General features: G+C 37.9%; 7 protein-coding genes across 7 annotated transcripts in view; 1 reads left to right on the top strand and 6 right to left on the bottom strand.

Annotated features, from left to right (window-relative positions):
- Window positions 1-1144, bottom strand: part of apba1a (amyloid beta (A4) precursor protein-binding, family A, member 1a) — a 71026-nt gene extending 69882 nt beyond the window's left edge. The window contains exon 1 of the mRNA XM_059337395.1: window positions 1045-1144. The gene's annotated coding sequence lies outside the window, so the exon portion shown is untranslated. The remainder of the gene's footprint in view (window positions 1-1044) is intronic.
- An 11268-nt stretch (window positions 1145-12412) lies between these two features.
- ptar1 (protein prenyltransferase alpha subunit repeat containing 1) lies at window positions 12413-31036 on the bottom strand. The gene is made up of 7 exons (XM_059338052.1): window positions 30951-31036; window positions 28250-28419; window positions 24440-24506; window positions 21788-21892; window positions 20486-20729; window positions 16433-16788; window positions 12413-13693 (listed from the first exon to the last, which is right to left on the bottom strand). The coding sequence occupies exons 1-7, from the start codon at window positions 31034-31036 to the stop codon at window positions 13318-13320; spliced, it is 1404 nt and encodes a 467-aa protein (XP_059194035.1). The 3' UTR covers window positions 12413-13317.
- A 4264-nt stretch (window positions 31037-35300) lies between these two features.
- LOC131974121 (NACHT, LRR and PYD domains-containing protein 12-like) lies at window positions 35301-49324 on the top strand. The gene is made up of 10 exons (XM_059336273.1): window positions 35301-35337; window positions 37897-38040; window positions 38171-38292; window positions 38382-40233; window positions 43020-43193; window positions 43722-43898; window positions 44347-44511; window positions 44911-45084; window positions 45514-45687; window positions 47775-49324. The coding sequence occupies exons 2-10, from the start codon at window positions 37916-37918 to the stop codon at window positions 47791-47793; spliced, it is 2982 nt and encodes a 993-aa protein (XP_059192256.1). The 5' UTR covers window positions 35301-35337; window positions 37897-37915; the 3' UTR covers window positions 47794-49324.
- A 3596-nt stretch (window positions 49325-52920) lies between these two features.
- LOC131975277 (keratin, type I cytoskeletal 10-like) lies at window positions 52921-53847 on the bottom strand. The gene is made up of 4 exons (XM_059337900.1): window positions 53763-53847; window positions 53629-53687; window positions 53071-53545; window positions 52921-52990 (listed from the first exon to the last, which is right to left on the bottom strand). Exons 1-3 carry the CDS (start codon window positions 53789-53791, stop codon window positions 53082-53084), a joined length of 552 nt encoding a protein of 183 aa, XP_059193883.1. The 5' UTR covers window positions 53792-53847; the 3' UTR covers window positions 52921-52990; window positions 53071-53081.
- A 4061-nt stretch (window positions 53848-57908) lies between these two features.
- On the bottom strand, window positions 57909-58854 carry LOC131975272 (uncharacterized). The gene is made up of 4 exons (XM_059337896.1): window positions 58758-58854; window positions 58624-58682; window positions 58045-58540; window positions 57909-57969 (listed from the first exon to the last, which is right to left on the bottom strand). The coding sequence occupies exons 1-3, from the start codon at window positions 58784-58786 to the stop codon at window positions 58056-58058; spliced, it is 573 nt and encodes a 190-aa protein (XP_059193879.1). The 5' UTR covers window positions 58787-58854; the 3' UTR covers window positions 57909-57969; window positions 58045-58055.
- A 3820-nt stretch (window positions 58855-62674) lies between these two features.
- On the bottom strand, window positions 62675-63603 carry LOC131975274 (uncharacterized). The gene is made up of 4 exons (XM_059337898.1): window positions 63518-63603; window positions 63384-63442; window positions 62809-63304; window positions 62675-62733 (listed from the first exon to the last, which is right to left on the bottom strand). The coding sequence occupies exons 1-3, from the start codon at window positions 63544-63546 to the stop codon at window positions 62820-62822; spliced, it is 573 nt and encodes a 190-aa protein (XP_059193881.1). The 5' UTR covers window positions 63547-63603; the 3' UTR covers window positions 62675-62733; window positions 62809-62819.
- Window positions 63604-68703: 5100 nt separating this feature from the next.
- LOC131975273 (keratin, type II cytoskeletal 1-like) lies at window positions 68704-69638 on the bottom strand. Its single transcript, XM_059337897.1, has 4 exons — window positions 69553-69638; window positions 69419-69477; window positions 68842-69337; window positions 68704-68763 (listed from the first exon to the last, which is right to left on the bottom strand). The coding sequence occupies exons 1-3, from the start codon at window positions 69579-69581 to the stop codon at window positions 68853-68855; spliced, it is 573 nt and encodes a 190-aa protein (XP_059193880.1). The 5' UTR covers window positions 69582-69638; the 3' UTR covers window positions 68704-68763; window positions 68842-68852.
- Between the last annotated feature and the right edge of the window lie 1280 nt (window positions 69639-70918).

Below are 70918 nucleotides of genomic sequence, written 5' to 3'. Positions count from 1 at the left end.
TAAGGAACAACCTGGCCCCCCCTATGGTCCGCCAACAACACTCTTGCTAGCTACAGCACAAGCTTGGCTATTCTAGCCCACAATCCTTTGCACAGCGTGATGAAGAGGGTGAAAGTTAAAGGTGCAATGCTATGATGAAGTACGTCCCAATTATATGCACGCTGAATGCAACAGTACATTCTCTGTGTGGACAGCTGCACTGCACACTGGAAGCAAAAAGAAAATGCGAGATGAGTTTCTTGTGAAACTGCCGGGGGTCTGCCTGCCAGCTGTTGTCAATCAAACTCAGACCCTGCCACGCCCCTCGAGCCGCCCAGAGGAAAAGGAGATTTTTATATTCCCCCAAAGACCCCCTTTCTTCCATTTAATGCTAAATTAAAAACAATACATTTTTTTAAAATATGTAGTTTCTGAATGCAACATGGGGATGATGAAATGTGTTTGCAGGTGGATTTAAAGGCAGATTGTGGACTTTTACAGTGTGGGTTCAGGATCCAGATGGTCTGGTGCTGCAGCCCAGACACACTGCACAACCAGCAACCTGCAGCATTCCTGTCAACAACAACACTGCCACACACACACACACACACACACACACTGGCTGCCTCTGCACAACACATGTGTGGTTCTGGTTGTGCATCATATGAGGTGATCGCAGCAGGCTGCTCCTGGTTTAGGGACCCAGGAAGCACCAGGAGGATGCAGCAGGCCAGAGTTAGACTGGATCGGTCTGTGCACCTGCCAACAACAGGGCCTCTATGGGCCGTTTCACTCATGACAACCCACGGAGCGGTCCCGCCTCAATCCGGCACTAAACCCCGTCCACAGAACCAGCGGTGCGTTCTTCCATCCCAGTCCCGGTAAGGCATTTCCTCTCAAACGTGCCGTTATCTTTTCCTGTAGCCACTCCTCAAACAGTCAACAAACCCACCGTCCTCACAGCGCACCAACCAGCCGCTCCAGACCGGTCTGCTCCCTATCACCGTGTGCTGGTCCAGGATCGGATCACGCACTGGATCAGAGCCGAACCGGACGAGGACTCACCTGCTATCAGCAGCGATGTTGCTGCAGGCTGCAGGTCCGCTCCGCCGCGGCCACACCAGCCTCCATCTTCCCTGTAGCGGCTGCTGTCTGTGTGTGTGTGTGTGTGTGTGTGTGTGTGTGTGTGTAGTCGCCAGCCTCCCGGCCCCTCCTCCTTCCACCGTCACAGTCACATCATGATAGGACACAACAGCCTGTCCGCTTCCACTGGATGGAGCATTTTGCACCACTTTGAGTTTGACGCCAGAGTGGAGAAACTTCAGAAATATGAAAATCCATATGACTTTTTAATTTGGCCTTTACTTAAACCATTTTAAAATATTTTTTGCTCATGCATCTTAGTGTTATAACATGTTCTCTTTTATTTATTTGCTATTTATTAATATATATATATATATATATATAAATAGTAGCAAATAAAAATTATTTAGATAAAATAAATGAAACATATAAACTAAAGATAAGATAAGGTAAGATAAACTAAAATAAAAAACAATAGTAAATAAGAAAAGTAAGAATAACAGTAAGAATAACAATAAAAAGTAAAAAAAAAGCTTGATAAAAAAATGAAAATAATCTTCCCTGTAACAGCTACTGTCTGTATTTTCATTCATTCACTTTCCTGTCCGCTTTCACTGGATGGAGCATTTTGTACCACTTTTGTTTGAGTTTGACGCCAGAGTCGAGAAACTTCAGAAATATGAAAATCTATATGATTAGAATAAAACCCACTGTGAGGTGTTGTTATCTCTCTGTGGTCCACGTTGGTGGACCAGCCTCCTGAGGACCTGAGGTCATCAGAGACGCTTCAGATCTTTAAGAGCAAACTGAAGACTTATGTTTTTAATTTGTTTTTACTTGAACCATTTTAAAATATTTTTTGCTCATGCATCTTAGTGTTACAACATGTTCTCTTTTATCTATTTGCTATTTATTAATATATATATATATATATATATAGTAATAAATAGTAGCAAATAAAAATTAATTAGATAAAATAAATAAAAGATATAAACTAAAGATAAGATAAGGTAAGATAAACTAAAATAAAAAACAAAAGTAAATAACAATAACAATAAAAAGTAAAAAAAAAAAAGCTAGATAAAAAAATGAAAATAATCTTCCCTGTAGCGGCTGCTGTCTGTATTTTCATATGTGTGTGTGTGTGTGTGTGTGTGTGTGTGTGTCTCACCGTGCTCTACTTTTTAATTATTTTAATTTTTTAATCTAGCTTTTTTACTTTTTATTGTTATTCTTATTCACTTTTGTTTTTTTCATTTTATCTTACCTTACTTAATTTTTTATTTATTTTATCTAATTCATTTTTAATTTGGCTTTTACTTGAACCATTTTTAAATATTTCTTTGCTTGTGCATCTTAGTGTTACAGCATCTTCTCTTTTATTTATTTGCTACTATTTAATAGTGTATACATGTGTGTGTGTGTGTGTGTGTGTGTGTGTGTGTGTGTGTGTGTTTGCTCGACTTTTTAATTATTTTCATCTTTTTTATCTAGCTTTTTTACGTTTCAATATTATTATTTACTATTGTTTTTATTTAATTTTCTCTCTTTTCATGTGAAGCACTTTGTGTTACATTTCTTTTGTATGAAAAGTGCTATACAAATAAAGTCTGATTGATTGATTGATTGATTGATTGATTGATTGATTGATTGATTGATTGATTGATTGATTGATTGATTGATTGATTGATTGATTGATTGATTGATTGATTGATGATGGATGGATGGATGGATGGATTGATAAATGCAGACTTTTGAAAATGTCCTCACTATAATCACTACTATTATCACTAATTCAAAATCCACTACCTTAAGGCTTAATTTATTTCACTTTTCCTATTTCCCCTTGACAAAAATCAACAGCAACAAAACATAATTTCTGATTTTCTCTCTCTGCAGACATCATGGTCTAAACGTTGTTTAAAAATCCCCCTCTACATTTTTAGGAATGTAGTTCTGGTGAAAAATACTGAACCATTTTTTCTCAAGACCCAGCATTCAGGTCTAGCTCTAGTCACTGGAGAAATGATTAAATAACATCTCAATATGCATAATACACTGTGATCAAATGAACCATGACAGTCTACAAGATATGCATTCATTTTTATTTATTCATTTTATAAGATGGGAAATGTGGGTGTTGCAGCAGAACACAACTAGGGATAAATAGAGAGGTAAAAATATCACGAAATAGAATAAATGAAGTAGGAGCTATGAATAACTAGTATAAGAGTAAAAGTAAAAATAATGGTTTATCTGAAGGGGCTTTGTTGCAGGGTTGCCATGGGAGCATGTTTTTGCAAAGACTACAAAACCTGATTGATAACACTGACAATTTTTTGTTGCGATACGACTTTCTGCTTGGAACACTAACACAATAATCAAAGTCATTCTGCAAAACAGCTAATGACAATAAAATCCATCTGTCAGTCGTCTCCTGTGTCTCTGTATCAAATGAATGGTGTTATCACGAGGAGTGAATAATATACAAAGTAATATTGATAGAACAGTCTCTTTAACCCTCTGGAGTCTCCAAAAGCTCCAAATAATCCAGACTTGTTGACTCCATCAGACTAGAAAACAAAGCAGCGTGGAGCCCTACTGTAAATTTACCTCTAAAGTTCTGGCTGTAAACTCCATGAGGCCAGTTTCAGTTTGATGATGATATACCAAGTAAAACTGGAGACAAGCTCAAATAGATTTAGTATAAAATGATAGAACTGGATGGAACCCTCTTATATGTTCGATTTGCAACCTTTGTTCACATTTGCAACAGTTAAAATTCTTCATTGAGCATAATAGTGTTTTGAAAGTTAAAAAAGGGTTAAAAATCACATTTTATGTTGGACTAAAGGACTAAAAAAGACACAAAATGACAAAAAAAAAACCCACAATTGACCAAAAAAAGACACAAAATGACCAAAAAAGATACAAAATAACTAAAAAAGACACAACAAAAGACACAAAATGACAAAAAACCCCACAATTGACCAAAAAAAGACACAAAATGACGGAAAAAAAGACACAAAAAAGACACAAAAAGACACAATATGGGGACATGGTGTCGCAGTTGGTAGCGCTCTCGCCTCACAGCTGGAAGGTCCTGGGTTCGATTCCCACAAGAAGCGGTCTGCTAACTCCGCATGACCAGACCGACAGGGACGACGTAGCGGCCAGGATCACGATAGGAAAAACTGGGTGATAAATAAAATGGGTTACAAAATTGTGGGATAAAAATAAAAAATAAAAAAATGACACAATATGACTTACAAAGACACAAAATGACCTGTGTCTCCAATAATATCTCTCAAGGCAGGAGTTTGTGTTTTGAGAGTTTTGTTAACAGGTCAGGTCACAGACATGATGTGCTGAGCAGAAAGATAACTGTCTTCTCTGCTTGGTGTCCACATATTGAATAAACTGACGGATTGAAAGGAGGCGACTTTTGGAGCGATCTACCTACATTTTTTTTTATTAAACCTCTGTCAGGCTATAAAAAAGGGTTCAAGGGAAAGTAGACTGGTCCAGACTTCCTTTGTGTAATCAGGGAAGTGATGTTTGAACCCAGAGACTCTAACTGTAACTGCACATTTCTTTACGTATTGTAATAAAATGAAGTTAAACTGAGAACTCAGACGTCTCCTGCTCATCATTCCCCATCAAACGATCGGCGCAGAGAAATAGGTGAGGACTTACTGTTGGAGTCAGATCATTTAATTTTAAAGGTTTCCTCAATGTATTTCTCAACATTGTGGGACACTTTCATGGACAAGCAGCTCATGCATTTGGAAGGAGCTTTCCAGGCAATTTCGAGTCGGGTCTTTTCTGTCATCCACATGTAGCTACCTGCAGTAAGCTGAAAGGGAGATTGGAGGAGAGGAAGATGGCAGATCTGCCTACTGACAGAATCTCTCCTGAACTCCCATTTAGCAGTGTTGGCCTTGATGTGATTGGCCCATGGCATGACAGGTCACAAAGGTGCAGGACGTGCAGACAGCTAACGTGGGCCTTATCTTTACATGCATCTCAACCAGACGGCTGCATATTGAACTGAAGTGATGACTGAACCAAGGTTATTATAGTTTTGGATTTTTCATTAGTTTTAGTTTTAATTTCGTTGTGATTTTTTGTCTTCAAATTCAGTTAGTTTTAATTCGTTTTTAGAGTCAGTTTGCTAGTTTTAATTCATTTTTATTTCGTTGTTATTTATTGAGTTTTTTTTAATTAGTTTTAGTGTTAGTTTTAGTTTTTTTGTAATGGGGTATTTGTTGGGTGTCAGAAAAAAAGTTTGTCTGATCCATCTCAGCTCCAATAAGTTTATTAAGTCTTAAAACCAGATAGATGAAATAGATTTCATATCAACCAAAAAGGTTTACGTATGAAAAAAGTTGACAAAGATGAAAATGAAGGACATTTTCACTATAATTTTAGTTTTGTAACCACAAAATACAGTTTCAGTTAGTTATCATTTTTTTAAAAAAACTCTTTTATTTTTATTTCAGTTAACAAAAATGTTTTTTTAAATTCTAGTTTCCGATATTTCGTTAACTATAATAACCTTGGACTGAACTGAACTTTGTGCTGTCCAACAAAGGGACAGACCCTGTGGGGACTTGGTAAGGAGTTGGACATAAACTCAGACTACATGCTGTACCAATCAGGAAGTACTGCCAGAAGTACGGATGCTCCTCAGTCTTTGATATACAGTATATATATGTATATATATATATCAATATATATATATGGCCCATGTGGTTGTATCTATAGTGATACCTTACTGAATGAAGCTGGGAGTCTGCTGCCTGTAAAGTTAAGTTCATCCTTTAAATAAGTGGGTTTTGGAACTTGAATCCAAAGTGTACCTAATCATCTCATCCCTTTTGATTTCAACAGGTAGATTGGCAACTTCCAAGAAATAACTTTTATTGACTTTTATTCTTGGCTTTTAAATAAAAAATGATCTCCTGTTTAACCCTTGTGTACTCCTCCCGTCAACTATACACCCACGGTCCTCAGGGGTCAAAAAGGACCCCATGACATCAGAATGGTTTTAGGACATGTAGAAAAAAATTACCAACTTTTTTTTTTTTTCATCTTTCAAGGCAACTCATGACCAACACATTGATATACAATTTTCATATTCTTTTCATTATTATTGGTCAATTTTAGTCAAATATACAAAATTAGGCCTCATTTCAAGATAAAAAAAAGTAATAAAACCTGAATATTTTTTTCAATAGTAATAGTGGAAAAAAATCTTTATTGTTTATGCACAGAGTAGGTTATGTCAACTTTTAGTTAAAAAGGACCACAGGTGCTATAAAAAATGATAAAACACATAAAAATGGATGAAGAAAGTTGAAATTATCTATAAAGGATGCAGAGGGGAACATATCCTGATTTCAAGCAATTCTATGATAGTTAACCTATATTAATTGTATGTTGAAAATGATTTGTGGTCAAAAAGGAGCCGAGGGTTAAAGAATTGGCTGTGATAATCAGTTTTTTCATGAAAAATTGATGAGTAAAAAAATATAAAATAAGCAATTTAAGCACTTGGCTCCAACATAACAAGATGTGAAAAAGTGAAGCTGATAAATGACTTTCTGTTCAGATGAAACCAGGTATTACTTCCAGAAAGACCAACCCAGTTTTCAAGATGGTAAATAAAAGGTTCTGTGGTCAAAACAGTTAAACATTGCACCTACTATATCTTATCAAGCTTGGTCTGATATCCAAAGAGTTCATAGCTGTTCTGAAAGGCAACACTAGGAGATGGCTGGGTCTTTCCTGGAACATTAGATTAAGATTCAGATTAATTACTTTATTAATCCCACAACGGGGAAATTCAACCTCTGCATTTAACCCTTTATCCTTTTTTACACACAAGTGAACACACCATGCAAGGAGCAGTGGGCAGCACATTACTGCACATATTCATAGTGTTGGACTGTTGTTCATGAACAGTAACAAATATAGTTTGAATGAAAATTAGAGCTTGAAGGAGAGTCAAACCCTGAACACATAGCTGGTCAATCATCATGGTCATGTGGGATTATTGGTTCTAGAAAGGTACAGAACCTTTGTTAGTTATATATATTATTATATTTATATATTATATTATAGTTATATATATTTTTATCATGCTCTAGTTCTTAATTATTTATTTATTGTTTTATCTTTTTTTATCTATCTTTTTATTTTAATATATATATATATATACATACACACATATATATACATATATGTGTATATATATATGTATATGTATATATATATATATACACATAGATATACACACATATATACATATATACATACACATATACATATATAGTATATATATATACATACATATATACACACATATATATATACATATATATACACATATACATATATATACACATATACATATACACATATATATATATATATATATATACATACATATAAACATATATATTGTCATTATTGACTTTTACTTTATTATTATTATTATTATTATATATATCTTTTTATCTTATTTTATTTTATCTTACTTTATCCTCTAATTAATTTCTAAGCTGCCTCCATGTTGAGATGGAGCTTCCTCAGTTCCTCAGTTTGTGTTTTGTTTTTAATAGGATGGTGGGATGAAGGTGGGTGGGGTGGAGGGTGTTTGTTTCTATGTTTTGTTATCTTTTTATTAGTATTATTTTCTCCTTTTTAAAAAAAAAAAGTAAAGCACTTTGTGCTGCATCTCTCTTGCATGAAAAATGCTATACAAATAAGGTCTGATTGATTGATTGATTTGTCCAATTTCAATGTCACAAAGGTTTTGGGAGGAGGTTCTTCAGGCTTTTTCAAGTATTACGCTTCAGTGCAATAGTTCATCAAATGATGCAGGCAGCCACACACACACAAGCTTCAGACCAGAATTAAACAGCCAGTAAAATACCTTTATCCCAGATGAACTTTATTTTATTGGTAAGCAGATGACAAAACACTGAAAGTAAGATAAGACTATAAATAAATAGAAAATTAATGAGATGCTAGGGATTATTCATGAAGGACATATCCTCCACTGGAGTAAACTGAAGAATAAATTAGAAAAACAGAAGCTACATTATTCTTTTTAAAAGTCTGTTGAACCTTTAAAAAAACATTTCTGCATAGATAGTCTTGTATTCAAAGTTTGTGTTCTAGGTCTGCAAGGTTGTTAAAATCCCCCCACCAAACAGTTTTGATATGCACCCGTTCTGATGAACAAACCTAAAGAATACATGGCTCAAAAAACTAGTTTCAAGATTATCTATGATCATGTACACAGTGATTTGAGGTGATAAAGCATCTTACTTCATAACTCTTACATTGTAGTTTTTAAGAGAAGCTAAGTACAACATGGTAAGGGTTACATGGAAGCACATGGAGACAGTGTAAATGGGAGCTAGGCAGTTTTGGCTAGCCACCTGTGCACAGCGGCAACTGAAACCAAATGCAGGATTTTTTTTCTCCTAAAATCTGCAACTGGGCAATCCAATCAACCCTCTATATACAGCTCCTGCCACATTTACATGTGACCACATAGTACATACAGTGAATGTTAATGTGTCCATGGCTACACTGATGGAACAACATCATCTGTGTAAATGTATGCATTTGTTCACTTGTGTGCCGATATTGTCATTGACAAAGTTTAACAGCTAGTAACACCCATAACATCCTGGGGCAACAAAACCATTGATCCTATTCAAACTGCAGTCCGTTAGATTTTTATAAGCAACTATGTGGAATATAGGTGACTTCAGACTGGTTAGATTCACACTGAAGAAGACCCTTCTTCCCTTATCAATATAGATGAGACGATGTGGTGGGAGGGGAAGCCGTGTGTCATTTGTTCTTTCCATTTTCAGTTGGCAATCAATAATCAAATAGTGAAAAATTGACTGGTTATTTTGTTATTTGTTTTTTATTATTACACAAAAAACGGAAAAAAATGCTTGTTTTCTCATATTTCAACATTAGGCTCGGATCAAAAATACAAAATGAAAAAAACGGGCACCAGGACTGAATTGTAATATTTAATTGGTCGGGTTTACGTGACCCGGAAGTTTGACTGAGGTCTAGTGAGCCGTCATTCTGTTCTCCATAGTCAAACCAGCCATCCCAATATAATGTAGTGACCCGTATTGTGATATTTATGGTAACTATATAATGTAGTGCCCCGTATTGTGATATTTATGGTAACTATAAAATGTAGTGCCCCGTATTGTGATATTTATGGTAACTATATAATGTAGTGACCTGTATTGTGATATTTATGGTAACTATATAATGTAGTGCCCCGTATTGTGATATTTATGGTAACTATATAATGTAGTGCCCCGTATTGTGATATTTATGGTAACTATATAATGTAGTGACCCGTATTGTGATATTTATGGTAAATTCATGTAAACTGCTCCAAGCGAGCTGACATAAAGGATAAACAATTTACTGTCATTCTTTCTCACTTTTTTTCATTATAGAGGAGATGAAGTATTAACTTTACATGAACACACCATGTGAAATAATGGAATTGTGTCGCGCCGAAAATGCATTTGTTGCGTCGACAGTCGGTGTTCAGTTTTCAGAATAAAGTGTTAGACAACCAGGCCCAAATACCAGATAAATATGGAAAGAAGATTAATTAAATGATCTTCACAGAACTGTTCACTGTGGATTTTTTTAAATAAAATGCCTTTGGATATATACTGTAGAGTTAAATATTACATTATATTAAAACATTTTTAAAATTAAACTGTCTGTTTTTTCTAGTCACTAATTCCACTGCAGGTTAATTACAGAGGACCTCAGGTATCTTCTCACAAACAGGACTTTTCACTGTGGAATATCAGTTTAAAATGCACTTGATATTGATATTTACTGTACAGTAAATATTCAAGTGCATTTTATTATGAAATTCAAATACATTTTTGGCGCAACAAAATTTAATTATTTCCCGTGGTCAAGTTAATACTTCATCTCCTCTCTGCGGGTAAGAGTTTTATACTGAAAAAAAGTGAGAAAGAATGACAGTAAAGTGTTTATCCTTCATGTCAGCTCTCTTGGAGCAGTTTACATGAATTTACCATAAATATCACAATACGGGTCACTACATTACATTATGATTATTATTATTATTATATAGGGACGGCCGGTTTAACTACAGAGAAGCGAGTGACTGCTCACTTGACCTCAGTCAAACTTCCGGGTCATTTAAACCCGACCAAGTAAATATTAAAATCAAATTCAGTTCTTGTGCCGGTTTTTCCATTTCGTATTTTTGAGCTGAGCCTAATATCAAAATATGAAAAAACAAGCATTTTTTTCGTTTTTTGTGTTATAATAAAAAACAAATAACAAAACAATCAGTCAATTTTTCATTATTTGATGTTTGATTGCCAACTGAAAATGGAAAGCACGAATGATACACGGATTGAGGGGCTCTCATTTCACCTTCTATTATTGAAGGGATGGACTGTGCAGATAAAGCATGTGACAACTTTCCAAAGGAGTGTTAGAAGTTATTTCTTAACACAAAGACAGAATGTAGACTGACCTTTTTGATGTTACCTCTATTTCTGTACAAGATAGTGCCATAAAGCAGCTAGGACAACTGTTTACTAGCCTGGTGCAAAATAACAGACAATATTTCAAAAATAGTTTAGCAATAATACCCCACAAAACAATGATTGCCTATTATCATCAAATAGTCCAAAGTGCTGTTCAGTTTTCACCTGTTGCACACGACAAACCTGTAACAGATGAAGTAGTTGTAGAAACGGCAGCATGTAGCACCAGTGAATGTTGGGAAAACACTCTATCCTTCAGTCAAACATCAGTACCGCTAAACTGTAAAGCTAACATTTCTCTGCTTATATATTTAGTGCTTCAGGTTGACACAATGTAAGACTTGAAAGTTAGCTATGACTTTTCACAGCAAACATAACCTGCTATTTAGCTAACAACTAGCTTTTTGGCTTTCTTTAGCAAGCTACTGTAACTTAGCGTTTAGCTACATAGTTAGGACTTACTGACAATATTCACCAGTAAAATCGACCAGGAGCAGCAACCAAGGACCAACAGACAAAAAGACAAAGAGAAAATAACATGGTTAATAAAAGTTACCGCCTTCAGAATGGAAATCTAAGAAACTTGAAAGAAGAACAGGAGTCTAGCTGTGCTTAGAACCTGCCACTGCAACAGGTGGGCTGACTGGATTTCAACACTCTCTAAAGAGGAGTTCATGTGGAGATAGAGGAGAAGAAAGGCTTCCAATCTAATAGAAAGACAACTAATCAGAGACACTGTCATTCTACTTTAAAACAGTCGAATTAACTCCACATGGAGCAATAATAATGAATGCATGATGTTAAATTGTTAAATCCCAACTCATTGTTATGTAACATTAAACAACTTGCATGGTAACAAAGTGGGTAACACTTTATTTTAGGGAACATATATTCAACATGAATTAGCTGCTTATTAGCATGCAAATAAGTAACATATTGGCTCTTAATTAGTCGTTATTAAGTAGTTATTAATGCCTTATTCTGCATGGCCTTATTATACAACCAGTAAGACATTAACTAAGAGTTTTTCCGGACCAAGTGGGTCATTGGTAGACTAATATTGGTGCAAAGTGAGCCACTTTGTAGATTAATGATTGACATTATAATCTACCAATCCTCATCCAATCCTCATCCAAAAGGAGCCACCAGTCACGTCAAAAGGTCTGGAGAAGGTGGCTATTTGCCGTTTCCATGGTTTCATTCACCGCTATGTAGAGATTATAAAGTCCATACAAAGTAAAGAATATTAAGATCATAACTCGTATACAACAACTTCCTTACTTACTACTAATAAGCAATAATTCTGAGGTTATTGAGGGAAAACTCTTAGTTAATGTCTTACTGGTTGTATAATAAGGCCATGCAGAATAAGGCATTAATAACTACCTAATAATGACTAATTAAGAGCCAATATGTTACTTATTTGCATGCTAATAAGCAACTAATTAATGTTGAATATGTGTTCCCTAATCTAAAGTGTTACCACAAAGGTTACTAAAAACATTAATGATCGATAAAACATTAACAGTAAACAACCCCTCATTATGTAAGGATATAGAGGAGTAATGTGTGTGTGTGTGTGTGTGTGTGTGTTTAATCTGAGCTTCTATCATTCCTATGGTAGCCTGTCTGGCTGTATGTGAGTGTCCATTATGTTAATAAGGGACGCCAAGGGCTCCTGACCAGGTGTCTGTATGTGAACAGTTAGAAATAACATCGAGGGCCACGTGGAAGCCATCAGACTGAACCATAGATATGCTCTAAATGCTGCGTACAGCATTTTTAAATGTAGTTTTATTTCAGAATGGCACTTTTCCCATTGTCACTTTTCATATATTGTCACTGCTTCACTTCCTGTCTGCTCAGCTTTCAGGTTATTACTTGAGCAATTGTGTGGGAAATAAAATAAAAAAAGATTATATATTAACTCTTCATAATAAGGAACTGAGCTTAACAATTGTCACAATTCATTGGGTGTTTTATTCTACTGTATTTATCAATTGGTTTGTGTATTCCATATTATTATTATTTCAGGTCTGAATCATTGATATAGCACTGCCTATTTTGGTTTACAACCCAATCAGGTCCAACCAGAGTGACTGACTGACTGAGTGTACCTCTTCTCCTCCTGTGGAAGCTTCATTTTGTTTGTTTGCTGAAAAATTAGAACAAACATGAAGTAAGATGTGTAGATGAATGCCAAACTGGCACTAAAAAAAAAAAAAAAAAAAAGCAGTGGCAATTTGACCTGAGGCATTAAGACACCTGAAATAATCAAAGACACAGCGAGCCAATAGGCTGTGTGTGTGCAGACTTCCATTCTGAAGCGGTAATGGCTCAGACCAAGCTCAAGAGAATCCAGATGTTTCTGAGGAAGAACAGACTGCGTGTCCTCAAAGCTCCCTTACTCCGAGACCCTGTCCTCTCTGCTCACTGTCAGGAGAAAGAGCAGCACCCACGCTGCCCTGTGACTGCTTCCTAAAGTCATCACTGCATCTGAAGCACTGTTAGTTAAAGTCAGTCCTACAGGTAGGGAAGCTGATCCTAAATCTGTGTCTAAAGGCAACTTCAATGTTGAGAAAGACTGATGGGTCATACTCTTCTCTCTCTCTGTGTTTCTCTCTCTGTCTGTCTTTCTCTCTCTCTGTCTCTCTCTCTCTCAAGGCTGCTGACCAATGACAGTGTCTAACCACTTCTTGTACGCCAGGGCAAAACGTCTCTGCTCAGGATTGGAGCAGCTGTCCAGGATATCGCTCACAAAGCTGCGTTCAGAGGGCAGGGCGGGGGGGCTGGCCAGCAGGGCGCCTCTCTTCAACCGCTTGCTGTCACGTGGGTTTCGCAAGGACGCCCCGTCCACCTCCATGGCCTCTCCAGCGTGCTTCTGTCCATTTACGCTCTCCTCCCTCCCTGCACAGCTCTGAGCGCTGACGCCCGGGTCGCTGCTGTTCAGGTGGAGCGAGCTGCTGCCTCCAGAGCTGCTGCTGCTGTGCTGATGTTCCCTCCTCCACTGGTGCCACAAGTAGAAGACATGCCGCCTGGGAGGGGGGGCAGAAACACACATTTAACACCTTATTATTGAAATGTTTGGCAAGAAGTATAGTATGTTAGCCTGGGTATACCCATACTGCCTTGCACTCTCGATTTCATTTCGAAGCTGCAGGCAGTCTGGCAACTACGGCCGTTTCTTAGCCCTGTTTTAGGGATCCAATCACAGAACGGGGAGGGACAGCAAGATGATGACGCGTACTCAGTGGTGGTTCTACACAGGGGCCTCCAGGGGCCACTGCCCCTGTGAAGAAGCCCTTGGCCCCTGCTGTGGCCCCTGTGTCAAATTAATAATGAAATGATCAATTTATAACGATGAATGACGGAACAATTCTTACCTATTTTTTCTTCAAAATATATCGCATTGTACACAAAAGCAACCCAAAATGTGTATATTGTGTAGTTACATAAAAAAAATTGTGTGTTTTTTGTATTTTTATTATGTACTGCACTTTCAAATTAAAAAAAAAGTAATTGTGCACAAAGATGAGAAATATCATTGTCGTACAAAAATAACTGTTCTTGTTGGTAAGTCTCATTGTTTCAATCAATGTATTTGTATCTTCCAAATATACTTAAATGAGATTTTTAAATAAGGTAAAATAAAGGTTTCGAATGCTTAAATATCATCTTTGCAGTATTTAAATATGCCCCTCTGATTAAACACTGGCCCCTCCTTGGCCCCCACAGTAAAACTGGTCTAGAACCGCCACTGCCCGTACTATTGGACAGACAGAAGCTTGTAGTTTTGTAGTTTTCTTATGGATCCAACATGGCTGCAGGAGACGTGAAACTCTCTTTGGATCTAGCCGTAGACGCCGTTTTAAATAGTTTAGAGCGAAAGTTGAAAGTTTAAAACGTTTGACTTTACACTCCTGTTTCACCACCAAAAAGGATGTTTTAGCCTTGCTTCAGACAGGATTTGCTAAAAGCTTAATCTACCAACTAGCTCCGCTACCGCTCGCTGCTGTAACCACGGTGATCTGGCTACGAGCCGGGGGACAGCGGAGCCCCCAGAGACCCCCAGCAGCTCGTCTATTGACCATAAAATCAGTGGATGTGTGTGGCTGAATGACATGAGGGGGAATAAGGCGTAAAAATAAATAATCTTGCAGAAAGTGACAACTGGAGAAACAAAGCAGCAAGCAACACTCTCTCACAGACAGACAGACAGACAGACAGACAGACAGACAGGCACACACAAACACAATATGCTGCCGTTTTAAATAGGTGACGATTCAAATAGCTGCTAATATGGTAAATTGGTATATTTTTAAGAAAGAAGCAGTTTAACAAACAGACGATATTACTATACTACCTGCCCCTACAGAGCCTCAAAATGGACGAAGGAACGCACCCAAGACATGACATCCGTCATTTGATTGGTCCACACTCTAGCTGTCTCCCTATTGGCCGGTGAAACACACTATTATAAGCTGAGGGAGGGACTCTTCAGTCTGAGCAGTTACCTCAACCTAAGAGGACGAGCTGCTTCTGAGTGCAAGCACAAAAGTTTTCAGAGAGCAGACTTTAGATCTGAGTGTGCTCAGGACATATCTGAGTGTGAATGAAATGTTTGTGTTCAAGAAGAAAAGATGTGAGCACAAGCATGTGGTTTTTGAGTCCAAGCAAACACAGAAGATAGTTCTCTTGGTCAATGCAATTGTTTGTAAAACTATTTTCTGATAACGACCGGGTTTATTCATTCATCTGTCACCGGTTTATTTATTTCATTTTTAACTGTACTCATTTCAATCTTCATAAAGTCTTGTCCCTGATCTTGTATGTACTTTAATTGATGTTGAATGTGGTGTATGAGAATTGTGGTTGATTGTTCTTATTTTATCATGGTGCTGCCTTCTTGGCCAGGTCATTCTTGAAAAAGAGATTTGAGGCCCCGTTCACACGAGGACGCTCGCGGGTGAAAACGACAAAATATTTTATCGGAAGTGGCTTTTGTTTAGACGGTGACGGCGTTTTGGGGGCTTAAAAACGCAAAAATCTGAAACCACCCTCCAAAGTAGAAAAGTTAAATCCGCTCCTCCGTAGCGTGTCGTCTACACTGACAAGACACAAAACTCTGATCTGATCTGCTCACGTCACGTATGTGTTTACGTCACATACATGCTCCAGTACAGGGAAATAAACAAACGTGGGATTATTTCCATGCGTGGGACCTTCAAGCTGCTCTGGCAGCTCTAATAAACTTACAGGAGTCTTTCCACCAAATGTACAGGATCTGTACAGATAGTATGAGTGAACAGAGACGGATCTGGAATTACCTCTATCACATTCTGGATGCAGCGATTGGTGGGAGGAGCCAGACGGCTGTGAACGAGACCTGGGAGATCTAGTGATGGAGGAGAACTTTGTGGAAGGAGTAGCTGATGAAAATGCGTGGCGTGAAAACTTCTGCATGCCCAAAGATGCTCTTATCGCTTTAAGTGATGCCGCCTGGCTGCATACAATCGAATTTCACAAACTTTTGCATCACCGTGTGCGCGCAGATTTCCTCCCGAAAACGCTCGTCTAAACGAGGAATAAAAAGTGAAGATGCGACGACACTTTTGCGTCTTCTGTTCAGACCGTCCTCGTGTGAACGGGGCCTTAATCTCAATGAGTTTTACCTGGTTAAATAAAGGATATTGATTGATTGATTGATTTTGAAAGAAAGTGACAGAAATCTGAACGATCCGATATGACACAGCTCTACTCTACTGTGGTCTCACCTGTGACTCCAGAGTGTCTCGTGACCGGGGAAGGACTGGATCAGGTCTGAGCACAGCTCCATCTCCTGGTGGAAGAGCTGAAGGACCGTTGTGACGCTGAGCTGCCTCTCCTCCTCCCCGCCGGCCTCGGCTCCTGGCACCTCCCCGTTAGCTTGGCTGTGGCTGCAGTGGTGGGGGCTGCTGCTGGGCTCTGTGCTGCACCGGTGCTGAGGTGAACTGTTGGTGGGGGACGCTGGAGTCTGGGAGAGCTCAGAGATCAGCTCCTTGAGCAGGAACTGACGGTAGTGGAAGCCGCTGTGGTCAGACACGTGCATGGACACCCACAGGCGCATCGAGGACAACTCATCATGGAACACCTGTCAATCAAGACGTCCAGTATGATACACGGCATTGAGTAATGTCGTACACAGTATGCGGCAGATTCTAGGACTGCATTATGACTTTTCAAATTACCACTTAACAACAACAAAAAAGTTAAAAGCTGAAATTAGAATGGTTTTATTGTTAGTCTAACAGGGGGAGGCAACCTGTGGCTCCAGAGCCTCATGTGGGTCTTCAGGCCGTTTAGTATTTAGGATTGAGTAATAGATTTGATCACATACAGTAAATACAGTAAAGAGTGTTGCTCATTTAGACCAATTTCAGTATTGAACATAGATAATAAACTGTATATGTCTATATTAGCCAGAGAATAACAGAACTAGTGATCCAACAGGGTCTGTAAGTGATAGACAAATGCAGGATAACATTAGATGGGTGCTGTATGCTGAGAAGCCATTCGACTCGGTTCACATTGATTATTTATTTACACTTGGCACTGAAAAGATTTGGCTTTAAGGATGAATTTGGATTTAGGATGTATTAAAACATTTAACTCCTCACCAATATCTGAAATATTTGGAAAATGGATTGCGTTTATGGCTTCAAATGGCAACTAATGATTTGATAAAGATGAAGTAACGTATTTCCATAATATGACATAATCAGACCGGCATTGGGTGTATAGGTGACCAAAACTTTGTTTTACTGTGTTTTGTGATGTTATATGTGTTTTTAAAAATAAAGTACAAAAAAAGAAATAGGAACAGAAAGTGTACATGTCATTAATCAATTAATTTCTGTTAATTAATTATGAATCTGTCATGAAGTTTTTATGATGGTCTATTCTGCCCTACAAAGAAAAACTGAAAAGTTTTCTAACATGTTTTAACTGGCCAGCCAAATTGGTTACATGTAGGTAAGTGATATGACACTTATTTCTACATGTATTGATTATGTCATTTTTATGGACAAAAATCATGATTTATTTGACCTTTGACCCCAAAAACGTAGTTACTGCATGTAAAAGGTTCTAATAGTAATGATAAACTGAGTGCAGTAACTACGATGTTGTTGTCTTCTTTCAGCTTTTATATTTAGTTTCAGTGAATAAACATTTTCAAATTGATTTTGTTACAAGTGTATTAAAATGTGTTTAATAACTCTATTCAAAGATTTGTGTAACAAAGAAAAAAATATATATATATTTAAGCTAAAGACTGTAAATTTGTCTTTGACTTGCTAAACATAGCTTACACCTTCACGTCAACCAAATGTCATTTTCAGATAATTTGAAAACATGATATGAAGCTGTTAAACCCAAGCTAACTACCCAAACCCAAAGCCTAAACTGACTATTTTGCGGCTATGACTATTATACAGCCGTTTCATACAACTGTCATCATAAAGGGTCAGTGCTTTATACTTGGACATGGAGCAGCAAGCCAGTGGCAAAGGGGGTCCGGGGGCATGCCCCCAGTATATTTACTCCAGTGCTGTACATAAATACAATTTTGAGGTACTTGTTTGGTGACATTTATATTTAGGGGTGTGACGAGATCTCGCAAGATTAAACTCAACGATATTTCTTGTCGTGTTAAAAATGCGTCTTGCTAGATTTTTGAGTTATCCAAACTTCTATTTGTGACCTGTGGGGGCATTAAAAGGAAAATAAGAAGAGGAGAAGAAGGAGGGGAAGCAGCAAGCAGCCAGAATAAGAACCAATCGAAGCAGCACAATCCTCCTGCAGCAGTCTCTCCTGGAGTCTGCAAATTGCTAACAGGCTAACAGTTAGCTCTGTAGCAGTACAGTGTGTATGTGCTAACAGGCTAACAGTTAGCTCTGTAGCAGTACAGTGTGTATGTGCTAACAGGCTAACAGTTAGCTCTGTAGCAGTACAGTGTGTATGTGCTGCTGCTGCAGGAGGTGTTCACTTAGCGATCTCTGTTTGTTTACAACAAGCACCAGACACTCTGTGCACAGTTAGTGATGCCGTTAATTCACAATCACTATGTTTATGATCAGCAGAGACTCTGTGCATAATTAGCCATGCTGCTTTGTTTATGATCAGCTGCTGATGTTGTGCAGTTAGCGACGGTGGCCACAGTTGCTTCTCCCGTGATTAATCCATCGCTTATGTGATCACGGTCCAAACTGTTGCTAAGCAAAAACGCGACGATCTAAAACCATACGTCACCTCCAGAGTCTCTAAATCCCTCTGGAGCCTTTTTGTAATGAAGACACGCAGAGTGAGTGGACATTTGAGAGGGCGAGACTTTCCCGGTGGCCACTCTTCCCACTAAAGGAAACACGGCTTATATTGTTTGCGCTTGAAAAAAAGAAGGAAATATTTAATTTTATTTCAACTTTTATAAATTTTAGTTTCTAATTTGTGGAAGAAGTTTATTAAAAGCTCATGCTTACATTATGCATGTAAAGAGTTATAATAAAACATTTCAAAATGCATGTGCAACTCGGTTAAATCAGGGTTCGTACACTTTAGCAGTGGTGAAATTCAAGCATTTTTCAAGGACTTTCAAGGTAAATTTTCAAGCTTTTCCAGTATCTTACACCTGTTGTTAATTGCATGTTTTAGATGAGTACTTACATACTAAAGGGGAAGATTTCACTGAACCATACCAACAGAGATGGTGTTACACTTTTAGGAGGAACGGTCTTCATTTCAGATAGGCTACTCATTATTTTTTACATTGAACATGTGATTATCTATAGTCTATAGATGGATATAGTCAGATTGAAGAGAAATACAGTAAGAATTTCAAGCATTTACAAGCACTTCATCCAAAAATCCTTTTTAAACCTTGAAAATACAACATTTAAATTCAAGCATTTTCAAGGATTTCAAGCACCCGTACCAACCCTGTTGAATAAAAGTCTGTTGGTCCAGTCATATATTGTGTTATTGTAGTTTTCTTAAAATCTCATCTTGTCTCGTGAACCCAATATTGTGTCTCGTCTCGTGAGCCGAGTGTATCGTCACACCCCTATTTATTTTACAAATATGGTTACTAATGACTTTTCAGATCAATATTTCATATTTAAAACATTTGATCATCTTTATACACAAAATGCGTAAAGGTAGGCTGGTGTGCAGTAATCTCTCTGACTCTTTAAAATAAATCTTACCTATAAACAAGACCGATACCTATTACAAATATTATTGGCTAGTAGCAAAAAGGCAATAACCAGGAAATGGCTAAGCAAGGAGTGTCCGACAATTTCAGACTGGATAGGAATAGTTAAAGAAATTTATAACATGGAAAGGTTAACATTTTCCCTGAGATACAGTACTGAAAAAGGTGACCAATACTGGAAGAAATGGAGGGACTACATGTATGAGAGGTGATTGCATATTCTGTGTGGGAAAATCTTTTTATTTTATATTATTGTATTTTTCCCCTGGGTCAGGAGCGTTTCTCCCCCAGTACAAATATGTATATATATATATATTCCATTTCCGCTTGTTATGGGGTTCTTTTTTATTTAATTTTTTGTACCGGTGACCTTGTGGACAGCACAAATGAAGGTATTTTGTGTCACTGGACCTGAGTTCTGCCAGCCCTTTGTTTAGAATAAAAACTGCCATTGTATTTTGCCATGGATGACCCTGTCTGATGTACCTGTTCTGTGTGTATAATTATATGTTTGTGTTTTCTTTTTCACTGAAAAATCAATAAAAAGAAAGTTAAAAAAATAAAAAAAAATAAATCTTACCTTGATGTTGCCCTTGGCCATGTGCTGCAGCACCCAGATGCGGTGGGACCAGGCGTTATAGTTGCTGGGATAGCGGCAGGCAGCGTCAGAGCAAACCTTCATCTCCTGGTGGAGCGTCCTGGCCAGATGGTCACTGAGCTGCTGGCTCCTCTCTGCATCGTCCTGCTCTGCTTCACCCTGTTGATGCTTCCTGCTGTGATCCACAGCAGAGAACTGGTGCAGGATCTGCTGCAGCACCCAGCGTCTGTGTGGAGGCAACACATGCTGGGTGAGGTAACACCGTTAACCTGGAGTAGAGTTACTGCTGAAACACTTTCAGTGTCTCGCCATCAGTCTCTGCTGTCACCGGAGGTGTCAAGTCACACCGGCTAAAAGGGAACTTCATTTTGTATTCATGAGAGCAGAAGGCAGTTATGTGGAAGAGAATAAGACCAAGTTCTGAACCAAGGTTATTATAGTCAACGAAAACTAACGAAACAACGAAAACTAGAATTGAAAAATCATTTTTGTTAACTGAAATAAAAATAAAAACGAGAGTTTTAAAAAAACAACAACGATAACTTACTGAAACTGTATTTTGTGGTTACAAAACTAACTAAAATTAAAGTGAAAATGTCCTTCGTTTTAGTCTTTGGGTCAATTACGTGATCTAACTAACTATAATCTCTAATTTTCCCATAAAAATCTGATTATATACAGGAAAATAAATGTGAACTAAATGAGAAAAAATACAATCCACGTTTATATAACAACACTATGGTATACAACACATTTTTACATAATTTGTCAAAATGGTTGTATTTAGAATACGTTCTGCTGAATATTGATGAAATGTGTAAATGTAGAAATGGTTAAAAAAAAAAGAATTTGATGTTTTTAAAATGAAGTAATTATATGTATAAGTCCACTTAAATACAATGTAGGTGGATGAAATATTTAATATTTATCATTTTTTGTGGTTACACCATTTGACATCTTGCCAACCCTTATTTGTCACTGACCCCTTTGTCAACTTTTTTCATACGTAAACCTTTTTGGATGATATGAAATCTATTTCATCTATCTGGTTTTATGACTTAATAATTAATTAATACCCCATTACAAAAAAACTAAAACTAACACTAAAACTAATAAAAACTAAGCATTTTCCAAAAAAATAAAAACTAATTAAAACTAGCAAACTCACTATAAAAACTAATTAAAACTAACTGAATTTGAAAACAAAAAAATCACAACGAAATTAAAACTAAAACTAATAAAAAAACAAAACTATTATAGCCTTGCTCTGCAGTAAAGTCTTACCGGTGTATCCACGTCTCTGGGCTCTTGGGGAATTTGGTGAGGGCCAGCTTGCCCAGGTAGAGGTCCTTCTCTGTGTTAAGAACTCCACACTGCAGGAGCTCCTTCCTGCAACAACAATCAGCCATGTGTTATAATAGACAGACACCAGGGGTGGGCAACCTGTGGCTCCAGAGCCTCATTCAGGCCGTCTGCAGTGGCTCCATGTGGCTGTGACATACAGTTATTTCTTTACATTTCAATTATCATTGGTGTCAGCCCAAAGCAATTTGTATTCTATAATTGTAAAAATGTGTAGCTTATATATGACATTGAAACATTTTTTTGTAACATTTTAGTCGACTGAAATGTGCATCATAGCTTACAAAAGTGGAAAATGTTCAGTCTTCAGGTCTAAAATGAGTTTCCCTAGCTGGGTTAGCTATTGATATTTCTTCAACCTCTCATTTGCTCAAAAACATTAAAACATGCTCATCATGACCTACAGTTATGGAAAAAAATATTAGACCACCCTTGTTTGCTTCAATATCTTGTTCATTTTAATGCATGGTACAACTAAAGGGACATTTTAGAGATAGACCGATATGCATCGGTTAGCCGATATATCGGGCCGATATTGCGTTTTTTACTTGTATTGTCATTGTGTCATTTTTATCATGTAATTGGAGGGAAGAAAGGCAATATTGGCTTCAAGAATCGGCCCACAAAAAATCGGCAGCACATATCGGGGATCGGTTAAGACTGATGTCAAAATAATCGGAATCGGCCTTAAAAAACCTGTATCAGTCGACATTTGCTTGGACAAATATAATGATAACAACAAAAATAGCTGATAAGAGTTTAATTTAAGAGCTGATATCTAGACATTTAACATGGTTTTCTTGATAATAAACAAAATCGTTATCAAGAAAACCATGTTAAATGTCTAGATATCAGCTCTTAAATTAAACTCTTAAATGAGCATAGCATTAAGGTGAGGAATTTGTGAATCAAAAATATGTTTAAAAAATATAGAAAATATTATTTTAACACAAAACAATGAATTGTGCCTCATTATGGCAATATTGTTCATTCATATAAAAGTGAAATATATTTAGTTTAATAAAGTATGTCCTTATAATCAGACATAGCTTAGACTGGCTTCATGAGGGTCACTAGTCTCACTATGTTCAGCATTGAGTGCTGAGTCTTCTTTTGTGTTAAAAACTCTCAAAGGTTCCATTGGCAGCTACTGGCAGGAGCTTAAGAAATATATGGATAAAATACTCAGGGTAGACCTTCCACCTACTTTTGAGGTTTTATATTTGGGGAAATCAGACATTGATTTTACGAGATTAGGAGACAAACACATGTATAAAATAATGTTGATTGCAAGCAAGAAAGCAATTGTCAGAAAGTGGATTAAGAGTAAGGAGGAACCTAAGATTGGGGACTGGGTGGAGGTTATACATAATATTTATGTGATGTGATGGAAAAATTAACTTTCTCCGTGAGATTGGAGGAGGACAGATTTAAAAGAATATGGAAAAATTGGGTAGAGTACATAAAACCAATTAGATCTGACTTTATCTGAGATGACCATCATTAGAAGGAAAAGTACCCTAGTTTGTAGCTACAGAAGTTGAAAAGTTATGGGTTTTTTTTATTTTTTTATTATAATTATTTATAATTGTATTTATTGTTTTTTGGGGTTTTTTTTTCTTTTATGAATATTATTATTTTTATTGGCACTGGAACAAATTGCTGTTTGATTAGTCATCATTTTTGGATGACATTGGATGACTACTATTTCAGTTGCGCAATGTTATTGGAGTGAATAAAAATGTAAAGTTATTTTATATCTGATCCAAGATGAAAGATTGAGGAAAGATGGTAGTGTAATCTGAGGATGCACTATTGGAGGGGTTTGATTTATGTATTCCAGATGTACACTACTGGTCAAAAGTTTTAGAAAACCACAATTTTTCAATTTTTTTATTGAAATTCAAGCAGTTCAAGTCCAATGAACAGCTAGAAAGGGTACAGAGGTAAGTGGTGAACTGCCAGAGGTAAATAAAAAAAGGTAAGCTTAACCAAAACTGAAAAATAATGTACATTTCAGAATTATACAAAAAGGCCTTTTAAAGGGAACAAGAAATGGGTTAAAAACTTAAAGCAGTTCTGCAAAAATGGAGGTTGATCAAGCCTTGAAAGTTGCTAAGTTGCTACCAATTCCTACAGGTGTCCCAACTTTTCTTGATCACTTACAACCTACAAGTTGCTCCACATTTAAGGGAACTTCTGCAACAGAGTTGGGAAGAACTTTCTGAAGAATATTTGGTTTCCATTGAGTGTGTTCAGCTGTTCTATCTGTTAAGGTGCTACTTCAATGAGTCAAAAGTTTAGAATACATTTTTTGATTCTACGATTTTTTTTTTTTTGAACTTCAAGTGTTCATTTGTTATATGCATTAATTTCAGAGTACACTGTGACATTAAACTGCATCATTTTCAATAAAATTCTGGAAAAGTTGGAGTGTTCTAAAACTTTTGACCAGTAGTGTATGCAAAATGTTTGTCAAAATGTTCAATAAAAAGAAAGGCAGTGAACATTGAGTAGAACTCATATTCTAGTAGTTGTGCTGCAGACGGCTGCTGTGACTGGGTGAATGTGTACCTGACGTTCCATGCAGTGGTGAAGTCCGGGTTTAGCAGCAACACGGTGCAGGTAATATCTGCTAAAGCTGAGGATGATAAAGAAATTCACTGTTAGCTTCACTGAGTAAAGGCCGGGATTACAGGACAAGAAATAGCACATTTATTTTACTTTCACTTCATTTTACTCCACTTATTGACACCTCCTTGGCTGATTATTTACCACTGACTCCAAATACAGCCCACTGCTCATTTGTGTAGCTTTACAATCCCTAGGTGGAGAACAAAAAGACACAAAAACAGTTTTGTCCCTGTAGCCATTACACTGAGGAACAAGTCATAGCTATGCTTTGCACAGGTGTTTATTTATTGTTGCTTTAATGTATGTATTTACTATTTCTATATATGCATTTTAACCTTTATCTAAATTTTTACAACCTAAACAAGTTTTATTTTATTTTTATGTTTTATTTTGTTTTGTTTTTCTGTCTTCTTTTTTTGCTATTCGTATTTAAGTTCACATCAATATCTAAGTATAGTCTGGACCTGTAAGAACTTTTAACTTTTAATTTAATTTAATTTAATTTGCTCTTAACTCCCACTGTCTTAAGTTGAATGATGTGTGATATAATGAATTATTATTATTTTATCTCTTTTTTTATCCTGCTGTATCTTATTTTATCCTATTTATATTTTTATTTCTATTTCCCTGTTTTAATTGACTGTTTTCAATTATGTCTTGCTGTTTTAATGTGTATGTAAAGCACTTTGAATTACCTTGTGTTGAATTGTGCTATACAAATAAACTTGCCTTGCCTTGCCATATGTGCCTCTTTTGTGTGTGTGTGTGTATGAGGACTCTATACTGCAAACAAAATCTACCTCTGGGTACAAATAAAGTAACTTGAACTTGATTTAGCCAATAGAGGAAAAATGTAGCAAGGTCCGAGATTGAATTAATCAGATTAAAGAAAAGAGGGCAGCCAGAATATTTAGAGTAAGAACGTTTGATAAGGAAATCATATCAGCAGGGCACAATCTTCACTGGCTACTCAAAAATATATCAAACTTTATTTAAAATTAAGAAATATAAAAAGTACAACTGGATCTCATCTTAACAGATGAAATATGTGCTGGCCAGAGGCCTAAACTAAAGACACAGATTAAATTGAAGAGGAATATTTTAATAGAGCTGCAACAATTATTCAATTCATCAAACAACAATTGATTATTAAATGAATCGTCAACTATTTTGATAATCCCATAATTGGTTTGAGCAGTTTTTTAAAGACAATAAGTCCAAATTCTCTGATTTCAGCTTCTTCAATGTGAATATTTCTGGTTTCTTTGTTCCTTTATGACAATAAACTGAATATCTCTTTGGTTTGTGGACAAAACAAGAGATTTGAGGACGTCATCTTGTGGTTTGGGATCGATATCTTCAACATTTTATTGACCAAACAACTTATCAAATAATCGTCTAAATAATCGACAGATTAATCGATAATGAAAATAATCGTTAGTTGCAGCCCTAAATACAATTAGCAACTAATTTCACAATTAATCAATCAATTAATATGCTTTCACAGATTTTTTTTCTCCTATATGTAATATTACAATGCTGGATGTTCATGTTAAATGTATAAAAGTGTCAAATTATGTGGTAAACGCATGTAGAATTAAGCCTGAGAGTATTTTCAACATTTTATTGACCAAACAACTAATAGAATAATCGTTTAAATAATCGACAGATTAATGGATAATGAAAATAATCGTTAGTTGCAGCCCTACATTATAAGACACTGTTCAAATCAGTTTAACCCATTGACGCCAGGAAAGCATTACCGCATTTCTACCATTAAAACCGGGATCGCTGTTGCGTCACTCTACCATTAAGGCCGGGACAGCGGATATGTCATTTTGTAGTATTTGTATTTTTTTCCACCTATTTTCGGTCTCTTGGCCAACGAAATGCATCAGAATACATGTGGGAGTGTCACAATGCAACTTTAATGCAAACTTTATTGAAGGTTTGGACAAATAAACTCAACTTCGTTTGAAAGCCACGGGTATAAGCTCTCAAATACTTTTTGAATTTAATTTTTATCTGCTACAGAGGCTGAAAAATCTATTATTTAGTAGGTGTTGAATTTCCAGAAAAACTTCAGGTTTTAGGGGGTCATTTGAAAATCGCCCATAGGTTTTCCAGGCATTTTTTCCCAGGCGCTTTAGGCCTTAATGGGTTAATAGTCGAGGTATTATCAAGCAGCCAAGGCTCCTCTATGTGTCAACGACAATCTGTGCATCAGTTGTACTTCAGGACGGGGAACAAGAAGCGGCTCCAGCTGTGAACTGGTTCCAAACTGTCTGATCCATCAGAAGCTTTTGCCTCAGAGCTCATCCATTCCTCTTATTGATGCTGGCATGTTTTTTTGACAGTTGACACAGCGAAACAATGACATCAAACTCATGCTTCTACGCTGTTGAAAGCTTGAGATCAGAAGAAGGTATGGCACGGTTAAAAAAAAACAACCGTGCTGCATCTTTCTTGGTCCTGCTTATACTGCAGGAATGCCATGTATTTAAAACTCTTAGCGTGTGTCACTGCTTCCCATGTGAGCAGCTCGTCCATTACAAACAGTACAGATCTTCAAGATTTTCTACACTGTGTTCAGATTCAGTTAATACGACAGTTGCATTGATGCTGAAGTAGGGCTGGGCGATATATATCGATTTAAAAGATATATCGATATATTTATAAATGTGATATGGAATTAGACCATATCACATATATCAATATAGTTTTAAAAAATCTTTCTTTATATGTAAATTAGGGCCGGGACTCGATTAAAAAAAAGAATCTAGTTAATTAGAGGCTTTGTAATTAATTAATCAAAATTAATCGCATTTTAATCGCATATAAATATTTGACCTGAGAACAGTGAGAAGTAATTTTTTTCACATGGATTTTTAGTATACCATTGAATAATGACTGAATACATAAGCTTAAGCAACAAAAATATTGTTTATTTTTGTTCAAGTCCAACAGACCAGTGCAATTTTTGCCATTAAGTGTAGCAATAGCATATTTATAAATATAGTACATTTCATAAATCCAGGTAGCCTATAGGTAGGTAGACCTTCTGTAAACTAGAATACTTTGGTTTTTGAAGTAAAACACAATCCACGCTAGCTAGCACACTAGCCGCTAGCTGCTATATGTTTAGCATTGAGGTGATACTTGAGGCTGGATGTGCTGCTATGGTGATATGTGAATTCCTTGTTGCATAGCAACACAACCATGCTCTTATGGACGCTTCCATCCGTTGGTTTTTAGTAACTAAATGTCCCATCATCCACGGGGCCAACCAAAGGTCTCATCAGCTTCTTCCTTCATGTTCACTGTGGTTTGTTGTTGTCTCAACTCATCAACGCTAGTTGGTGCTCCAGTATAATCGGTCCGCCTGAAACTCATCCAGTGAGAAACGTTCCGCGGTGCAAAAATAAGTGCGATTAAAATGCGTCAATTTTTTTAACACGTTCATTTTTGTGTAATTAATTAATCTTAAATAACGCGCTAAAGTCCCAGCCCTATTGAAAATATAAACTTCATGTGGAGATGGGATGGGAATGTCATATTTCAATGTATCCATGCATCGTACTAATGCCGAAGAAAATACAGCCCTGCTTCCAGTTTACTTTGCCAATATGATCTGGTCTAGCATCTGTCAAAGACACACATTTCACAAAAGCAAACTTCCTCAGAATAAAAGAAGATATTTACTCATGAGGAATGATTTTGTTGTGGTGGATGCTGAGTGAGTTCAGTTACCTTCCCTCTCTAGCCAGTGTTTGCGCTGGCGGTAGAGCAGCAGCTTGTTGTGGACATATGGCAGCAGGAACTTGACACACCAGCTCTCAACACCCAGCTTGTTCTCCACCAACACAATGGGACTGCGGTTGTAACGGGCCTCTGGACACGGGATCACCCCAATCTCATCACTGAGGGAGCAGACACTGGGAGTGAGGTTTTTTACTTGCATATGAACATGGAAGAATAAATCTGACAACACAATGGCCTCAATTTATCAAACGAGCGTACAACAGATTAAATTGGGCGCACGATCATTTGTACGCAAGGCTCGGCATTTATCAAGATAGATTACTTTATTCATCCCGAAGGGAAATTCTGTTGTCACAGCAGTCCGGTATTTAACCCTTAATAGAGCACTCATTGAAATACTTGCAAATTCCAAATTTCAACCCTAGAGAATATTGGAGGATATTACATACTGCCAGAATGTGGACTGTGGAATGTGTAGAGGGGGGTAATATTTTGAGAAAAAAATTTACGAGATTTAAGTGGCAAATCTACGAGAAAAAAATGCACAGATTTATGAGATTTAAAGTGGTGAATCTGCAAGAAAAAAGTAGCTTTTTTCCCCACTTTTTTCTCATAAATCTGTGACTTTTTTCGCACAGATTTTCTACTTTAAATCGACTTTTCTACTTAATGCGACTTTTTTTCATGTAGATTTGCCACTTTAATCCAGTAAATTTGTAACCTTTTTCTCGAAATATTACCATTTTGGATATCCACTGAAGTTACCAAATATGGTTCTTCGCCTGATAAAGGGTAAAGTACAATAGAATACAATAGAATAAAATACTGAGGTAGAATAAATAAAAAATAATAGAAAAGACACAGAATAGAACAAGGACACTTAAGAGTTAAAAAGAAGATCAGTTGGTAGGTACAGTGGCAAGATGATGGTAATTATACTGATGATATGATGGTAATAATAATGTCATAGTGACTAGACAGTATAATAATAGTGCAGTATATAATATGTCTATGTAATCTATATGCAAGCACTGACCACAGAATTTGAATAGGATAATTATTATATAGCACTGACACATTAACCCTATAAAGCCTGAACCGTGAAATAATTGCCAGAAAATTCAAAATTTTCTAAACTGGAGTGCTTGTTGAACCAGCTAACATTTTTTTTAATTCAATATCAATTTTCATATATGAATTTAATTTGGATCATATTTGATACATCAGGTCTTTTTGTGCAATTTGTTGCTCACAATTTGCTTTTCTTGAACTCACATAATCACATAAAACCTAATATTTTTAACCAAATAAAACTTTGACTTTCCTTTTAACATTTTCCTCAAACAAACAAAATATTTTTTTCCATATAAAACAACATCATACATCTGCTGATATGAAGTTTTCACGCAGCAATCACAGATCCACCAGTGGAACCAGCAAATCATTTTTGTCACAACTGGTATTTTTGTGAAATTTGTCGCTCAGTTTTTTTAGTCATCAATTCATGTATTCATCAGGTTTTTCAGGAAAAAAAAAATATCACACTGATGATTTAGAGATCTCAAAAACTTATGTATCAAATATGATACACTTGGCTTTATAGGGTTAAAGGCACTTATTATTCATCTGATGACTGAGAGAATCATAACCATGCACAGTATTGATAACCAGATAGTATTTCCATTAGAAGACAAGCTAAATTAGCAGATAGATAGATAGATAGATAGATAGATTACTTTATTCATCCCCGAAGGGAAATTCGGTTGTCACAGCAGTCCGGTATTCAAGTACAATAAAATACAATAGAATAAAATACTGAGTTAGCATAAATAAAAACAACAATAGAAAAAAACACAGAATAGAACAAGGACACTTAAGAAGTTAAAAAAGAACATCGGTTGGTAGGATGGTTGACAAGATGAAGGTAATTATACTGGTGATATGATGGCAACGAAGCTATAGTGACTAGACGGTATTTAATAATAATAATAATAATAATAGTACAGTATATATTATATATAACATAATATGTAATAATAGATAATAAACAATATAGAAATAAAATGAAAAATATAAATAAAGTAATTATTAGTAAAATAATATGATATATAATATATAATAATAATAGTTATAATAATAATAATAATAATAATAATAAATAATAGTATTTACTATCCTTGACAGTGACGTCAGCTAACCTCTGCAACAGAGGCTGAAACAGCCATAAAAAACACCGGAGCACGAGGGAAATAGACGCTAGCGAAGTTTTTAAATAAAACATCATAAAACACTGATGAATTACTAATGTTATTATTATTATTATTACACCACCCGTGAGCTGACGGTGCTGGCCCTGCAGAATGAGGCAGTTTGACAGCCGTCAAGGGGAGCTGTCTAGTTACTAAAGGACACATTAGTTACTGTGTTGTGTTGTTCAACAGGGGAATAGTGTGGTGGTGGGTGTTCCCCACTCTAATGCCTCCCATGAACCTGTCTGAGAGAGAAAACAAACAGCTAAGCTAACTGGCTAAACTATCAACTTTCCCCTGAAGCGCTCTGTTTCCAGGTAATAGTCCGAGCCCACAGTGGTGAAGGGCTGCTTTAAGCTCATGTTTGGTTTTTTGGCGCCCTGGATTTAGACAGAGCCCATCCCGCCTTGTCTGCTATGTTCCCAGTCAACTGTACTTACATGTTGGGGTTTCTCTTAAAAGCGTTAGTGATGTCTTTGACAACTCTCTGGACCAAGACGTCCACCTCCTCCTCCGACTCCGCCATCTTTATGACACCCAATGACGTCACAGCCTGGTCACAGCAACCAAAAACTTTTTCCGGGTAGAAAAAAAACACAACACTACGGAAGCCCGGAAAGACCAAAGAATGTCGCGATTATATATAATATATTGGAGGTTTTAACCGAAGGTTTTAATATATATTCTCAGCCTTTTAATATATATATATATATATATAAAAATGTATATGTATATATATATATATATATATATATATATATATATATATATATATAGTATGAGTATATATAATGAAACCTGAGAAAACATATTGGAGGTTTTAACCGAAGGTTTTAATATATATTCTCAGCCTTTTAATATATATATATAGATACATATATATATATATATATATATATATATATATATATATATATATATATATAGATATATATATATATATATAGATATATATATAGATATATAGATATATATAGGTATATATACACACATATATATATATATACATATACATATATATATATAAAAATGTATATATATATATATATAGTATGAGTATATATAATGAAACCTGAGAAAAGATATTGGAGGTTTTAACCGAAGATTTATATATATTCTCAGATTTTCAATATATATTCTCAGGTTTTAATATATTCTCAGATTTTCAATACATATTCTCAGATTTTCAATACATATTCTCAGGCTTTAATATATATTCTCAGGTTTAGATATATATTTTCAGACTTTAATATATATTCTCAGGTTTATATATATATATATATATATATATATATATGTATGAGGAACGAGAAGGATGAGTAATCGCTCCCGAGAGACCGAGCAGGGGCCGGTGCCATTACACATGAATGTAATTAAGTCTATCAACTAAGAGGTGATTCTGTGTCAGTTTCACACGTCTAAACCTATGGTCTAAACAAGCATACCCAGTCTTGCAATCATTAGAAATAATCTGTTATTTTGTCTCTGTTGTCTGTCTCTGTGGGTGGGGGTCACTATCTGATTGACGTATGTCACTATCTATGCGTGCGTAATTCACTAACTGTGTATGTGACCTCTCTCTGTGCATTTATAGATTAATCATGCAGGATGCTTTGCTATAATGATCATGTGCTAATATTGTTTTAAAACTATGATTCCTCTAAATACATCCAAAATTAATACATTTACTCCATCTGCTTAAACTTTCTCCGTCCTACTTAGAGTAAGATTCTATTATCACAAAAAAATTATATTTTATGTTTTTTGTTTTGTTGTTATATCTGTGTCTCCAATAATAAAAAATGCAAGTCATATCAAGGCAGGAGTTTGTTTATTGCCCATAAAATCAGTGGATGTGTGTGGCTGAATGACATGAGGGGGAATAAGGCGTAAAAAATAAATAATAATAATCTTGCAGAAAGCGAGAACTGGAGAAGCAAAGCAGCAAACAACACTCTCTCACAGACACATACACAACAAACATCCATTTCTGTTGCTCTACTACGTCATCTGGTATAACTGATCTGATTGGCTAAGAGCTACCTACAGACGCTTTTGATAGACATTCTAAGCGCCCAATAAACGGCTCCGGTGGATCGTAAACCACGCTTCCTCTACGGAAAAATGAACGGCTGGTTTCCAGACTAATCTCATTTGTGATTAGTCTGGCGTTAGCCAGGCTATGGTCAATGATGTTTTTTATGAAAAAAAACCCCCACAAAATTGTAGTTATTTTCCACATAATAATAATTTTTGGTTGGGGCATTAGTTTTTATCACAGCCTTGGATATGTCAAAGATTAGCGACAAAATTGATTTTGATGCATTTTTAGTTTTTGTGTAGTGTCAAATTTAAAATTTACTACTCTTTCAGACCCTTCCGGCTTAAAATGTCCACCTCCAAAAAAATGATATAAAAACTTTAAAGATTAATATTTTTTTCTACTTTTTTCTGCATAAACCTCTTAAACAACTTCTGTCCTGCTCAATTTTGAGGATTTTAACCCTTTAAATGCCAGTTTGATTCCACAATGTCACTGTATTTCAAAGAAAAAACACACAAAAATGTAGTTATTTTCCATATAATAAATCATTTTTGGCTGGGGCATTGGTTTTTATCACAGCCTATGATATGTCAAAGATTAAGAACAAAATTGATTTTGATGCATTTTTAGTTTTAAAATGAGATTTAAAATGTAAAAACCCCTTTATGGCCACTTGATGGCAGACATGTCCACTAAATAACGCTATAATTTTTTCAACTTTTTTGAGTTAAATCTTTCAATCAATTTCAGTCCGTCTAATATTCAATTATTTTCAGGATTTTAACCCTTTAAATGCCAGTTTGATTCCAAGATGTCACTGTTTTTCAAAGAAAAAACACACTTAAATTGAGTTATTTTCCATATAATAGATCATTTGTATTTATTATATGGAAAAGCTTTTTATCTGAAGCTTTGTCTTCAGCCAGGTGTGCCCTATGCACCACATCCTCTTTCATTTAATGTCCCTCAAATGATCAGATTAAGCTGTACAGTATGTTTTCTGAGCTGGCACTTTTAAATGGGGAGAAGTTATTGGACAATGTTAAGACTGATAACAAGCGAATAATCTTGTGGTACAAAGGTCATTTTCCTGGTAGGCTAGGTGTGTCCAGTTCAATTGTTTTCTCTGTTGAACATTTACCTGGATCAGCTGCTCAGAATGACTCTGGAAATCACTTCACAAAGTCACAAGTGTTTTTGGTTTATAATCATTTATCATCAAAGAGGCAGAATTCAGAAATGAATCACCAAAACATTCAACCACTAAAACAATTTTTTCTGCTCAGGAATGAAAATAAATAATTATAATCAAAAAATAATAATGTCCTTTATTATTTTTTCGAGTTTATCTGTAAAACAGAAAATTGGAAAATTCATGGATAACAATAACAATTATATTTTAGCATTAAAAATACAATTTGGGTTAAATAGCTTCCACATACTGGTGTATTCATTACAGAATGACCAAAAATGTGATATGAATACCTATATTTACATATTTACATGTTAAAAGTCCATTCCTTTAACATGTAATGTGAGTAGGGTAAAGTTTTAGTTCATTGTGTTTCGTAAACAGCTTTTATTTTGTACGTCTGTTACATTTTACTTTTTACCTTTACTTTTTGTTTACTTTAAAAAGGAGTAGGCGGATGGGATGACAGTAACCGAAAATGTAACGGAAACGGTAACTTGCGGTGTTTCGGGTATAATTTAAGCAGTATGGGAGAGAGGTGAATGATGTTTTTTACTTCAGTCGAAGAGAAAACAAGTTAACTTATTCCGTCTATGTGAGTATTTTAAGTTAACTATTAGAAGAAGTTCAAAAAAAGTTAGTTACTTTGGTTGTTGGCAAAGAAATGTAGCTCACGTTAGTGTTAATGGTTAACGGTTACATTGTATTTATTTATTCTTTCTTTTTTCTTTTTCTGTCTGTTGGCTCTAATATCGTTTTTTTTCAAGTAACAGTATAACGTTTACATTCCCATCGGCTTTCTAAGCTAACGTTAGCCCGTTAGCCCTAGACGTTTCTGTAAGTTATTTTGGTAACCTATTTTCTAAAACTCAGAAACTTAGTATTCAACAACTGACATTAGCTACATCTCACGTCAGTCTGTAAAATATCACACATACATAATAATTCATAATATTTCTCAGCAGGGAGAGAAAATTGCATGTTACAGACATGTTGTAGTAATGTAAAAAAGTTAGTTAAAAATGATATTTCATGTGCAAACTTAACAAGGAGATGTGTAATTTCTGCTAATCTTTTTTTTCTGGCTACCATCTTTTTTAGGATAATGAAAAAGAGTTTTAACTGAGGAAAAAGGCCTCAAATCTTTTTCATAATGCAGCAGACTTAATTATTTTTTATCCAAATGTTTAAAATAATTTTAGTCCTGTAAGTATGTAAGAGAAAATTACACAGAAAGCGCAAAAATCTTAAACTAAATAGATGTGATTTATAAGATGAAAAACAACAACATTTTCATAGAAAGTCTTTTTAATTTAACCCGTTCAATACCAGAGAAAAGCAACATGGTCAAAAGCTGATATCTGTGAGCATGCACGCGCACACACACACACACACACACACGCACGCACGCACGCACACACACACACACACACACACACACACACACACAAACACAGAAGGAGGAGCAACACTGACCTCAGCTCATGAGAACAGGGAGGGAACCCTGAAAGTGAAAGTATCAGTCAGCTCAGACTCCATTTTGAGTCGACACAACAGAACAGGGAGTAGGACACGTTGAAGCTGAGGTGAGGTGAGTTTTAATCCAGCACACAAAGTCATGCTGATGGCTTTATACTACACAGAAGTCCTGCTGTAAACAAAGAAAACAAGCAAAGGTTTAAAGGAAGTGGAGTGCTGAGTGGTTTTGCTGTAGCGTGTGTGTGTATCTGTGTGTGTCAGTGTTACTGTTTTACCTCTCAGACTGACTTCAGATAAGAAGATGAGTTACTGGGTGGAGGAAGAGGGAGTAGCAGAGTCTGTGGTTTCTGGCTGTCTGTTTGTGAAGAGTGACTGGTCCAGAAATTCTCCTCCATACTTCAGTAATGAACCTGGACCCTCAGACAGATTATATTACTACAAGTGCAGGAGCAGGTCTACCTTTAAATTCAAGTCACAGAGCTAAACAGACAATTTTCTGAAAGCTAGCCTGGCTAACATCAGACCATATCACAAATGAGACATAGTCTGTATCAGGGATGGGCAACTGCAGGCCCGGGGGCTGCAGATGGCCCGCATCCTCACTTGAAGTGGCCCTTACTAAATGCATTTGAGCATGAAATCTTAAAAGTGCAGAATAAAAAAACACAAAATGACTTCTTGCAATTACTGTTGGTCTGCTGTTGTTGCACTGAAAAAAAAAAGAAATCACAGTAAGTGGTTATTTTTTATTTGCTTCAAACCTTTTGTATTCCTTTTTATACTGTTATACATGCATTTGAGCATGAAATATGTTAAGTTACTGCACTGTAAACATATTTAAAATTGCAGTTTCATTATATCTGGTTAAGTGCACGGTTCTATATGTGGCCCTGTGGTAGTGAACATGAAAAATTGTGGCCCCCTGCAGCATTTAAGTTGCCCATCCCTGGTTTGGATACTACCAATTAATTTCTCCGTAGAGGAGGCATGGTTTACGATCCTACAGAGCCGTTTATTGGGCACTATGAATGTCTATCATAATCGTCTATACGTAGCTCTTAGCCAATCGTATCAGTTATACCAGATGACATATGTAGAGCGACAGAAATTGATGTTTACATAGCCAGACTAGCCCATCTCTACTTTGAGACTAAAATGCTCAATTCTGCTTCTGCAACGTTTTTCTGCAGCGTGTTCTGGCTCTGGCTGCTCACAGTCTACCGGCAGTGTGTGTGTCTGTGTGTGTGTGTGTGTGTGTGTGTGTGTGAGAGAGAGAGAGAGAGAAAGAGTGTTGCTTGCTGCTTTGCTTCTCCATTTCATGCTTTCTGCAAGATTCTTTATTTTTACGCCTTATTCCCCCTCATGTCATTCAGCCACACACATCCACTGATTTTATGGGCAATAGACGAGATGCTGGGGGTCTCTGGGGGCTCCGCTGTCCCCCGGCTTGTAGCCAGATCACCGGAGTTACAGCAGTGAGCGGTAGCAGGGCTAGTTGGTAGATTAGGCTTTTAGCAAATCCTGTCTGAAGCAAGGCTAAAACATGCTTTTTGTGGTGAAACAGGAGTGTAATGCCAAACATTGTTGTTCTTTTAAAATAAACTTTGGCTCTAAACTATCTAGAACACTGTCTAAGAGAGCTTCGCGTCTGCTGCAGCCATCTTGGATCTGTAAGAAAATTACAAAACTACAAGTTTCTGTCTGTCCAGTAGTACGCGTCATCGTCCTGCCGTCCCTCCCCGTTCTGTAATTGGATCCCTAAAACAGGGCTAAGAATCTGCTATAGACACCAGACCCTTTCGCAGTTCGAAATGAAATCGAGCATGCAAGGCAGTATGGGTATACCCAGGCTAATTTAAAGCTGTTCAGAAGGTATTTCCAGACCCCACAAACACTCTGCTGTACATCTGGATGACAAAATATTCAGTCTGTTGCAAAAATAAAGACTTTAACCAGTTTCTAAAAAAAAAAAAAAAAAAAACATGTTTTAAATTATATTTCATGTGAAAACTTAACAAGGAGTGTTACAACAAGTGTAATTCCTGGCTACTATCTTTTTTGGGACCATGAAAAAGAGTTTTAACTGAGGAAAAAGGCCTCAAATATTTTTCATAATGCAGCAGACTGAATTCCACTTTATCCAAATGTTTAAAATAATTTTAGTCCTGTAAGTCTGTAAGAGAAAATTACACAGAAATTGCTTAAATCTTAAACTAAATGGTCAAAAGCTGATCTCTGTGAGCATGCACGCACACACACACACACAAACTTTTAAAAACAACAGAGGGAGGAGCAACACTGGCCCCAGCTCATGAGAACAGGGAGGGAACCCTGAAAGTGAAAGTATCAGCTTTCAGTCAGCTCAGACTCCACTTTGAGTCGACACAACAGAACAGGTAGTGCGGCCAGTTGAAGCTGAGGCGAGGTGAGTTTTAATCCAGCACACAAAGTCATGCTGATGGCTTTATACTACACAGGAGACCTGCTGTAAACAAAGAAAACAAGCATAGGTTCAAATGAAGTGGAGTGCTGAGTGGTTTTGTTGTATTGTGTGTGTGTGTGTGTGTGTGTGTGTTGCTGTTCTCTCACCGTTGCCTGGCCTTTAAACAACTTGTTCACCTTGATTCCTGTGTTCCGAGTTAACAGTCAGTGTTACTGTTTTACCTCTCAGACTGACTTCAGATAAGAAGATGAGTAGGGTGGAGGAAGAGGAAGTAGCAGAGTCTATAGGTTCTGGCTGTCTGTTTGTGAAGAGTGAATGGTCCATAAATTCTCCTCCATACTTCGGTAATGAACCTGGACCCTTAGACACAAGGTAAGAGAACTGCTGTCAACACATGTATTTGACTTGTTATCTGCCATCTTTCAAATTAATTTTGTATATTAAATTTCTACTAAAACACATTCACCAACTAAAATTGAACCAACTCTACTCTGAACTCCAGTGAACAAGGATCCTCAAATGACGAGTCTGCTTCATCAGGAGATGATTCAGATCCCAAGTATGACAAGAGATGCAGAACAAGTCCTGTACGGCAGACAGCCAGTCAGACCAGCTCTGTACGAAGTAAGTATTGAGGTATGTTGCTGATGCCATCATGTTTGAAAACTATTTCTTTCTTTCTTGTCTTAAACTTTTTTCCTAATTTTTTTTAGTGCCTGGCAGTCTGCAGGAGGCTTTACTTAAACATAAGATCAGTCTGAGGAGGAGATGTGAACGTGTGACTGAAGGAAGTGATGCAACAGGAAGTGGAACCCTCCTCAACAGGATCTACACTGAGCTCTACATCACAGAGGGACAGAGTGAAGAAGTTAATACCCAACATGAGGTGAGGCAGCTGGAGACAGCTTCCAAGAAGAAGACTGTCCACGACGCTCCAATCAAGTGCCAGGACATCTTTAAAGCCTTACCTGACCAACAGGGACCCATCAGAGTGGTTCTGACAAACGGCGTCGCTGGCGTTGGTAAAACCTTCTCGGTGCAGAAGTTCAGTCTGGACTGGGCAGAGGGTTTGGAGAACCAAGATGTCAGTGTGGTGATTCCGCTTTCGTTCAGGGAGCTGAACTTGATCAGAGATGAGCAGTACAGTCTTCTGGAGCTGCTCCATGTTTTCCATCCAACATTACAGAAGGTCACAGCAGAGAAGCTCGCCGTCTGTAAACTTCTGTTCATCTTTGACGGCCTGGATGAAAGCAGACTTTCTCTGGATTTCAACAAGAAGAAAATAGTCTCTGATGTCACACAGAAGTCATCGGTCAACGTGCTGCTGACAAACCTCATCGAGGGGAATCTGCTTCCCTCGGCTCTCGTCTGGATAACTTCCCGACCTGCAGCGGCCAATCAGATCCCTCCTGCATGTGTTGACAGGATGACAGAAGTACGAGGCTTCACTGACGCCCAGAAGGAGGAGTACTTCAGGAGGAGGGTCAGTGATAAAGAGCGCTCCAGCACAATCATCTCACACATCCAGAAATCCAGGAGCCTCCACATCATGTGTCTGATCCCAGTCTTCTGCTGGATCACTGCTACAGTTCTGGACCACATGTTGACTACGGAGCAGAGAGGAGAGCTGCCCAAGACCCTGACTGACCTGTACTCACACTTCCTGCTGGTTCAGACCAAGAAGAAGAAGCAGAAGTATGATGGGGGACATGAGACGAGTCCACAGGAGCTGATGGAGGCTGACAGAGAAGTTCTTCTGAAGCTGGGGAGGCTGGCGTTTGAACAGCTGCAGGAAGGAAACATCATGTTCTACCAAGAAGACCTGGAGCGCTGTGGTCTGGATGTCACAGAGGCCTCGGTGTACTCAGGAGTTTGTACAGAGATCTTCAAAAGAGAGAGTGTGATCTTCCAGAAAACAGTCTACTGCTTCGTTCATCTGAGCATTCAGGAGTTTCTGGCTGCAGTCTACATGTTCCACTGTTACACCAACAGGAAGACAGAGGTATTGAAGGCTTTTCTGGGGAAAAGAGAAGAAAAAGGAGTTCATGATGATGATTACGATGATGATGATGACTGGGACATTGGAAGTGACCCGTCCCTGGATAAATTCCTGAGGAGCGCCATGGAGAAATCCCTTGAAAGTGAAAATGGCCACCTGGACCTGTTTGTTCGCTTCCTTCATGGCCTCTCTCTGAAGTCCAACCAGAGACTGTTAAGAGGTCTGCTGGGTCAGACAGACAACAGTCCAGGAATCATCCAAAGAGCCATCAAGAACCTGAAGGAGATGAACAGTAGTAAAGTATCCCCTGACAGAAGCATCAACATCTTCCACTGTCTGTTGGAGATGAACGGCCTCTCAATACATCAGGAGATTGAAGAGTTCCTGAAGTCAGACAACAGAGAAAAGTCAGAGAAGAATCTCTCTGAGATCCACTGCTCAGCTCTGGCCTACATGCTGCAGATGTCAGATAAGGTTCTGGATGAGTTGGACCTGGGGAAGTACAATGCAAGACTGGAGGGAAAATGGAGACTGATTCCAGCTGTGAGGAACTGCAGAAAGGCTGTGTAAGTCCAGATGTGATTAACAGTCCAGATATCATTAATCAGGGTAGACTGGTGGTTTAGTTATTTAAATGTAAACACATTATAAAATTCTAATGCTTCTTCAAATGTGTTACACTTGTGTGTGGCAATGTGCTGTCCTTTCTTTGTTTACATGCTACTATCAGCTGGTGCATGTTAAGTCGTGGAGCCACACAATCTGTCATCCCTCAACAACAGACTGAAAACCCTCATGCCTGTCCATCTCACACACCATTTTAGTCTTAAACAAGCCAAGACCCAAGAGTAACTTGCACTCATTTAATTGGGGCAGTAACTCACAAACCCACCGCTCTCATTTTGGCTCATAATAACAGCCCTGGTACACCATACTCCCACAGTATCCTGGGACTACCCAGAGGACATGGTTGTAAGCCTTCTTAAAGTCCATACACCTCTTGGACGGAATCCACATTGGTCTTCCTTAATCTGAAGTTTGACAATTGGTCCAGGCCTCCTTTTTGAGAACCCTGGAATAAACCTTCCAGGGGAGGCTCAGCAGTGTGGTTCCCTGATCACTGGAGTCCCCTCATTTAAAAATGGGAACCACCACTTCAGTGTATCATTCCACATGAACTATACTTAGCCGACCCAACAGACAGCCCGATAATGTGCAGAGCCTTCAGGATCTGAGGGCAGATCTCATCCACACCTGGCACCTTGCAGTTGAGATGCTTTTTGCCTACCTCAGAGACCTCTGCCAGGGATATGGGTGGGGTTTTTTCCCTGAGTCTTTAAACTCTGACTCCTCTACAGAGGACATTCTGGATGGGTTCAGGAGTTCCTCAAAGTGTTCTTTCTACTGCACGGAAATAGCCTCAATCTGCAGCAGTTCTTCTACCCTATAGCCTGAACCAAGCCTTGGTTTCCTTGTTTGAGTCATCTGACGGTTTTCCAGGGCTTTCTTGAGGCCAACTGCAAGTTCTTCTCCATAGCCTTCTTGAACTCTTCCAAGACCTGGGTTTTTGCTTGACAGACTCCACTAAAACTGGCCAAAGCCAGTTTTATCTTGGTCTTGGGGGAGTTGAGGGGATGTCAGTTTTCATTAGACCAGGGCCCCACGAAGGCATGTAGGTGGAGTTAACCAAATTTAAACTATATGATACCATTGTAATGAGGGAGAAAGTGATAATTTTAGAAAAATAAGGAGGAGATTCACCAGATAGTAGGAGGAGATTCCGGAGATCAACTCGTGTGTATGAAATTTGCATCCATTGATACCACCACAGACTTAAATATCGATTTTGACCAAAGACATTCTGGTTTCAAGAGCCCTGTTCATGAACATGGTGTTTTTTGTTGCCAATCCGCGACTAGTTCAAAATCCAATAACAAAGCACTATTCAGAGTTATGATACGACCCAAATGTTACTATGGAGGAAAAAAATCTACAGTCTTGTTCTGTGTACAAATATCTTGAGTTTAACTTAAAATAATAATGTGAGGCTTCAACAGTCTTGAGTTACATATAGGGATGGGTACCTTTCACATTTGAACCGATACGGTACCGATACTCGGTACCTAGGAATCGGTACCGGTACTCAACTGTACCAATTTTCGGTACTTTTGCGTTTGTTTATGTGGTAATAAATGTTAATTTGTTTAATAATAAATCAAATTTTTTCAATTCAACATATTTATTTCTCAAAATATAAACTTTAAAAAATATATCAAAACAATATAAAATCCAGGATGAGCAGTGCTTTATTGTTGAGTGAACGTGCATTTTGTAACATGAAAGTTGCAGTGTTATCAAAGAATGCAGAGGAGCGCTCTCAGGTGGCAAGTGCACGGAGGAGAAAAAAAAAAAAGGTTGCAAGTGCACGGGTGATTTGTTGTGATGACGTCGTAGCTGTGCGGCGCAGCACCGGTCAGACAGTATTGTGGTCATAGCATGGTTGGAATAAACAAAGTTGAGTCGGGCTGCTCTGTGCACATATCGAGGATGACGCAGGAGTCTGAGGGATTTAATTTCAGCGAGGCAGTTTGGAGTAAAGTGGCAGGTAATATTCCTGAGTTGAATAGCGGAGTATTAGCGGAGGACCAGAGCTAGCTGCTAGCTGTTAATGACTGGTCTACAGAAGAATGGAGAGAGCAAACGGAGTAAGGAAGGTCCAATCTGGAGGCAGACGAAGGCCAAGCCTGGGTAGAGACATTGGAGAGATAGCAGCTTGCGGCTAGCAGGCCGAGAGCCGGGCTGTTCATCTCTGCGCCGGGTTGGAAGACAGCAGCAGCTAGTGGCTAGTGACCGCGGTGAGCAGACAGGACCAGACGAGGAGGTAAATAAAAAAATAAAAAATAGTGCGATCGTCAGCACGCTTGTTAATCAAAGACGTTAAATGAAAACAGGTTGAAATCAATGATCAGTTTAAAGTTAACGCCGTTTAGGTACCGAAACATGGTACCGTTTGATTTTACATGAATCGGTACTCGGTAGTACCGACGGAATTCGGTCGGTACCTATAAAAGTACCGAATTCGGTACCCATCCCTAGTTACATATACTAAGTATTTTGTGTTTCACAGTGATTCTGTTTTGAGCTGCAGTGGAGAAACATGCCTGGTTTAGGGTTGACTTAGGGCATCAGCATGTTATTAATCAGTTTTATGAATGTTGTGACATTTGGGTGATGATTTAAGAGAAAGGCTTATTGATTATGACACAGTAATGTGAAGCTGCACTTTAAAACCTGAACACATCTGATTTGATGATAAATATATTTTCATCTGCATCATTCATTTTTTATTCAGACTGACTGGCTGCAGTTTGTCAGATGTAGCCTCTGCGTCTCTGGCCGCAGCTCTGAAGTCCAACCCCTGCCATCTGAGAGAGCTGGAGCTGAGCTTCCTCCATGTGTGGGATACAGCTGTGAACCAGCTTTCTGCTGGACTTGAGAGCCCCCACTGCCAACTGGAGACTCTGAGGTAAGTTCACTGACTTTTACGCCCATTAAATATGGCATAAAAAAATAAGATTTCTGATTATTCACATCACACTGGATTTAAATGTAATTTTTATGCTTTCCTGATAGTGTAATTTCCTGTGCTTCTCTGGGGATCCAGAGCCAGGATCTGATGTTAGACACACTTTACAGTAGTGGTAGCAGTCAGTTGTTTGATTGAAGACAAACTCCATAAAACTGAAAACACTTCCTCAAAAGCTAGGAGGCTGGAAACAAAATCTGTTATTAGGGCATGCTGACAAGTTGATATTTTACCTGTATAATTGACAATGTTAAAAAAAAGAAGAAAATAACCATACATTTGAATTCATTCATAAAATTGATTCATTGTCCACATATACTATGTTAGCATATATGTTTAATTACCAATTGAACCAAACATAACTTACATCCATCAAGTCATTAGTATTGGTTGGCTCATATTCAAACTTGAATACATCTGACTGGATAAAAGATGGATTTTTCTCAATATTGTTCATTCTTTATTTAGACTGATGCGAGGCAGTTTGTCAGAAACCAGCTGTGATACTCTGGTGGGCTCAGCTCTGAAGTCCAACCTCTCCCATCTAAGAGAGCTGGAGCTGAGTGAAACTGGGCTGTCTGATTCAGGAGTGAAGATGCTGTGTGGTTTTCTGAAGAATCCAAACTTTCTCCTGGAGAAACTAAGGTCAGACATTATTATTTTCACTGTGTGAACGCTTGTAGAGGATCATGATTTTTCCAGTATGTCCGTCTGCAGCTATTCTCTCACATTACTAGACTTATCACCATAATATGAATATATGTTTATGTTTTCATTCTACATTGACAGACTTTCATTCTATATATATAATAATTTCCCGAATGACATGTCATGGTGTGTGTGTATATAAAAATGATAAATATGTAAAATTAAATTAAACATTGTGTTATTGATATCCATGATGAAAGGCCAGCTCAATATCAAAAGACTTTGCTACATCTTTATTTAAGTAGCAGCACATTGTCATTCATATTAATGATAGCTCTATTTATTTATTTTTTTCTCCAGTTTTTAACTTGAAATACATTATTAAACACTCAATTGCAAGCAACAATTTTGTCTTCTAAACTCACATCGTTTATTCTTTATACAGATTAAGCGGCTTGTCAGAGATCAGCTGTGCTTCTCTGGCCTCAGCTCTGAAGTCCAACCCCTCCCTTCTGAGAGAGCTGGACCTGAGTGACACCAACCTGAAGGATTCAGGAGTGAAGCTGTGTGATTTTCTGGCGAGTCCAAACTGCAGACTGGAGACTCTGAGGTCAGACATAATTTTTTAATTCTGTGCTATAGGTGGATGGATATATATATATATATAGATGTCACAGCAGACAAAAACAGACCTACACTGAACAAAGAATAGTACAAAGACATAATACTTATAAAAGTATGGGCTTTAAACAGGTGCAAGCATATCACACAGTAGAGGGACCTTCATCTTCTACTTCAAAGAGCATATACAGACAGATAACTTGTGCTAGTTACAGACATTTAATTATAGGTAAATTCTTAATAATAAGTGCCTCAATGAAGCATTAATATAATGAGGATATGATTAAATCAAACATCAGATATTTTATCTCTTTAACATTATTAAGCACTGAATGATTTCAAGCAGGAACTTTGTCTTCTAATGTCCCGTCATTTATTCCATATTCAGATTGAGGCGCTGCAGTTTGTCTGAGACCAGCTGTGCTTCTCTGGCCTCAGCTCTGAAGTCTAACCCCTCCCATCTGAGAGAGCTGCAGCTGAGTGGAAACGAGCTGCAGGATTCAGGAGTGAAGCTGCTGTGTGATTTCCTAAAGAGTTCAAACTGCAGACTGGAGACTCTGGGGTCAGTTCACTGACTCTCTGTTAATATTATAGATTTTATATGTCTGAAAAACCAATTAAACCTACTGTATGTACATACATAACTTAAAACATCAAAGGTTGACATTTCCTTTTGTTCATGTCTATATTTTTCTTGTCTTAAATTTAGTCTGCAGTCACAAAAGGCTAGAAAATGTCAGCTGTTAAGTGTACATTAAAGTAAATTAAATTCAACATATTTTTTAACAGTCACATGTACATGCAGAGGCAATGTTTAATCGATAAAGTAGTTTTTTGTTGTTGTTTCTGTTCATTTCAATGTGTTTTAACAAAAAAATAATGTCTGATCATTGATATTGATCCCTCAGAACAAGGATTAATACAGGAAAATGGTTAATTAACTATGACACTATGAATGGATTTTTATTGACACAATTTATTCTCTTTTCAGATTGAGTGGCTGCAGGTTATCAGAGATCAGCTGTGCTTCTCTGGCCTCAGCTCTGAAGTCCAACCCCTCCCATTTGAGAGAACTGGACCTGAGAGAGAACAAGCTGCAGGATTCAGGAGTGAAGCTGCTGTGTGATCTGAAGGAGAGTCCACACTGCAGACTGGAGACTCTGAGGTCAGTAGAGGGTTAAAGACAGTCTATGCTGGAACAGTCAGCCAATCAGATTAGCCAGAAGCTTGTTGAGATCATGTGTTTGAGTTGTTGTGTTCATATCTCCAGGAAATAAAACTGGATTACAGCTGACATCATCACACCATGTACAGACAGTTGTCTTCATTCATCAAACCTGATCTCAAGTGTTTGTTCTCTAATTTTCACTAAACAGTTGATCAGATCATCTTTTTCACAGCTCTGTGATCAGTCTGACTGAAGCGTGCAAATCTCATCAGTCTCATAGAATTACTAAACTAACAGTTTGGAACTCTGATTATTAATGAACTTAATAGAAGATTATAATTAACTTAATAACTTAATTATTAACTTAATATTATAACCAAATTACCATATCAATAATTTGTAAAGGTTGAAGGACTGAAGGATTTGAAGTTCTTTTAATAGAAGAGGTTGGTATCAATCATTCATCCAAAAAGCATTTATTTATATATATTAAAAAAAAGCAAAGTAAAAGAAAACTAGTGCTGCCAGGTCAGAAAATGAATGGTTAGTTTCCACGCATTTCCGCAAAAGTCCCGCTATATTGCTGTAACAAGCTGTGCCGGCTTTTTGCCTTGGGACTTATTCTGTGATGTTGTTAAACTGGCGTCCATTCACATTGTAGTCAAGCATCGCAGAGCAATGATTGGCTATGCGGCGGATACTTTGTGTACAGTGAGTGACGGTCGTTGCAGCGAATTCAAAACGATGACAGAAGAACCACCCGTTGTGCTGTCTCTTGCTCTAGAGATTCTACATACTCAAGCAAAGTTGTTCTGGATGTTGTTGAACATGATTTGATTATTGTCAGACTCAGTCAGATGCTGTTTCTGATGACACGTACCATATTTTACACCTTTCCAGCTCTGTGGGTTCACATTGATCCCGCCGAACAGTCTCATCAATATAACACCTTCAGATTTCAGGCAAAACGTTACAGAGGTGTAAATACCACGGCCACCCCAACGTCTGAGGGGGCTTAAGATTTAACTGCTATACTGTAAAAAGAAATCTGTTTAATTTACGGTAAAATACCGGCAGCTGTGGTTGCCAGAACTTCACTGTAAAAAAATACAGTGAGCGTATGTAAATGTAAATATCAGCAAAAACTGTCATTTATACTGAATAATCCCATTAATTTTAGGATAATTGTGTCATCACTGTATTTCTCCATTCATTTTACATGAACATTTTATATTTTTACAGCAAAACTGTGTGTTTTCTACAGTTTATGGCAGTAGAATTTAAACTTTTATGCTATTCTTTGATTTACTGCACTTAAAAGTGTCTACAATGGTGATGTACAATGTTTCATTTTACCAGCTATTTCTGATGCAATTTGACAGTGTTTTACTGTAATTTTACTTTACTTCAAATCATTGATTATAGTTCAAATGTTGTATGTAGCCTTGTGATTGTTGACTGTTGTGACTGTTGTTCTCTTCAGCAAATCCTTTGGTGAAGAGAGCAGGAAAAGGTTGGAAAGTTGATACTTTGTTGAGGACAGTCCAGTACAAACTTACAGTGTGTACTGGTGTCTGGGGCTAACTGGTTGCTATAGTTAACTGTTGTTATCTAATCAAAAATCTTAAGGTAGGCTTCTGTGTGTCTACGTCCGAGTAGGCCACATGCTTGGAAATCCAGAAATCAGTCCATGTAGGAGAGGGAGAGTGTCCCAGAAGTGTCTGAAGAAGAGGCTGTAGAATGGGAGTATTGGGTTTTCTAAAACCTGGAGACCCCCTGTTGTGCCAGATGTCCTTTGACAAAGGATGTTTTCACACGTGTGTGAAACTGTGAAGGATCCTTGTGGATTGAGTTTAGTCTCTGTCTCCTTTGTTGGAAAATGCTGCTGCATTTTAAATTAAAATCATGCCAATAAGCAAAAAAAAATCCATCTATGGTCCCAACACAGCAGCAATTAAAGTGTGAGGTGAATCTCTCTGTTTCTGCAGTGATGATGCGTTCAGTAAAAAGACTTGATGCTGATGAAGGGAGTCTCTGTGAACTCTGATTCATCTCTTCTGTTGTCTGTCTTCTTCTCTCCTCAGGTGGAAGTGGACTCACTAGCAGAGTTCACGGTCAGGGAGACGACTGATGGAGAACAACAAGTGGCGAGGACTCTGAGTGCTGCAGCCTGAGCTGCTCTGAGATAAGCTCCACTGTCAGACACAAAGTCCAGTCCACCGTCCTCCCTGTGTGTTCCTCTGGATGTGACAGAGTATCATCAGAGTATCTGGACTGCTCTGCTGCTGCTCTGTCCTTCTACACAGTCTCTGCAGACACACTGAGACTCCTCCACCAACTGAACCTCCACCTGGACAGGAGGATAAAACAGTCCCGGAGCTGTTTGTTTTATTGATTTATATACAGTAGTGTTCAAAATAATAGCAGTCCAATGTGACTAACCAGATTAATCCAGGTTTTTAGTATATTTTTTATTGCTTCATGACAAACAAGGTACCAGTAGGTGCAGTAGATTCTCAGAAAACCAACAAGACCCAGCATTCATGATATGCAGCTCTTAAGGCTGTGCAATTGGGCAATTAGTTGAAAGGGTTGTGTTCAAAAAATTAGCATTAACATTCTTAATATGGTGTTTAAAATGTTATGAGTGCAACTAAAACTATTAATTATAATTTAATTAATGGTAAAATAACTATAAGCTTACATTAATATACCATCTATTTGCCATTTATAAATGATTTAGTTAGTTAAACATTAATCAATTATGTATTTACCATTCTAAATGGCCTATATACAGTTTATAAATGATGATTAAACATGAATATTAGTTACTATTATTATCTGTTTACCATTTATAAATGATGATTTCTTTCATCTGTTTTACAAATTATATTTTCAATTTATCTATGTAGTTTGAGAGGGAACTGATATGATGCTGATGTAAACAAGAAAAATAATTCATGAAATTATGGAAAATAAATTACAGATCGACTGTATAGTAGTTTATTTGTCCTTGCTTTTAAAAAATAAATAAATACTGCATACAAACTGATATATGGGTCTGATAACATTTTACATATCATCACTGCCCCCTGCTGCTCATCCACTTTACAGGCAAGGAGCAGTTAATCTCAAACAAACCTATTAATTATCTGTTTTCCCATTCAACTTGAAACAAAAAAAACATGTAGCCTATAAAGCACACCGACCTGCCAGAAGAGGGGGATGTGTGTCTATTGTAGGGTTCCTTTTGAAATCACAGAATCTTAGTATAAGGTAAAGCAGTATGAAGCTCACCTGAAAAAGTATCCAATGCCTAATTTGGCTGATTCTCATGAAGCCAGTCCAAGTTATGACTGTGAAGATTATAAGGACATACTTTATTAAACTAAATATATTTCACTTTTATATGAATGAACAATATGGCCATAATGAAGCAAAATGCATTGTTTTGTGCTTAAATAATACTTTTGAACATATTTTTGATTCACAAATTCATAACCGTAATGCGTCCAGATAAAAATGTCATGGTTTCCCCACACTTATATACAATACATATTTAATAAACTTTATAAAAATAAATAATTTGTTTAAAAATGTATAATTTAACATAATATAATCAAACATAATGGTTTTTAACAATGTATAAAGAACAAAATCTGAATTAAAATTGATGAGGAAAAAATGGTTAGATGTTACGGTAATGATAGAATTGTTTGATTTAAAATATGTGTAAATTTTAATAAAATACATTTTGGTGATACCAGCTACCCTTGAGCTTATTTTAGTGCTTGCCAAAGAAAAAAAAACCTTTTGTTCACAGTGTCTCTAAAAATGTCAGAAAATATCTTAACATTTTTCAAATAGATGATAAACTCATATTAAACAGTGACTTTGGATTCAAATAGATGATAAACTCATATTAAACAGTAACTTTAGATTGTATATGTTATAAAGGGTCAAAGAAAATATGTATTCAATGATCTTGGATTTTATATGTGCTGTACCATGTTCATGAGAATCACCCATTTGTCTCACATAGGGGTGTGCTATATTGTATCGTTCACGATAATATCGGTACATTTTTTTTATGGTTAAAAAATATGCATATCATGATATTGGCAACATTCCTACTTCTTGATGTAGTGGCGTAAGGTTAATATTAGCTAACAATTAAAGTTGTTTTAATCACAAAAAGCTACTTACTCCCTGTGGCTAAACACATGCAGCTTTCAAAATAAGAGCAGTGTGTTAACAGAATCCACCACAGAACTCACAAGAAGACTGTCAAAATAAGATGCCTTAAATAAAACATACAAGAACCTTTATTCTCCTTTACAAAATGTCATTAAAATATGCCCCCGGAACCCCTAAATGGTTATTTTTATTATTTGCTCATACTCAAGAGTCAAGAGTAAAATTTTTTGTATTTGGCAACTGTTGAGATTTGCACTTCACACTACATTTTAGATTTGTATTTATTTATACAGACTTTAAAAAATATATATATATTTTCTATATCTTTTTAAGTATTTCCTAATATCGTCAAGAATATCATCATCACAAAAATAGCCTGAAATATCGTGATATTCTTTTAGGGCCATATCGCCCACCCCTAGTCTCACATAATGCAATCTTTCTGTAACATTGTTCAAATTACAAAAATTCAAATTCTAAATAAAGTGGTAGAATATAGTGTGGTAGAATCTCTGTTAGAATGAGACAGTCTGATGTCTGTAGGAGAGAAGGATCTTTTGAATCTCTCCGTCCTGCAACAGAGAGAGAGGAGCCGTCCACTGCTGTTTTTTTGCTCCATAAAGGTTTGTTTTAACAGTTAATTTTCTATGTCAGCCTAACCCTGCTTTGCCATGTTTTCTGATAAAAAAAAATCTCCAATTGAAACAAGTAAAGATAAGATCAAAATGCATGATGTAAGCAACACTGAGACATACAGACAACTCCCTGAAGTGATGTAGAACTTTTTTTTTTTTTTTAACCCTTTGGAGTTTGGGGCTATTTTGTCGGTTTTGGACTTCTTTACTATGACGTGTTGGTATCATTGTTTTCAGCACAACCTCACCTATATAACCTGATTTTTTTTTTTTCTTCATTTTGACTTACTGGATCAACATTAACACAAAACACAAATAACAAAAAACACAAACACCAAAAAATAACACATAAAAACACAAATAAAAAAAACCCCACAAAATTACAACACATCAAAACCACAAAAAAACAAATAAAAAACACAAAAAAATGCTGAATGCACACAGCAAAATTTGAAAGATATCTGCAAAAAAAGTAAAATCATGTTACTACACTTGGTCGAGGTGTTTTTTTTTTTTTAATTTTTTACTTTTGCTGAAAAAGGGTTAATGCATCAAATTGGACATGGAAACGTCTGGAAAAACTTTAGAGTTGAGCTGACAGCAGGGCTCCAGCTGCTTCCTTTTTACGTCGTGACGTCGTGACGTCATGAAGTCGTGCTCCGGTGCTTTCATGGACTCCGGAGGGTTAAATATTGAAACATGTTCAGGAAACTGAACAGCTTGACAGTCTCTCCATGCCTCCCCCACCTGAAACTCAGTGAAGCTTCCAGCTTCACTTTCAAACAACCTTACATAAGTGATGGAGAGCATCTGTGGAAAAAGTGTGTGATCCTGATGTGGGGGAACCGTGGTGGGTGAGTCAGCTGTTTACTGGCCAGAAACTGTCAGAGCTCATGATTCAGCCTGCTTTCTTCTCAGCAGTCAAGATCCCCCCAAAAATGTTAAAAGCTTAATTAAAAACAGAATACTCAGATCCTTGAAAAGTTGTATTACCTGAATCCATATTGCACATTGATTTTTTATAGAGCAACTGTACTACATTGGTCTGTTGTGTACACACACAGCATCTCTTGGATGTGTGTGTGTCCTGGAAGAGGAAGGGGGAGTGATCCACCCTCTGTTTCTGGAAAGTTTTACATAATCAGATTGAAGGGTCCAACTACAGATGGTCGTATGCTGTACAGATTGAAAAGCCCTATGAGGCATTATTGATTGTGGGCAGAAAGAAAATTGACTTTTTACACCAATATTAAAACATACCAACACTGAAATGTAGAGAATTTAGAGTTCAACCTTTGAGATAGTGATATTTGCCTTCTCATCCAAGTGCCAGACTCTGGGGGTCTCTTCATTCACTGGAACTACAGCTGTGTTTTGTTTGGGCCTGCGTTTCATTTAAGAAAGCAGTCCAACACAAATGGCTTGAATTACCCATAAGGATTTGAGTACAGCAGAAGACAGTAAGTGTAAAAGAAAAAAAATGGAGTCTTGAGCAAAATATTGCTACATATTAAACTGATCAAATTTGTTTTATGTACAAACCAAGTGATATTGAATTGTAGAGTAAGTGAAAAATTGTACAACAGCCTATATGGAAAGGTAATCACTACAAAAATATACCGCCATATGTTGCCCTTTTCAAACACTTGAACGATGGTTGAAGTATTAAGATCCTTAAATAAAGGCACTTAGCATAAGTTAAAGCTCTTCAAAGCATGCAGGTATTTCTCAGTAAAAAGTATGAAGTGTTTTTATAACTGCAGCTTACTTTTGTAGATGTTGAGCTCCTTTTAATTCTTGTGTATATAGCAGTGCATCATATTCTACAAGATGTCAGGAAAAACTGCCTTGACAATGCATTTACCAATTAACATGTAGAATTTAAACAGTTCAAATTTAACACATGGAGATGCAAGTTTTCACTGGACAGGAAATGGGATGGAAAAGATACAATTCTGAACTAAAGCAAAGACAAGTATAAAAGTACAAATTGTTTTAAAAACCATACATATGGCCTTTCAAGTCATTCATGGCTTTAGAGGTGGGAAGGTAAGGGATGCATTGGTTCTACTAATGCAAAGACAATGCAACTGCTGTATGACAAACACTTGCTTCCCACTGGTTAAGCAGTTTTAGAAAACTAGCTGTAAAAATTAGAAGGCACAGGAATGAGATGATAGTTTCAGATTCCTGTTAAATTAGAAAATCAGATGGAAATTTAGACTCAGTTGAAAGAGGGCAAACATTGTGATAATTGGCAGAGATTCGTGACTTTGGCTGTCAGTATAAGCTTGTTCAAAATTTAGCGTTAAAGTGAATCTGGGTCATTTTACCAGATCCAATTAAAATCCCACAGTGGCAACATAGACCTTAAAGATATGAGAAAGACCAAGCTGAATAGAGCAAAGTAAAACTTTATTTTTTATTTCCCTAAACAAAATCAGGTCACATTTAAAGAGGGCTGGAATCTGAAAAAGAACGAAACAGCAAAGATTAAAAGTGACCCAACAGAAACATAATCTCAAGTAGAGTGTAGAATTGCTATTACCTTCAAGAAGCTCAGTATTTTCCTTTGGATGGACCTTTGGCTGGAGCCTGGGCAGGCTGCTGATAGATGCGCTGGACAAGTTGGATGGAGGGCAACGGGCCCTCTCCAGGAATGTAGCGGGTTTGGGAGACGGAGGCTCTTCCTAGCTGGTAGCCTGAGCGGGATCTGAACGAGTAGACTGGCTCCAGGTCTGACATGTCACTGAGGACTGCCTCAGAGCTTTGATCCACATCACCATAAGACGCAGCGTATCCACCATCATATCCAGCACCAGCATATCCAGCACCTGCTGAGCCGTAGCCCACGTTACTATAGCCACTGTTGTCGTAGCCAACGTTGGACCCATACCCACTGCTAGAGGAACCTGAAGCCTGGGGAACAGAGAAGCCTCCATCATTGGAGTAAGTGGAACCAGAAGTTGACGGCCAGCCCCTGAAGCCACTGGCTGCAGAACCAGGATTGTTGGAGCCATAGCCTGGTGACATGGAATTTGTTTCAGTTTAAAAATCAGCCATCTGATAAACTTGATGGAAGTATTCTTTGGACTGCTAACATTACCTTTTAGTGCAGGGAGACAAGTTATACTGCTGATCAACAGGCAAGAAATCCATGAGACCCTGCAGACACAATCAGTGTTCAGTTCAGCCAACTGACATGAGACAATCAAAGAGGAAACCTAGTTGATGACTTACCTGACAGACACTCCACAAAGACCAGCCATGTTGACTCAGACACTAGATTCACTGCTATGCTTCTGAGGCATCTGAGCGCTCCTTAAAAAGGATCCTGTGAAGCTGCTAATTGATTGGTGATTGGGAACAGCTGCTGGCCAGGAGGAACCAGGTGCTGACACTCAACCTCACAGTAAGGCTCAATCCAATCAGGCTCCTACACCCTCCCACTCTATGATGGAGTTTAACTGTTTTATGCTGGGCTTACACCAAAAGATGTCCCCAGTCCCAGACTAAAAGCTGAAAGTCTTTAGTAAATCTAGGAGTTTTACTGGAGTCACGGCGCTCCCGTCATCTCCATGGTTAAGTTTAAGGTAGTAACCTGCTCTGTTTCATATCAGTCTTTTCCTAGTCTTGGTTTGGATCATATCAAACGTGTTTGATATTATCTCAAGTCTCAGTGACGTAACACAATCACCAACCAATAGATGAGCGGGGGAAAGGTTCCCGGTTCAGACCGGCCAGTAAAACCAGTAAAACCACTTCCACAGGAAAAAGGAACATCACAATAATGCCTCAATAAAAATATAGTGATGTCATATATTTAGATGTTTCTTAGTAAAGAGAACAGTAAGGAGACCCAGTTAAAATGTGTCAATAAATGTATACATAAATAAGTAATAAATAATGTATGATTAACTAAATGAAGGTTGATGGAGCTGATAAATATAATTATTCAATTAAACAAATTATAATTAAATAAGTCATTAATGTATATAATGAATTCATTTCTAAATGTTCCTTTCCTTTATTCTTCCTTATATCTATTTTTACTGTAAAATAGTCAACTTTTCATGTGATAAAAACAGAAACCCTTTTTCAGCTTTGTGAGGGGCATTTTATGGCATCTTCTCTTCTTTTTGTTGTTGTTTTTTTCATTGATGTTGGTGTAGGCCCAAAGCAATTTGTATTCCTGAATTATAAAAATGTGTTGCTTATATACGGCAATACATTTGATGTTATTTTTACATATTAGTCAACTAAAATGTGACCATAGAGTAATAAAGTCTACGGCTCGGCATCTTAACCTCTGAATGTTGCCAACATCAAGCCTAGTTTTGAGTTTTTTCTTCAATTCCAAATCTCCTGAAATATTTTTGGTGTCCAGCTTCTCATTTGCACTTCCTGGTCTTCCACTTCCACTGGTCCTGGCTGCATTCTGACAAAATCATACTAATAAATGCTCATTACTGTTCATTGTTTATTGTTTATTGTTAAAAGGATCCCCATCAGCTGTCACCAAAATGGGACGAGCTAGTCTTCCTGCGGTCCAAAAAAAAATCACTGAACAATGATAATGTAAAAACAATGAAACATTGTAGACATCATTAAAAATCATCAGAAATGATTCAAATAAGTTATTAAATTCACAAGTATTACATTCATTAATGCATTCATACAGTCCATTCCCTACTCACTAATTTAAATAGTGCATTCTCAAATGGTACTGTAAAGATACCAAAAACAAAGCAGATTTTCATGCAGCCTTTATTATGGGACAGTGTCAGACCTAAATACAGTTCATGAGTATGTTAAAATCTGCTGCATCAGTTTACAGTGTAACAGCTGCAAGACTACAACTAGATTCTTTTAGCAGTTTTTTCCTACCATGCTCTTAGTACAAAATTGAGAAGCAGCTTTTGGCCCCAGCTGCTCTAGTGTGTGCAGTGGTTTGTGTTGAAAACAAAAAAAAAAAAGAAAAAGAAGAGAAGACGCCACAAAATGCCCCTCACAAAGCTGAAAAAGGGTTTCTGTTTTTCTGACATGAAAATTAAGACTATTTTACAGTAAAAATAGATATAAGGATAAAGGAAAGGAACATTTAGAAAGGAATTCATAATATACATTTATGCCCTATTTAATTATGTGTTTAATTGAATAGTTATATTTATCAGCTCTATCAACTTTCAATTAATCATACAATAATCATCCATTATTACTTATGTATGCTATATATTTATTTATGCATTTTAACTGGGTCTCCTTACTGTTTCTCTTTACTAAGAAACAGCATCCCCCAAAAACAGGCTCTTGTTGCCAGACCTCTCTGCAGCTTTTGACACTGTTAACCGCCAGATCCTCTCTTGACTCGCAGAACTTGGTATCTCAGGTTCTGCCCTCCGATGGTTCCAGTCCTACCCATCAGGGAGATCTTTTAACCCTTTATCAGGCAAAGAACTATGTTTGGTAACTTCAGGTAATATTTCGAGAAAAAAGTTGCAAATTTACTAGATTAAAGTGGCAAATCTATGAGGAAAAAAGTCGCAGATTTAAGAGATTTAAAGTGGTATATCTGCGCGAAAAAAGTTGCAGATTTACGAGAAAAAAGTGACAGAAAAGCAACTTTTTTTCTCCCAGATTCACCACTTTAAATCTCATAAATCTATGTATTTTTTTCTCGTAGATTTGCCACTTTAATCTTGTAAACTTTTCTCAAAAAATATTTCGTATGTTTGTTTTTTTTTACACATTCTGGCAGTATGTAATATCCTCCAATATTCTCTAGGGTTGAAATTTGGTGAATCTGGGAGAAAAAAGTTGTTTTCCCACTTTTTTCTCATAAATCTGCGACTTTTTTCACATAATTTTGCCACTTTAAATCTGCGACTTTTTCTTCTAGATTTGCCACTTTAATCTAGTAAATTTGCAACTTTTTTCTCAAATATTACCTGAAGTTACCAAATATAGTTCTTTGCCTGATAAAGGGTTAAAGTATCTTGGAAGGGAGAAGTGTCCAAACTACAAAACGTTTCCACTGGGGTGCCTCAAGGACCAGTGCTAGTGCTATTAACCCTCTGAAATCTTCGGCCATTATGTCCTATAAAAAATTGTTAAAAAATCTTCAACATGCCATGTTGGTATCAGTTTTTTCCAGCGTTACCTCACCTATGTCCTGATAATTAACTTGATAAAAATGTTAAACCCAAAAACAAAAGGATGGCAAGACTCGACGTTGCTTCAAATAGTAATGTGCCGGTGCTTTCATGGACTCCAGAGGGTTAACTCATTTGTACGTCGCTTTGGATAAAAGCGTCTGCTAAATGAAATTGGAGAATTGCTGTTACTTTGTCCTCTGAAAATACAGAAATGCACTCCCAGAATGCCAGGCACAACTGGCTTCAGGAGCATTTTCAAACTAGAGCAGGTGGTTGGCTTGGATTACATCCCCCACTACAATTTGCTACCAATTTAATTTGGCTGTTTTGGTGCAGCCCTCAGTCAAACATAACTTTACAGACACAAATGTGTCTAATGGAGGTTGAGGGGTTTGTGTACGTGACTGCAAACAGATTTTAATTTTGAAAAAGAACCAAAATTGGATAGACGTGTCGCAATTTTCCTTTAGTAACAAGTTAAGAAAAGTGATCAGCTTCCACATTTGATATTAAAGTTTGGAATCTTCTTTAATACCAATTGTAATTGCTTACATCATTGGAAAACCTGACCTAGTCACATTTACAAGGTTCAACTTGTAAGGATTGTGCATTCATGGAATGAGCAACACAGGTGAACATGTGGGTAGTGCCCAAATTCCCTGCAATATTCTCTTTAGATTCAAGTTGCCAGGTGATGAGCATGAGGTGCCAAGCTGTTGTGGCTGAGGTGTATGTGACTTAAATGTAAAATGAAGGTCAATATGACTTTCAATATTGAGTGCAGTCAGCCACTCAAGACTGCACAGGATAACACTGCAAAAGAGGGCACTACACAAGGATTTTGCACTGATTTTTGCCCCCCCCATTAATGCATTGACAGAAGAGCTAAAGAGTGAAATAGTGTTCTTTAGCATTTTGATACCTCTAATCATTTAGTGTCCAAGGTCTTTGACATTAGTCAAGCTGAGGTTTGTCAAAAGACTTTGTTCTGATTTAAAGATATGTGTTTGGCATCACACATGGGTCCATCCACGCTGATTTTATAGCCACGTCACCCAACTCATGGTCTACAGCTTACAATTAAGATATATTAGTTGTTCTATGCCATGCAGAAACTATGCACATATGGGTTCCTGAAACATTTCAGATCAAAAGCTTCCTTTAGCAGCAGACCATAACTACCAAAAGAACCACAGTAGTAACAACCTTAAACAAAGACGACAAAGTTGAATTTCAGCAAAAAAACTTTATTTCTCAAATCTCAACAGGCCACATTTGAAGAGGGATGGAATCTGAAAAATAATGAAGCAGCAAAGATCAAAAGTGGCCCAACACAAAAAGAATATCTTGTGTAGAATTGCTATTACCTTCAAGAAGCTCAGTATTTTCCTTTGGATGGACCTTTGGCTGGAGCCTGGGCAGGCTGCTGATAGATGCGCTGGACAAGTTGGATGGGGGGCAACGGGCCCTCTCCAGGAATGTAGCGGGTTTGGGAGACGGAGGCTCTTCCTAGCTGGTAGCCTGAGCGGGATCTGAACGAGTAGACTGGCTCCAGGTCTGACATGTCACTGAGGACTGCCTCAGAGCTTTGATCCACATCACCTTCAGCATAAGACGCAACGTATCCACCATCATATCCAGCACCGGCATATCCAGCACCAGCATATCCAGCGCCTACTGAGCCGTAGCCCACGTTACTATAGCCACTGTTGTCGTAGCCAACGTTGGACCCATACCCACTGCTAGAGGAACCTGAAGCCTGGGGAACAGAGAAGCCACCATCATTGGAGTAAGTGGAACCAGAAGTTGAGGGCCAGCCCCTGAAGCCACTGGCTGCAGAACCAGGATTGTTGGAGCCATAGCCTGGTGACATGGAATTTGTTTCAGTTTAAAAATCAGCCATCTGATAAACTTGATGGAAGTATTCTTTGGACTGCTAACATTACCTTTTAGTGCAGGGAGACAAGTTATACTGCTGATCAACAGGCAAGAAATCCATGAGACCCTGCAGACACAATCAGTGTTCAGTTCAGCCAACTGACATGAGACAATCAAAGAGGAAACCTAGTTGATGACTTACCTGACAGACACTCCACAAAGACCAGCCATGTTGACTCAGACACTAGATTCACTGCTATGCTTCTGTGGCATCTGAGCGCTCCTTAAAAAGGATCCTGTGAAGCTGCTAATTGATTGGTGATTGGGAACAGCTGCTGGCCAGGAGGAACCAGGTGCTGACACTTAACCTCACAGTAAGGCTCAATCCAATCAGGCTCCTACACCCTCCCACTCTATGACAGTGGGGCTGTCTCAAACCCCAAACCCTCCCACTCCCACTCATGAAGGTCAGTCAGGCCTCGTTTACACAAAGGGAAAACGATAGAGGATAGAGGAGGCATATCAGAGGAGGCACAAGCGAGGATACACGAGAGAATCCTATGCGGAAGTATTTTAGCGGTGGCCCCGCCCCCTGACTTATTGAATAGACGTAGCAGCTGATCGGACTAATGTTATACATCGCAACATCGCTGTAGTTTCATACCGGAGTGAAGACAGATCACAGATTAAACTAAAGTGTGTCACCACAAGTTTTATATTTTATTTATATGATTCACCATGTAGTTAAAATCTGTTTTATTGTGACTCTGAACAACAAAAACACCACAAACATATGTCTACATTTATAATAAATTAAGAGAAAGATCGCTCTAGAAGTTTTTTTTTCCTTTTGGTGATCTGTTTTTTTCCACCATGCAGATTTATTATGGATATAATTAAAGTTAAAACAACAACAACAACAAAAAAACGTTACAAACAGTCTAACAAAAAGAGTATGAGAGTCTGTCCGTCAGCAAGAAACACTTTTACATTGTTTGTCATTTTCATTAGTCCCACGCGAGGCTGATCATTACTGAGTGACATAATTTACATTTTACCTTAATCATATAACCTAATTAAATATTGGCCGGTGTTCAGCGGACACAACCATGTTCTGGGATATTAAATAATTAATTTATCACCAGGATCGTCTACTACGACGGCGTATTAGGGCAATATACGAAATAAATAAATAAATAAATAAATAAATAGGAACCCAGGGGAGAGGGACCCAGCCACCATGGTATGATTACAAACACATAACATGAGGTGATGCTACTACATCACCACATTTCATTCCTTTCTACCCGCAGGATGTCTCTTCTTCTACATCACTCACTCTGTTTTGGTGTTTTATCAGAATGATCCAACTGACGCTCCCCTCCTCCTCGCGTTCACACGGAGCGCTCTCTTTCAGACCTCCTCTGCTCCTTGTTGACAGTTACAGTGTGTAACGTTCGTCTAAACTTTTTTTCACAGCAGCAGGTTTATTGTTCCCAGCCTTCATTCCTCACGGTCATCCTCATGTGATGCGTCTTTACGTGTGCCATGGAGCCGGGTTTACGGAATCTTTATTCCTCTTTGAAGTGTGTGTGTGTGTGTGTGTGTGTGTGTGTGCTTGCATTTGTGGCACCGGACGGACCCAGTGAGGCATGGACCAGTATTACCCCCCTCCCCCGGGTCCGTATTTTTTTTTTTCATACTTGGCCCTAATAGTCGTCCTAATGCAGAAGCTAATAATAATAAATAAATGATATAAAGGCATTCCCGTGCCCCTGAGCTGGACACAGTTCACAGTATAAATACACAATGGAGGTTGTTATTCATGTGCAGGTGTTTGTTAAACAGAGAAAACACTTATTATTATTATTATTATTAGTGCATGTCTCCAGCTGTTAAAGCGACTGACAGCTGATCCAGCTGTGATCCGCTGCAGCCGTCATTAGAAACGGACGTCGCTTCACGTGACGCTCCGGAGGGAAGGACGTCTCATGTCTCTTAAATCGTTTCCCCTCTCCTCGCTTCCCTCACTTGCATCTCTCCATGCATCCCCGGTGGGCGGGACTAAGACGCAAGTGAAAGGCGCAAGTGAGGGACGCATGGATGCGAAATAGTGGTAATGGGATGCAGCCCATATCTGGACTGTGGAGGAGGAGAGGGATCTGATCACTGACTACAGCCTCTCTACACCTCAACCTGACTGAGAGAAGCTGCTGCTAATTCATGTTAGCATTAGCTGGAGCATTAACTGTATGTTAGTTTTGGCTAGCAAAAAACAAAAACAAAATGTACGTTATTAACCTCAGACAACTGAGCAGCGACTCCTTGGAGCGTCTGTTAGTCCAACCAAACACTGAACAAGACATTTTTACTGAACAAAACAAAACGTTCAAATAAACTGTCATTAAGTGAAAATACAGTGAAAGGGTCAAAGTTGTGAGACCAAACCGCTAAATGTCCTTTTTTATATCCATATAACGTTATATATGACTTTATTGACACGTTGCCGTGGATACGCATTGTTCTGCTTCTCTCCTGATGACGGCTCGCCTTGTTAGTGACCTGTCAATCAAAGGTAGCCCCGCCCCAAATCATACGATTCTTTATCTTCAATTTTCTTCTAAATGGGGCCATTATTTGAACTATTGACATCAAATTGTCTTGAAGATTTTTTACTAGTGATTGAGACCATAGTGTCGTAAAAAAATTCTGAGGTAATAAATCAAGTGAGAAGTTCTCTCATTTTGCACTGAAATTAATGGACAGACTATTTTTGCAGCCAAACTTGGCGCCCCCTGCTGGATTTTTTGATAGAATGCAGCTTAAGGCACTTCCCGGTTTGCCTCCATGCTCGGACCCGGAGATTGCCACCTGGTGTGTACACCATGTTTGCTACTTTTGTCAACTGGATTAGCGCTTCAAACATCTTAAAACTGGTGTTCATTTATTATCCTGAACAAAACGCATAATCAGAAGTGTTTGCCACAGAGCTTATTTTCTGCACTTATCAAAAATCCAATGCAAAAAAATCGATCATAGGCGAATCTCAATAGACCCCATGAAGATGCCAATTTCCATGTTAGCCTACAGAAACACTTTATTCACCCTCAGGCCCTTGTCAGCCAACAGCCAGTTACAACTTGCAAACACCCAGGCTACAAAGTATTCATGCAGAGCTGATGGATAAGGAAGTTGACCCTGAAACAGGAGTATCCATTTGTCCAAGGGCCAGAGTTTTTCTAACCAAACATTGTGGGGGCTGAACTTTCAAAGAAAATATAATGCACTTATGCTTAGTGTACATTTTCACTTTTACAAGATTGCCTATATCCGTTTCAATAGACTCTTAACAAGGTAAATCCAGAATTATAAAATACTAAAGACAATGATCCAACTTCTGCCAAGGAGGTAGTTGTGATGTTTAACATTTAAACCTTGTCAATATGCCAGAATGTATTCCTCTCCTGCTCACTTAATTAATCAGGCCGACCAGAATCGAACAGTAGATTTGTAGAGTAGTTTATTTGCAAAAATCTTGGCATTTAACTATTCCGTTTAATATTTAGGAAATATTTAGAGATTGAGATGTGCAATCCCCATTGATACATTTAACTAGAATATAACTTATGCCAATGAAGGCTTCCGGTGTGTCTGATCTTCACTCAGCAGCTGTCTGCAAGAGCTCAGTGGACAGCAGCTGAGCTACCTTCAGCAGAGAGTTGAGCTGGTAGAGATGTCAAATTGCAGGTATATCTGGACATAGAGCTCATCTTAAGTAATGACCCCAGTCAGGTCGATTTTACATGGTGCGTTCTGGTTCCTGCAGAATATCATGAAAGGCTGGAGTTCCTGAAATATTTCTGGGGGCCAGGCTGAAGCAGCCCACCAGTTAATTGCTGCCCTAAAGGCTTGATTCACTTGTTACACAGGCCTGTCAGTATGAAGGGGAATAAGGCCAAAGATTGTATGCACATATTATGGATCCTGATTTTTTTTTTTTTTTTTAAATGTTCCCATTCAAGCTAAAAAGGTATTGTACATTACAGCAGACCAAAACTACCAAAAGAACCACAGTAGCAGCAGAATCAACCTTAAATATGGAAAAATGACACATTAAAATTTGATCAAAATAAGTTTATTTTCTTAAGAATCATCAGGCCACATTTAAAGACTGGGATCTGAAAAAGAACAAAGCAGCAAAGATCAAAAGTGGCCCAACACAAAAAGAATATCTTGTGTAGAATTGCCATTACCTTCAAGAAGCTCAGTATTTTCCTTTGGATGGACCTTTGGCTGGAGCCTGGGCAGGCTGCTGATAGATGCGCTGGACAAGTTGGATGGGGGGCAACGGGCCCTCTCCAGGAATGTAGCGGGTTTGGGAGACGGAGGCTCTTCCTAGCTGGTAGCCTGAGCGGGATCTGAACGAGTAGACTGGCTCCAGGTCTGACATGTCACTGAGGACTGCCTCAGAGCTTTGATCCACATCACCTTCAGCATAAGACGCAACGTATCCACCATCATATCCAGCACCGGCATATCCAGCACCAGCATATCCAGCGCCTACTGAGCCGTAGCCCACGTTACTATAGCCACTGTTGTCGTAGCCAACGTTGGACCCATACCCACTGCTAGAGGAACCTGAAGCCTGGGGACCAGAGAAGCCTCCATCATTGGAGTAAGTGGAACCAGAAGTTGAGGGCCAGCCCCTGAAGCCACTGGCTGCAGAACCAGGATTGTTGGAGCCATAGCCTGGTGACATGGAATTTGTTTCAGTTTAAAAATCAGCCATCTGATAAACTTGAAGTATTCTTTGGACTGCCAACATTACCTTTTAGTGCAGGGAGACAAGTTATACTGCTGATCAACAGGCAAGAAATCCATGAGACCCTGCAGACACAATCAGTGTTCAGTTCAGCCAACTGACATGAGACAATCAAAGAGGAAACCTAGTTGATGACTTACCTGACAGACACTCCACAAAGACCAGCCATGTTGACTCAGACACTAGATTCACTGCTATGCTTCTGAGGCATCTGAGCGCTCCTTAAAAAGGATCCTGTGAAGCTGCTAATTGATTGGTGATTGGGAACAGCTGCTGGCCAGGAGGAACCAGGTGCTGACACTCAACCTTACAGCTCACCTCTGTCTTTTTTTTTTAGTCATTTTGTGTCTTTTTTGAAATTTTGTTTCTTTTTTGGGTCATTTTGTGTGTTTTTTTTTGGTAATTTTGTGTCTTTTTGGTCTTTTTGTGTCTTTTCTGGTCATTTTGTGTCTTTTTTGGTCATTTTGTGTCTTTTTTGATCATTTTGTGGTCAATTTGTGTCTTTTTTGGTCATTTTGTTACCTTTTTTCTGTCATTTTGTTTCTTTTTTGGGTGATCTCAACTGTGCGTGTGAGATTGTGTTCAGTGAGCGGGGGTCGCGGACAACATGCATATTAAATTGGGGGTCATGACTCAAAAAGGTTGAGAACTACTGCTCTAGGGGATGTGCAAAGGTTCACAGTGGCATATTAAGTAATAAAAGAAATTGCAATGTACAAGGAAAGTAAAGATAAACAACTAAAACATATTTAACCCTTTGATGCACAACATATAAACACCTTCTAATGCACAACATGGGTAAAAAATGACCCGCATTCTTTTCCCATGTTATTTAATGCTGCTGTGTTGAATATCTCTTTTTTTTATTACAACAGATCATTATATCCCTTTTTCCTTTCATGCTTTTGACGAAAAATAGTTTTTGTATTATAATATCAAGCTTACACACATGGGTCAAAAATGACCTTGTGCATTAGAAGCGTAGTGATACAAAAAGTGATATGCTGAATTAACGATTTGAGTATATGTGTAACTATGTTTGTCTTATTTTTAAGGTTTAACTTTAAAAGAGTTGTTAGAACCACCAGATTACATTGGAAAATCACATATTTTAACATTTGAGGCTTATTAGAGCCACCAAATAATAATTACCATTGGAAAAACACCAATTTAACAAAATAGGATAATTAATATTTGTGTCATCTTTGTCAGGTTTTAAATTGGTGATTGGTAAATTGGTGACACCATATAAACACCTTCTAATGCACAACATGGGTCAAAAATGACCTTGTGCATTAGAAGCGTAGTGATAAAAAAAGGGGGGTTTTATTCAAAAAGTAAGAAATGAAAACAAAAAAATAGGATGTATGATGATCAAAAAACAAGTTACTTGAGGAAAACCTGCAATACTGAATGATGAAAACCTCTAACTTGTTGACTTCAGGTCTGCCTGACACATGTAGTTCTAAACATATTTAGGGTGTTTTTTACTGTCTTTTTGACATTTGTGTTTGGTTGTATGCCGTGTGATTTTTCTAATGTAAAATATGTGCCGTGGCACAAAAGATGGTTGGAAACACTGCTTTAGACCCATGTTGTGCATCAAAGGGTTAAGCGTCAACACTTTACAATCAAATGAACACATTTATCTGTATGTATGTGTTTATTTCTTGTCGAGAAGACACACTGTTTTCTCGACAAGAAAACAATATATTTGATCCTAAATACAATATAACATTTAGGTTAATCACACTTGGCAATATGAAATTTTAGTTTAAGCTGTTTACATTGACGGGTAGTTGTGGCTTCGGGCTGGGGGCATCCATACCTTTTTTAAAGAAAATGTTCCTGAACCCATCTAGCAATGCCCTTTACACAGTCATGTCAGTTTTTAATGTAGTGCTACCTGAGGGGTCAAAGGTCATGGGCATCCATTGTTGGTTTTCTGCCTTGACCCTTACATGCATTCAAGATTTCTCTGATTCTCTGAATCTTTTAATGATGTTATGGGTTGTAGAGGGTGAAAGCCATACATTCCTACAGTTGTCTGTTGAGAAACGTTGTTCTGTTAAACTGTTGAATTATTTGCCAATGCAATTTTTTCACAAAGTTGTAAAGCTCGCTTCATCCTTGCTAGTGAACATCTGAGCCTTTCAAGGATTCATCTTTTATACCCATTCATATATGTTAGGAATCAACTTGTTTACCTGTGGAATGTTCCAAACATTTTTGAGCTGGAAATTGATTATCTAACTCTTTTTTAAATACTTTTTTCATGGCTTGATACTAAAGTTTTTTACTGTCCCCAACATGAGCTGCCTTTACTGCAGTTCTTCACCAATGTGTGTGTGTGTGTGTGTGCAATGTAAAAAAAAATCACATATTATTTTATGACCATTCACCCCTATGGCCATGTAAAATATTCTCATTCCATGGTTTTCTTAAGGTGCCTTCCCAGTGTACCATAGACTGTATATAAATAATGGACGTAGTCACCGTGACGTCACCCATTGGTTTGTGGCCCGTTACACTCGTCGCCATCTTGTGTCGCCATCTTGTTTCCGATACGCGGAGCAGACCACATCTGGACTGTGGAGGAGGAGAGGGATCTGATCACTGACTACAGCCTCTCTACACCTCAACCTGACTGAGAGAAGCTGCTGCTAATTCATGTTAGCATTAACTGGATGTTAGTTTTAGCTAGCAAAAAAAACAAACAAAATGTACGTTACTGACCTCAGAAAACTGAGCAGCGACTCCTTGGAGTGTCTGTTAGTCCAACCAAACGCTGAACAAGACATTTTTACTGAACAAAACGTTCAAATAAACTGTCATTAAGTGAAAATACAGTGAAAGGGTCAAAGTTATGAGACCAAACCTCTAAACGTCCTTTTTTATATCCATATAACGTTATATATGACTTTATTGACACGTTGCCGTGGATACGCATTGTTCTGCTTCTCTCCTGATGACAGACACGGTGGTTGCCGCCTGGTGTGGTGTACACCAGGTGGCAATTTAAGCAATTTAAACGTATTTGCTATTGGACGCAATTTGTCTAAATGCAGTTCCTAAGGGAATGTCTTTTATAGAGCACAACAGGAATGTATCCTTCAATATGGAAGTAAATTAGCATCATAGTGTCCTAGGGTCTAGCCTTTCAAACTCAATGAGGACTTTGAATGGGTTTTTGGTTAGAAACCTGAAATAAGGTCGGTGGTTAAAACAAGCTGAAGAGATGTTCACGTTTTGTTGTACAACATAAAATACGTTAGTAAATATCAAGGTTATAATAGTTTTGGATTTTTCATTAGTTTGTTTTAATTTCGTTGTGATTTTTTATTTTCAAATTCAGTTAGTTTTAATTAGTTTTTAGAGTGAGTTTGCTAGTTTTAATTACTTTTTATTTTTTGGAAAATGCCTAGTTTTAGTTTAGTTTTTATTAGTTTTGTTAGGTTTTTTATAATGGGGTATTTGTTGGGTGCGAGATTAAAAAAAGTTACAATAAATGTTCCCTTTATTTCCTTTGTCTGATCCATCTCAGCCTCAATAAGTTTAAGTCATAAAACCAGATAGTTCCCAAACCAATAGATTTCATATCAACCAAAAAGGTTTACGTATGAAAAAAGTTGACAAAGACGAACACGAAGGACATTTTCACTATAATTTGAGTTAGTTTTAGTTCATTTTGTATTTATATTTTGTACAAAAATGTTTTTTCAATTCTAGTTTAGTTATTTAATTAGTTTTCGTTAATAACCTTGGTAAATACCCCCACCTGGGAAGTTTGGACTTTTTACCTGTCCTTAAAAAGGCAGTGGCTAAATGAGACTACAGTGGTTGTTGGGGATATTAATCATCGTACGGGAAATGGACGGGAACCCTGTCATTAGTCCGCCCTACAACCTCTAGTCATGTTTTCAGTTCTCCTGCTAACTCTTGTAGATTGTAAATGTTAAAATAAAATATGGATTTGCTAGCTTGTCGGAGCCTGTCTGAAACATAACAGTAGTGATGCAGAAGTCATGTGACCGCGGTGTAGTTTACGATAACATGTTGCTACTTTTGTCAGCTGGATTAGCGCTTCAAACATCTTAAAACTGGTGTTCATTTATGATTCACCTGAAAAAACACAAGCATCAGAAGTGTTCCACAGAGCTTATTTTCTGCACTTATCAAAAATCCAATGCAAAAATCAATCGTAGGCGAATCTCAATAGACCCCATGAAGATGCTAACTTCCATGTTAGCCTACAAAAACATTATTTGCGCTCTAGAGAGGGCTTCACCCTCAGGCCCTTGTCAGCCAACAGCCAGTTACAACTTGCAAACACCCGAGGTACAAAGTGTTCATGCAGAGCTGATGGATAAGGAAGTTGACCCTGAAACAGGAGTATCTATTTGTCCAAGGGCCAGAGTTTTTCTAACCAAACATTGTGGGGGCTGAACTTTCAAAGAAAATATAATGCACTTATGCTTAGTGTACATTTTCACTTTTACAAGATTGCCTATATCCGTTTCAATAGACTCTTAACAAGGTAAATCCAGAATTATAAAATACTAAAGACAATGATCCAACTTCTGCCAAGGAGGTAGTTGTGATGTTTAACATTTAAACCTTGTCAATATGCCAGAATGTATTCCTCTCCTGCTCACTTAATTAATCAGGCCCACCAGAATCAAACAGTAGGTTTGTAGAGTAGTTCATTTGCAAAAAATCTTGGCATTTAACTATTCCCATTTAATATTTAGGAAATATTTAGAGATTGAGATGTGCACATATTTTAATGTGCAATCCCCATTGATACATTTAACTAGAATATAACTTATGCCAATGAAGGCTTCCAGTGTGTCTGATCTTCACTCAGCAGCTGTCTGCAAGAGCTCAGTGGACAGCAGCTGACTGAGCTACCTTCAGCAGAGAGTTGACTGGCTAGCTGGTAGAGATGTCAAATTGCAGGTATATCTGGACATTGAGCTCATCATCTTAAGTAATGACCCCAGTCAGGTCAATTTTACATGGTGCGTTCTGGTTCCTGCAGATCATGAAATGCTGGAGTTCCTGAAATTATTCCGCAGGCGAGGCTGAAGCAGCCCACCAGTTAATTGCTGCCCTAAAGGCTTGATTCACTTGTTACACAGGCCTGTCAGTATGAAGGCTAATAAGACCAAAGATTGTATGCACATATTATGGATCCTGATTTTTTTTTTTTTAAATGTTCCCATTCAAGCTAAAAAGGTATTGAACATTACAGCAGACCAAAACTACCAAAAGAACCACAGAGGCAGCAGAAGCAACCTTAATATGGAAAAATGACACATTAAAATTTTGATCAAAACAAGTTTATTTTCTTAAGAATCATCAGGCCACATTTAAAGACTGGGATCTGAAAAAGAACAAAGCAGCAAAGATTAAAAGTGGCCCAACACAAAAAGAATCAAGTAGAGTGTAGAATTGCCATTACCTTCAAGAAGCTCAGTATTTTCCTTTGGATGGACCTTTGGCTGGAGCCTGGGCAGGCTGCTGATAGATGCGCTGGACAAGTTGGATGGGGGGCAACGGGCCCTCTCCAGGAATGTAGCGGGTTTGGGAAAAGGAGGCTCTTCCTAGTTGGTAGCCTGAGCGGGATCTGAACGAGTAGACTGGCTCCAGGTCTGACATGTCACTGAGGACTGCCTCAGAGCTTTGATCCACATCACCTTCAGCATAAGACGCAGCGTATCCACCATCGTATCCAGCGCCAGCATATCCAGCGCCAGCATATCCAGCGCCTACTGAGCCGTAGCCCACGTTACTATAGCCACTGTTGTCGTAGCCAGCGTTGGACCCATACCCACTGCTAGAGGAACCTGAAGCCTGGGGTCCAGAGAAGCCTCCATCATTGGAGTAAGTGGAACCAGAAGTTGACGGCCAGCCCCTGAAGCCACTGGCTGCAGAACCAGGATTGTTGGAGCCATAGCCTGGTGACATGGAATTTTTCAGTTTAAAAATCAGCCATCTGGTAAACTTGATGGAAGTATTCTTTGGATTGCTAACATTACCTTTTAGTGCAGGGAGACAAGTTATACTGCTGATCAACAGGCAAGAAATCCATGAGACCCTGCAGACACAATCAGTGTTCAGTTCAGCCAACTGACATGAGACAATCAAAGAGGAAACCTAGTTGATGACTTACCTGACAGACACTCCACAAAGACCAGCCATGTTGACTCAGACACTAGATTCACTGCTATGCTTCTGAGGCATCTGAGCGCTCCTTAAAAAGGATCCTGAGAAGCTGCTAATTGATTGGTGATTGGGAACAGCTGCTGACCAGGAGGAACCAGGTGCTGACACTTAACCTCACAGTAAGGCTCAATCCAATCAGGCTCCTCTAAAGTAGAGGGGGAACCATTTGATGGTGGGAGGAGGCTTTACCTTAAAGTCTGGGTAAAATAAAACCTGAGATTTGTATGAAAACATATTTTATACGGTTAAAAAAATAATAGCTGAAAACATGTAAAAAGACTTAAAACAATATATGAATCAATTTTGGAGTTAGACCAGTTAGAACAGTTTTTTTTACCCATATCTGTGTCGTCATGTCAGTATTTTAAGTGGAAAGGACTGTGAGCAACCATTCAAAGTGTGAAAGCCACATCACCTCACTTTTGTGACCAGTAAAAAAGTCTTTATGGCCTCTCCCATGTCTTTTATTTTATGTCTCCTCTATCCTCTATCGAACTTGAACTTCTTTGCGTGCGCCATCTTTCCGACCATCCCAAAGCTCTTATTTGAGGATAGATGATGGAGGAGGGATATCTGAGGATCTATAAGCAAGGATACATGACAGCATCATATATGGAAGTCTTTTCCTGACTTTTAAGCAATTAATCACTCAAATTTCTGTGAAACTGACACGCATTTCGCTACAAGCTTCTTAACAGTATTTGTGGATTTTTTGTTTGTTTTGATTAGCTATAATTAACTTTGCATTTTGTCAAACACCCCAAAGGTGACCATGACTACCCTTTAAAAACGTGGCTGCTAACCCCTGTTCACCAACCTACTAACCCAGCAGGAGCACCTATACAACCAACTCCACTCTCGGGCTCGGCCAGTGGTGGAAAGGACGATTGGGCAGCTGAAAGGCCGGTGGCTGTGCTTGGACAGCAGTGGTGGCGTGCTGCTGTACAACCCACTGAAAGTGTCCGCATTGTGATGGCCTGCAGCGTGTTGCACAATGTGACACACACATGCGTGGCGTCCCTCTGACACAGGAGCTGTGGGAGGATGACCAGACCCCGGCCCACTAGATGTGGTACCACATGTCGCAGCCATACAACAACGCTTGGGTGTGATTTAGGGTAAGTTCAGATATTTATTTCATTTTTTTAACAATTTCTTTCAAAACTTCACACATATTTGTCAACATGACATTTTGATTATTGATTGATATTAATCATCGTGTGGATTATTTGTCTCCAGCACTTCATTAGTGAGGATGCTGCCAGACTGCTGCCACAGGGCTCCTTCAAGGTGGACGCACTGGAACCTCGTGG

Source organism: Centropristis striata, chromosome 7, assembly GCF_030273125.1.
Source record: "Centropristis striata isolate RG_2023a ecotype Rhode Island chromosome 7, C.striata_1.0, whole genome shotgun sequence".
Classification (NCBI taxonomy): domain Eukaryota; kingdom Metazoa; phylum Chordata; class Actinopteri; order Perciformes; family Serranidae; genus Centropristis; species Centropristis striata.
Note: the sequence above shows the minus strand (reverse complement) of the source record. Positions and strands in the feature narration are given on the sequence as shown.

What these genes read in the sequence shown, in the direction of transcription:
- LOC131974121 (XM_059336273.1), top strand. Translation starts at nt 37,916, where the DNA reads ATGAGTAGGGTGGAGGAAGAGGAAGTAGCAGAGTCTATAGGTTCTGGC. An exon ending in TCAGACCAGCTCTGTACGAA is followed by an intron (nt 38,293 to 38,381) that starts GTAAGTATTGAG and finishes AATTTTTTTTAG; the next exon opens with TGCCTGGCAGTCTGCAGGAG. An exon ending in TGCCAACTGGAGACTCTGAG is followed by an intron (nt 43,194 to 43,721) that starts GTAAGTTCACTG and finishes TTCTTTATTTAG; the next exon opens with ACTGATGCGAGGCAGTTTGT.
- LOC131975274 (XM_059337898.1), bottom strand. Translation starts at nt 63,546, where the DNA reads ATGGCTGGTCTTTGTGGAGTGTCTGTCAG. An exon ending in CTTTGTGGAGTGTCTGTCAG is followed by an intron (nt 63,443 to 63,517) that starts GTAAGTCATCAA and finishes TTGTGTCTGCAG; the next exon opens with GGTCTCATGGATTTCTTGCC. An exon ending in TTGTCTCCCTGCACTAAAAG is followed by an intron (nt 63,305 to 63,383) that starts GTAATGTTGGCA and finishes CCATGTCACCAG; the next exon opens with GCTATGGCTCCAACAATCCT.
- LOC131975272 (XM_059337896.1), bottom strand. Translation starts at nt 58,786, where the DNA reads ATGGCTGGTCTTTGTGGAGTGTCTGTCAG. An exon ending in CTTTGTGGAGTGTCTGTCAG is followed by an intron (nt 58,683 to 58,757) that starts GTAAGTCATCAA and finishes TTGTGTCTGCAG; the next exon opens with GGTCTCATGGATTTCTTGCC. An exon ending in TTGTCTCCCTGCACTAAAAG is followed by an intron (nt 58,541 to 58,623) that starts GTAATGTTAGCA and finishes CCATGTCACCAG; the next exon opens with GCTATGGCTCCAACAATCCT.
- ptar1 (XM_059338052.1), bottom strand. Translation starts at nt 31,036, where the DNA reads ATGGCGGAGTCGGAGGAGGAGGTGGACGTCTTGGTCCAGAGAGTTGTC. An exon ending in TTTAAGAGAAACCCCAACAT is followed by an intron (nt 28,420 to 30,950) that starts GTAAGTACAGTT and finishes CTGCTCCCTCAG; the next exon opens with TGATGAGATTGGGGTGATCC. An exon ending in TGGCCAAGGGCAACATCAAG is followed by an intron (nt 16,789 to 20,485) that starts GTAAGATTTATT and finishes CTTGATTGACAG; the next exon opens with GTGTTCCATGATGAGTTGTC.
- LOC131975273 (XM_059337897.1), bottom strand. Translation starts at nt 69,581, where the DNA reads ATGGCTGGTCTTTGTGGAGTGTCTGTCAG. An exon ending in CTTTGTGGAGTGTCTGTCAG is followed by an intron (nt 69,478 to 69,552) that starts GTAAGTCATCAA and finishes TTGTGTCTGCAG; the next exon opens with GGTCTCATGGATTTCTTGCC. An exon ending in TTGTCTCCCTGCACTAAAAG is followed by an intron (nt 69,338 to 69,418) that starts GTAATGTTAGCA and finishes CCATGTCACCAG; the next exon opens with GCTATGGCTCCAACAATCCT.
- LOC131975277 (XM_059337900.1), bottom strand. Translation starts at nt 53,791, where the DNA reads ATGGCTGGTCTTTGTGGAGTGTCTGTCAG. An exon ending in CTTTGTGGAGTGTCTGTCAG is followed by an intron (nt 53,688 to 53,762) that starts GTAAGTCATCAA and finishes TTGTGTCTGCAG; the next exon opens with GGTCTCATGGATTTCTTGCC. An exon ending in TTGTCTCCCTGCACTAAAAG is followed by an intron (nt 53,546 to 53,628) that starts GTAATGTTAGCA and finishes CCATGTCACCAG; the next exon opens with GCTATGGCTCCAACAATCCT.